The sequence below is a fragment of the Phoenix dactylifera genome, chromosome 3 (genome assembly GCF_051530095.1).
Source record: "Phoenix dactylifera cultivar Ajwa chromosome 3, Ajwa_hap1_PhDact_Kaust_v1.1, whole genome shotgun sequence".
In the NCBI taxonomy this organism is placed as follows: Eukaryota; Viridiplantae; Streptophyta; class Magnoliopsida; order Arecales; family Arecaceae; genus Phoenix; species Phoenix dactylifera.
Window position 1 is genome coordinate 10240807 of NC_143192.1, and position 71380 is coordinate 10312186.

Below are 71380 nucleotides of genomic sequence, written 5' to 3' on the forward strand. Positions count from 1 at the left end.
GCTTTTTATAATTTCCTAGAGACCCTTCTCTTATATGTTGAGGTGTTCACTAAGACTATTGTTGTTCTTATTGCCATTACTATTTTTAAGTTTTATCCTAAAAACATACCAATTTTGGCATGCACAAGCTATACGCCTAAATACTAACTAGTTTCTTAAAATTTATTTAATTTTGAGACATCATTTCCTTATTGGGAGGGGCTTGATAAATACACACTATGTTTCAGACAGTGTACTTCCTCTAAGTCATATGTTAAAGTATGTATGAAGGAGTGTATTTATTAAAAGAAGAGTATATTTATAAGCAAAAAAGTAAGATACATTGCCTAGTGCCCAAATGTCTTTCAATGCTATATGCTTTTATGTTATATATAGCAATGGTCATGACAAGTGAAATATATTTGTCAAATAATTAGTTTATATATCTTGTACTTTGTTTAACCTAAAGCTAACCCAACTTTTCCTTTTTCTTCTCTTCTATTCTCCTTTTCACCGCCGCCATCACCTCGTTGAGGTCGCAAGTTGTTGCTTGCTACCATTGTTTCGATCAATTCTTGAATCTGCTTTTCTCATCTATCTAAAAGCCTCTATTATCGTTGCAGCCTCTGCTACAGCTACTACTTAAGCAGGTATCTCTTTTCCCCTTCTCCAATTGTATGTCATTTGGTCCTTTTCTTCATGTTTCTTCCCCTCCTCCCCTTGTTGTTCTAGGATATCTTTGACATTTTAAGAGCTTATATACATTTGATTCCTTAAATCAATCTTGATTAGGCATGCTCGGGTGATTACTTTAATTTCTAGCCCTACTCTTGATCATGGCGATTCTTCTTGTGGTTTTTCTCATTCTAATATATCTTTCACGAGTCTCTAAATCTTTACTATCTGAAAGATATGATTTCATCCTTTAATTTTGATCCGGGAATAATATAGATGAATATCAATTTGTTTAGTGCAAGATATGTAATATTGTTCTATTTATGTTATATAAAGTAACAATAATCTTGTATATATAAATCAATAGATCAAAATATATTGATTTGGAATAGAATGAATACATAGATTAAGATCTTTTCTAGTCTTTATTTGCTTGGAGCATTTTTGGTTTTGAGGTGGTCAATTAAAGTTTACAAGTCCATTACCATTAAGATAATATTTCAAGGATTGTATATTAAGTGCGTCATTTTTTTTCTTTCCTTTGTGAAATACCACATGGAGATTATTTTTAATGATATAATTTGAAGAAAATTCATGATTTTTTGATTTTGTTTTCACTCCTTTTTTAAAAAATGAAAGGGCCCTATGAGGGTTGCCCTCTCCAAACTTCCCCTAGACCCCCAAACCTAACGTAAGATTTGTTCCCATTTCAGTTGATCCAACAACCAATTTCTTTGCCAACTTAATATGCTAGTACCTTCTTTTGTTTCCACTTCTTTGAAAGTAAGAATTTTGTTAGTAAACGATCTTAAAATTGTCAGGATTTTTTTTTTATAAAAAACATAAAGAACTAGAACAGGGGAATCAAAATCAATGTGAAGATCAGACTCGAAGACTAACAACTGCAGTAGTTGACATATCAAAATTTCTAAAAAAATTTAAAAAATAGTTAAGACAATGAATAGGTGTTGCAGAACATATTATTTACTCTTGTCAAAAAAATTTTCTGATTTGTGTAAACAAAAACAATTTGTAAAAATTTAACAAATTGGCCCTTGCTCTTCCTTTTGTGTCAACAACTTACCAAAGTATATAACTGAGAGATCAAGGGACCATCACCCAGAGTCATAAGTCATCATGAGCTTATCTTGTAGAAGAAAAACAGACTGCAGATTGCCTCCAATAAATAGCAAGGCCACCAATGATGCTCCCTTTTCCTATCATATCTTAGTATTTCCTTGATCAAAAAAATATTCTAAATAATTCCTCCTTTTTGCAGCAGAAGATGGTTCATACCACCACGAAGCCTCTTCCAACCAAACTAGTTGATGACCTAGTGGTGGAAATCCTCTCTCGAGTTCCTGCCAAGTCCTGGATGAGATTCCAATGCGTCTCCAAAGCATGGCTTGCTTTCACCTCCAATGTCTACTACCGGAAGAAACTTCCAGCCACCGTCTCCGGTCTCTTTTACACCGTCGGCACCTGGAACATCGATACAAGCTGGAGCACCGACGTCAAATATCTCAGCTTATTGGCGGACCAGACCGTCGATACGACTCTGAGTTTCTTGCCACGTCTTCAAAACCTAGACATCTTAGATAGCTGCAATGGGCTGCTCCTCTGCAAGTCATGGAATGCCAGGTCTGAGGGCTACTACTACTATGTCTGCAACCCTGCAATGCAAAAATGGATCACCCTCCCAAAGCCAGATGGAAGCTTAGATACTTTTTTCCTGGCTTTCGATCCTCAAGTCTCCCACCATTTCCATGTCCTTCACTTCGACGACGATGTGAAAAGAACCGGCATTAAGCTTGAGATCTTTTCATCTACGACAGGTGAATGGGTTCGTGGTCAAGCGCACTGGGAGGATAGCATCGGATACATGCTTTCCTGGCCTGGTGTCTTCTTTGATGGAATTGTTCATATGTTGAGTATTGAAGACTATGTCCTGGGATTCGATAACAAGGGAAACGTCTGCAGCAAAATCAAGCTGCCTGAATCTGATTCTTCTGGCAACAAATGGCTTGGCCACTCAGGTGGGTATTTAAATTTTGCCTGCAAATGGGAGAACAAAATAGAGTTTTGGATTCTGAAGGACTACTTTAATAATGAATGGGTCCTGAAGCATTCTATGGATGTGGATACCATTCCTCATAAAGCGCGTTCCAAGACAGTTGAGCTTGAGTTTTACCTCCAGGACTCTGACTACTTTGACATTGTGGCATTTCACCCGGACTTGGGTGTTGTTTTTCTGCAAGTAGGAGATGAGCTCCTTGCCTACCACTTGAACAGTGCTAGAACCGAAGAGCTTGTCAGCTTGAGGCGTGAATGGATAGCAAAATTTTATACTTACTCACCTTGCTTCTTAGATGTCTTTGGTGATGATGGCATCTAGCTGAATCAGGGTTGGTGAAGGTAGATTACATGCACTGTTCTTTATGTGTTCAGAACATTTTTAGGATTATCTTGTGTTCTTCCATGGCATAGTCTTATTGTGGACTGCATGGTATGTAGGGATCGAGTTTGCTTCCGAAGTTTTAATCGAAATTTGACAATTCTGTTAATTTATCAGAACTGGTCTAGCCGTAAAGATACTGGTATCCATTCAGGAGATATATGATCTAATGTGGTGTTTCATTTTATTTTTTACTTTATTCTAGAAAATATCTTATCTCAGGCATTAAAAGCTAATATCTTATCTCAGGCATTAAAAGCTACATTGAAGTGACTCTGTTGGCATTTTCATCGAGCACCTTCAACTCTATTTCTTGTTTTTAAAGAGCACTAGTTTACTGGATGTATCTGAACCCAGTAATTTTAAACTCGATTCGAAATTACACTCAGATTAGACTCGATCAAATAATATGAAAATCAAGCTTAATCTTAAAACTTGGCTTGAACATAGTTTCAAACAAAGTATGACTAGACCTAGGCACAATTAAGCTCGACTCAGTTGAATCCGTGTCTATGGCCAGCTGATAGTGAGGCTGGCCATAAGCATCAATTTCCAAAGGATCTGTGACTATTGTTGAAAAATGCAGAAAATGTCAACAAATATTTGCTTTTTATAGATATATAAATCTTGTTGTTTGCTAATATGCAGTTTGTTTTTTACCTACATAGATATATAAATCTTGTTGTCTGCTAATATGCAGTTGCTTTTTATCTATATAGATATATAAATCTTCTTGTCTGCTAATATGCAGTTGTTGTTGTTGTAGACCATATCTTTGTGTCCAAAAGAAATAGAAAAGAAAAAAAAGAAAACCAAAACAATTGTTCCCTTCACAATGTGCTTTAGAACAATTTAGTTTGCAGACCCTTTAATTGTTCTCTGATAAGCCGATAAATCAAAGATCAGGAACCCAACTCAAGAGCGCAAATAGCTTTTAGTCAGTGATGCTTACCACAACAACTGTTTTTAGTAGGATTCTCATTACATTATTCATGTCAAGTGATTTCTCACAAGCATTTCTTAGAATTGGATCCTCGAATGACTTTGAAAATTAGCTTTCTATAATCTAGAGTGCCTCTTCCATTCATCACAAAGTGACATACAAAAGACAAAAATATAGCTTCTTTGTTGCCTCGACTGCCCATCATTTCAAAATAACAGTCAATGAGAGGCCTAGGGTGGTACTATTTCTCTCCATGTAAGTGCTGGAGGTTACTTTTCCTTCCAACAAGATGGTTGTCCATGGTAGGCTACAGTTTGTTGGTGTTCATCCCCGTGAATGATGGATCCCAATCTAGATAGAATTAGCTGCTCTACACCGGAGTAATACATCTCTCCTAAGAACTGGAAGGAACCAAATTGTGGCCAAGTGGCCAAGGGAGACTGGCAAATCCTCAATGGATTTATGCATCCCATTCAACATTTCATTTCCTGTACTCTCATCACGATATTATATTTTCACTGCTGTCCTTAATTTCTTTAGAAATTGGATCCGAAACATTTTTCACAAGCCATGAAAAATCCTCACAATTTCAGTCTAAGGTTAGAGCTTTCACGAGAAAGTAAATCAAAAAAATCAAAAAAAAAAAAAGTTAAGGAGAAAAATTATGCATTAAATCAGGCTAAAATATACTGTTTGGTATATTTGGGTGTCGTATGGTTTCAGTCATCTAAAACTTTTTAACTATCAAAATTTAATTAAAAAGAAAAAATGTTAGATTTAATAGGAAAATAATTTAGGAAAATAAGATGGATAAGATATCATTTTATAATTAAAAATTCCAACTTCGTTAATATCTTGTAGAAAAATGTAGACATGTAAAGGAGCAAAAGTTTATTTCTACTCTTTTTAAGAATTAAGTATTATAAATACTTTAAATTTGATTATTTTGTAAAATTTCATGAAATGCAACTGTTATGTGCTTGATTCAAATAAAGATAAAAATATAAAAGAAATAGAAAAGGGTTGACTTCAAGGAAACCAACCTCCTAATATCCTCTTCAAGCAGGATCAAACTAGTCTCCCAAAGAAGAACAATTTAGATCTGAATTCTCAGCCCATTCATTCAGTCACATTAGCATAAGTAATTTTACTGCAATTACAATCTTTAACAACTCCCCGTGACTATCCATACACCATAACACATCCAATATAACAACATTACACAACTAATACAAAGAATAACTACCCAATACATCAGATTAATTCATAAATATAATCATATCTTTTAAATCTAATGTTGACTAATAAATAAGTCAATAACATTCCATCCTCCCTAAATCAACCTTGTCCTCAAGGTTGACTTTTTGGGTTTCAATGGAGGTGGCCAACCAACTTCTTTTATACTAATCTAGTGAGAGTAATCTTTCCTGCACCATAAGGATGCGCCACATATTGGGCCACCACTATAAATTTCATTGTCTCCATTTACCTCCAGAATTATTGATGAAATAAAATGGAGAAGCCTTAAATTTAGTATGATCAATCTTCCTTTTAGTACCAATTTCAAAGGTGTCCTTAAGCAATTTTTCACTAAGTCTTAGGCCTTCATCAATGTGACATAGTTCCTTCATCAAGTTCTCAAGCATTCCCTAATACCCAAATTTACTTCAATCAGTTTCTTGGCAAGTGTTTCCATATCATTCAAACCATCATGGATCTTCAATAAGGTATCCATGTTGCAGAATTGTGAGCTCTAAGATCAAATGCTATGTGCCTGATTCACATAAAAAGATAACAAAGAGAAGAAATAGAAGACAGTTCACTATGAGGGGAACCATCCTCCTAAGATCCTCTTCAAGGGAGATCAATTTTCCTAGTTCTCCAAAGGATAAACACTTCAGATCTGAATTCTCCTCGCCGTTCATTCATTCACATCAGTATAAATAATTTTACAACAATAACCACCCTTTAGTAAGTACCCACAACCACCCATGCATACTAACACATCCAAGACAAACTACATTGCACCACGAATACAGGGAATAACTACCCCATACACCAGATTACTTACTAAAAATAATCATATTGTTAAATATAATATCAAACATTAAAACCTTGAACGGAACCTTTTCAATCCTTTCATCAATATTTATAAATATAAAATTGAGGCAACAAAGTTTAAGATGGTGGTCCAATATGTGGCAGACATGATCCTTATGTTGCAAGAAAGATTAGTCTCACCAAATTGCTATAAAGACAAGGAAGTTCATTGGCTGCCTCCACTGAAGCCCAAAAGGTCAACCTTGAGGAGAAGGATAATTTAAGCGGGATGTAATGTTATGTACTTATTCATTAGACAATTGTAGATATAGAAATATAATTATTTTTTTTGGTATTACTATGACGTTCTGGGTAGTTATTCTTTGCATCGGTGGTGTAATGTAGTTATCTTGGATGTGTTATTGTGTAGGGGTACTTATGGATGGTTACTAAAAGGTAGTTATTACTGTAAAATTATTTATGCTGACATGAATGAATGAATGGGTACAACAATTCAGATCTAAAGCCTTCATCTTTTGAAGAACTAGGAGGATAAATCCCTCTCAAAGGGGATCTTAGGAAGTTGGTTCCACTTGAATTGAACCCTTTTCTAATTCTTTTTGATTTTATCTTTTTATTTGAATCAAGCACATAACATTTGGTATCAAAGTCGATTCTACAGATTGAAGAACATTATGGAAAATTTTAGATCTAATAGTGTTCTTTGGAGAACTAGGAGGATTGATTCCCTTAGAGAAGGATCTTAGAAGGGTTGGTTCCCCTTGATGTGAACCTTTTCAATCTTTTTATATTTCAACATCCTATTTCAATTAGGCACACATCAAGTATCAAAGCAGACAAATCTGCAGAGTGGGCATTTTATTGGAGATCCATAATGATTTGGATGACCTCAAATAGTTCTTTGGAAAGCGATTAAAAGCAAATCAGTAGATTCATGAATGCTTGAAGAGAATGGGGGGCCAACATCAATTTGATGAAGTCTTAAGATATAGAGAGGAGTTGCTTAAGAAGGCTTGCAAGGTTAAAAGCAAGAGGAAGATTGACTATGTCATAGTCAGGCTTCTCCAATCAATATCATCAAGATCTGTGAATACAATTGTAGGCATCAGAGTTCAAGATGGTGGTTTGCAAGTGTCTCTTTGATAATGCAAAGAAGAGATAAATCTCACCAGATTGCTACAAAGATAAGGAAGCACGTTTGCCACCCCCATTGAAGGCCAAAAATCAACTTTGAGGATAAGGTAGTAATAGGACAGGTGGAATGTAAAGATGTTGGATTAAAATATTGCTAGTTTTAGAAATTAATGCAGTGTATTACGTAGTTGTTTCTGTATTTTTGTTGCAGGGTTGTTCTTTTGGGTGCTTTATTGTGTATGGGTGGTAATAAGTTGTCACCGAAAGGTGGTTATTATTGTAAAATATAAATATTTATGTTCATTATAAAGAGTTATGGAGAATTTCATGTGGTTCTCTTAGGAGAACTAGAAGGACTAATTCCCTTGGTAGAGAATCTGAGTGTTTGTTCCCCTCAAACTGAACGTTTTCAATATCTTTTTCTTTTTCAGCATCTTATTACAATTAGGCACGCATCAGCAACTAAGGTCTAGATGATCTTGCTTGATTTCTAAAGATCCAAAACATTAATATAACAAAGTTAACTAATTAATTTTATGTATTCTTCAAATCTGTTATAATATTAAAAGACAACTCCTGAGCAGTGCATGAAGCTCTGTTTAGGGGTCATCTTTTTAAATTGGAGACCTGGGTGCTTTCAATTCAACTTAAAACTCAAAAATGTGTTTACTTTAAAAAAAATTGATTCCTAAAAGCTCCATTCATGATCTATTAGCAAGATCACAAAGGAAAAAAGAAAACATGTAAACCACAAAATTGGCTCGTAGGCTTATGTAAATCAGTTTCGGCTGAAAGTAGATAAATGCTCGTAATGCTCCGTTGAACTCGCTCAAATCATGGAACTCAAACAGTTTTGAATTTATTTTACCCTATGCTTCAATTGAGACCAAAAATCATTAAAGTTGTAACCTTGGTCCGCTACTATATTTGTCCAAAATTATCTAATTATCAAAATTGAATTACAATAGTTCATCCTACTACCATAAATTTCACCACATTTAACTGTCAACCCTCTTGATAACAATATGTTTCATGCAAACCACAACACAGCAAAATTCATTACTAATAGCAAAAGATAGCTGGTGCATGCTGACTTAGTTTACAGTTGTTCTGTAAGAAATGGGGCACATACATGCAATTCAATCCATGCAGATTTAAAAGCAGAGATCATGTCTATTGCTACGAACACATCAATTGACTAAAATCAGCCAATATGATTGCAAATAAAAGCCTAATGATGGATACAGACAAAAAAAAGAAAGAAGAACATGATAGTTAAATATTATAGAAGAAATTCCACAATGAAACCCAATGTTATCCGTAGAAGAATCTCAAGTAGATTCTCATGCAACGGAAATATATTACAGTATATAGCCTGGCATGGTAAAGGAAGAAAAGTGGACCTCATTCGATTTCAATCTGCTGAGGAGCATCTTCTTGAGCTTCCAGCTTCAGTTCCTCTTGGACGATCTCCCCATCGGCAGCAATTCCAGAGGCATCGACAGTCCTCGTGATCCATTCCTTGAGCGGATCCTCATTCAAATCAAGCCTCAAGAGACCAGCAAACATCCCACCCATGAAGGCCACCGGCTCCTGCAAGTAAATGAGAGACAATTTTGGTTATTGCCCAAACATCGCCATAATTTTACCACGAACACTATCACTATGATCCGATCTTGCTGTTATTGTTCTCCCCAATTCATTAACAAAAAAAAGGAGAATTTTTTTTAAAAAAAAACAGTAAAGGAATTTAGGGGGAAACAATTTAGAGAAATATATAAGAAAAAAGTAATGGATTTTAGGGGGAATTACCTTAAGAGCATCTTTGATGACGGGTTGGTCTTCAAAGGGATTAAAGAAAGCTTGTACTCCCGCATTAACTCTTGCTCTCCTTCCGAGACGCGTGCCTATTTTCCTCTTAGGCTTATAACTGGAAGACGAGATGACGAGCAACGGAGCGGAAAACCTCTTCTCCCACTGGACAGAAAAGATTTTCTTGATTACATGCAAGGGAAGAGAAGAGACTAAAGATGGGGAGGGAGGGAGGAGGGGGCGGAGAGAGTTGGGGAGCTCACCGTTAAGGGGGCGGCTGCGTACAGGAAGAGAGCCATCTCTTCGGCGGCACCGTCCGCTTCGGATGAATGGAGAGCACGGCGAATCGGAGCGGAGATTGGTTAGGACTCCGGGTGTCCACCGGACAAAAATCCTAAAATCCTCCGGCGAGATGAAAAGGTCTGGGTTTTTAAAGCGTCGACCTTTTTTATCCTATCGGCCAAATTAAAAATTATTAGGCTAACGGAACCGGAAGGGTATCCGGTTCCCTTTCAAACTCTGTTATGTGCCACAGGCACGGTGTACATATATCCAAAGAGGATCAGTAATGGAGTTGAGTTCCAATGGATAATTTAGGGGCGGCAAAAAATAATCTGACCCACCAATTCGATCTGTGTTTGAACCGTCTTAAATAGATTTGGATTTAGCCTAAACCGATTCGGATCGTAAAAAGATTTATCCGTTTAACCTATTTATTAATTAGGTTGGATACGGATTTTACATGTTTGACCCATTTAATCTATATAACCCGTTTAATTGTTGGGCTGTTAGAAGATAAAGGCCATAACCCACAAAGGCCTAAGGCCAGCCCAACTCCCCGCCGCATGGCTCGCATCGCGCTAAGAAGTGAAGCCCAACTCCCTTCGGCCCGATTTCAAATTTTCACCCCGAGGTATCCCTAGGGTTTGTCTAAAGCGTCGCCGAGCTCTCTTCCCGTCTTCCCTCAGTGTCCCTCTCGGCCTCTCCCCTCTCCTCTCCTCTGCCTCCACCCTCTCCTTCCCCTTGCCAACTACTTCCTCCTCCCCGTCGACGGTGACCGCGGCTACATCACGCCCCCCTAATCCTGTTTCTTTTTACCCTATGATAACAAAATAAAAAAAAAAAGAAGAAGAGGAAGAGTTAGAAGATCTCATATATTCTCTCTCCCTGGGATTTCTTTGGCTCCTGTCGCCTTTCCTCTCCCTCTTCTGTTCGAAGTCTTCCATGCATGCGAGCTATTTAGGGTTCGGGTTCGATCTCATCTACAGGAGGTTGGATCCTCTGATCTACCACATCTATTTAGGGTTCGGATGGTTGATAAAGCTTTGGCTTTTTGTCATCTTAAGCTCATTTATTTGGGATGCTTCTGCTCCAGCATGAAGTTTAGCTCATTTACTTGGTGATCCAGGGGATTGTTAGGAAGGTGGTGGAGGATTCTCATTTAGTTTATTGGGGAGAATAGATCTCATCTACCGTGAGGGGATCTGCAGTTGTAAGTGCTTTTGTTGCTTCTGCTCTTTTCTTCTTCTTCTTCGTTTTTGTAATTTTTTTTCCCGTTTTTGTCTGGAGATATGGAAGGATCTAATGATGTACCGGTCATCTAGGATTTAATGATATACCTTGTGTTTTCATTTCTCATTGAAGTTGATTCATATTTTCTTTTGTAATATAGAAGACGAACAGATTTGTGTTTGTGATCCATTATAGATTAAAATAAAGGTTGGTTCACCCCCCCAATAAATAATGGATTGGAAAGGAGATCTGCTCTTCATCTTCTTCACAGCCCATCAAAAATCATTTCTTTGATATTGGGAAACGAAGATATCAAGTTTAAGTATCAGCAAAAACTTTCTAACAAAAAGCTTTCTTCTTGAAAATATCAACCATTTTTCTTGAATCTGTACCATGGTATTCTCTCTGGTGAAACAGGATGTGGTTTATGTTTTCCAGTTATTTCTTTGAAATTTTTTGGGATTGTTTTTCTTCTATTTATTCTCTCTTTTGTTTTTTTTTTGAACACAGAATCTTGTACTTTATGTTTGACGAGATTTTCATTGTTGTTCTCTGGAGCTAATTGATTTCTGTTTCTGAGATTTTATTCCGTGGAGTCAGTGTTGATTGCATGAATACATCCAATGTTTTTTCTGGTGGTGTCTTTGATGTTCTTTGTCTTATCTGGTTCTATTGTCACTGTTCTTGGATGGAGCAGATTCACGGTTGCTTGATTTCAGATTCACTACAGCAGCTAAAATCAGTTAGCAGAAACCATATTAGGGTTACATCAATTTTCACGCTGCTGTACTTTTTCAATTTACATAGATATTTTAGGATTTATAGTCTTATCTTTGTTTAAGAAAAACACTAAGATGTTACTGTCTCTTGATTATATATATGTCTAGTTTCTTTGTGTATTATAGTGCTATTTCAAATGATTGAAGCTCTAATTTTGTGAAAATATTACAATTTTTTGGTGTAATTTTTAATTTATTTATGTGGCATCATTATTTGGTGTATTATACTGTATAACATTTCTGAATATGCTTGTGTACCTTGTTTTCTTAAAACATTATAAATTCAACCATGATCAAGAAGCTTGAAATGAATCATGATCATGGACTTGGACTATCTACTTTGTTATCTTTAGTTGTTGTAGAGTCACCGTTATCCATCGTGTTTAGTTTGAACTGATGACATTGAATGATTTGTTTCTTTGCTCCTATGCAGGGACATCGATTGACCAAGGAACTGCATACGTCCTTATGCTAGTGGCCTTAGTCCTCACTTATCTCATCCACCCCTTGGATGCTTCATCACCCTACAAGCTCTTCTAAGCCCATTCATGGACTGAATTGATGGATTTGTTAGGGAAGGGAGCGGGCATGTTTGGATTGGTTGTTCATTTTGTTTGAATCTGTTGTGGTTTGGGATTTGAACCTCTGGTTGTGCAAGTTGGTTGTTGAAGAATATAGGCTCTTCCAGAAGATATGGAGCAATATTTTAAAGGACCAATGCAAGCTTTTGATTCTGCTACCGTTTACAGTGTGCAGTGACCTTAATGTGTTTCTTATGATTGATGCATGGCATATTTAAAAGAAATCTGTATACTTTAGAATAGAAGCTCCTGCTGACTTGGGTTGTAATGATAGTTGTTCAGTTTTCTGCTGTCTATAATATTAAGTTCCCCTGCAGTATTTGCTTTTATAATCTAGTGATTCCAACATTTGCATGCTTTCGCTTGTCAGGATATTGCTTTCGCTGTGGATGATTGAAGTTGTTAGCTTATAGAATTATTCCACTACTGGTTCTTTTCTGCTGGCATAATCTGGCTAGAACCTTCTTTACGGCAGATCCTTGTTGCGCCTCTTTTGCATTTTGTCTTTGATTACTTAATAAATTCCTTTTGTCTAGGTGTTTGGATGTCTTTATGAAGTATGTATAAACCCAAAAACTGTTGCAAAAATTGTTTTAAAATAGTCATATAGGAGTAATTGAATGGGCAGCTTACCTGATTTTTATTCATTTATGTCTATATGAAATGGCAGCATTAATGGATGACTATTCGATTTAGAAAATAGATTAAACGGATTAAACAGGTCGGATCAGGTTGGATCAGATTACCTGTTTATTAGAAGGGTTGGGTTCAGGTTATGATTTCTGACATGTTTAATAAACAGGTCGGATTCAGATTTATAATTTTCTAATCCGATTCGTTTATATCTAACCTGACCCGATTGCCACCTCTTGGAAATGTCCTTCAAGCTTACGTTCTTGTATAGTTAGCTATATATGCTGCCACTTACTTCATAATATTATTGGCCTCTCGATATACGTAACTGTTATGGGGGAATTGAGCCGCCATGCCCCACGTGATCGGCACGCGTATCCAGGAAAGCTACAGCTGCCCTATGATCCAGCACTCCGACCCCGAGTCGGACCTCCTCGGCTCCGCAGCCCGACCCCGGGTCGGCTGCCCTATGATCCAGCACTCCGACCCCGAGTCGGACCTCCTCGGCTCCGCAGCCCGACCCCGGGTCGGCTGCCCTATGATCCAGCATTCCGACCCCGAGTCGGAGATCTTTTGATAACGACAGGCTATTCTCCAGAGGCACGCCGCGGCCTCCTGCTCCACTACTCCCTGCAACGGCTGTACCCGATGCTGCCCACGATCTCCTGTATCAACCGTACAAAGCGGAGCTCCACTACGCCCTGCCATGACCGTACCCAGCGCTGCTCCACGACGCCCCGTAACGGCCATGTCAGTGGCCATTCTATCGTGCCCCACGACGACAAACCCCCCTGAGAGACCTCCCAGCCAGGTATATATGCGGCTGGGGGGAGAAGGGGGGGGGGTAAGCAATACCTCCCAGAGCACTCTCTCCGACTTGTGATTATCATCTCTCCTCCTCCAATCTCCTCTGACTTGACCGTCGGAGGGCCATCACCACCCTGGTGGTGGTGCAAGGCTTGTTTGCAGGTTCCTTGGCGGAAGGTGGAGCGCAACCAGCACCAACCAAGACAACTCAGGCGGAACCCCGTTCACACCGTCGTGTCAATCGTTCTCGGTTTGGACCACCAGCAACAGTTGGCGCTAGAGGAAGGGCCGAATCTCAGAACGATCGTAATGGCACGGCGAGGTGGTCGCGGAGCTTCCAATGCTTCCGGTCGCGGAGCCTCTCGCGCCTCTGGTCGGGAGGCTGCTGCGTCCCCAACACACTCTCAGCAGCATTCCACCGCTTCTCCTCCCATTCAGACGGTCGAACCTGCTCAGTTCGACCAGCTAGCCCAGCAGGTTCGCACCCTCACGGAGGCAGTGCAGAATCTGCAGGGTGTGATCTCTCGGGTGCCGCAGCGGGCTCAGGAGCCGCTGCTCCCCGAGCACTCGCCTCTTCCTCACAACCCGCGCTCCTTCCTCTCCCATGGAGAGGAGCGCCGGCGCGGGGAGGATTCTCGAGTGCGGTCCATTCTGCCAGGACCTTCTCATCGGAGCTGCGCGGGGTACGAGAGGCGGACCCGGGCGCGTTCTCAGACACCCCAGTCCTCGAGGGGCCCGCACTCCAGTCGGTCCCCCTCGCGCCGCTCCTTGTCTCCCACCCACCGGTCGCGCTCCCTGGACCGGCGGGTGGACGATCTCCACAGACAGCTCCAGGTCCTGAAGGGCCACTCCAAAGATCCCTTCGCCGACTTGGAAATCTCCTCCCAGCCGGCGCTTGCCTCAAGGATCCTGCGAACCCTAAACCCGCCGGGGTTCAAAATGCCGGCGATCGAACCCTACGACGGGGCGGCGGACCCACGGGACCACGTGGAGAGTTTCAGGACTCTTATGCTCCTCCATGGAGCATCGGATCCTCTCCTCTGCAAGGCCTTCCCGGCGACCCTCCGCGGCCCGGCAAGGGCGTGGTTCGCCGGCCTGGAGGCTAATTCCATCCAGTCCTTCCACCAGTTCACCCGTCTCTTCATCAGCCATTTCGCCGTCAGTAGCCGGCGAAGACTGGTCTCCGACTCCCTCTTCGATGTCCGGCAGAACGAGGGAGAGAGCCTGCGGGATTATCTCACCCGCTTCAACAAGGCAACACTGGAGGTCCGGAATTTGAGCCAGGAGGTGGCTCTCTCAGCCCTGAAGCGAGGCTTCCGGAAGGGCAGACTTACCTTCTCCCTGGACAAACGCCTGCCGCGGAGCTTCCCGGAGCTGTTGTCTCGGGCAAACCAGTATGCAGACGCCGAGGAGGCAGCCTCCCACCGGAACAAGGAGGCCGCCGAGGCCCCTCTAAAGCCCGGGAAGAAAAGGCGAAAAGAGGCACCCCAGAGGAGGAGCCCGACGCCTCAACGCCGGCGCAGAAGCCCGTCACCAGCAAGGAACCACGGCGCCACACGCCCTCGTTCTCCGCACCGACGCTTCAACCGGTACACCCCACTCCTGGCCCCCCGGGCCCAGATCCTCATGGAGGTCAAGGGGCGGGAGGACCTCCCGGTCCCGAGGCAGATGAAGAAGATCCCTGGGAGGAAGCCTTCTCGGGCGTACTGTGAGTACCACCGAGACCACGGCCACGATACCGAAGACTGCTTCCAGCTTCGGGACGAGATCGAGGCTCTCATTTGCCAAGGGCGTCTCGGTCGATATGTAAACGACCGACGTCCCCCCGCAGACCCGCGTCCAGCCGACCCGGCCCCTCAGGAGCCTCGGGAGCAGAATCGACCCGTTGCGGGAGTGATCCACACCATCACTGGGGGCTGCTCTCGGCCCGTGAGGAACGCAGGGGGCTCGGCGGAAGTATCAGGAGTGGCCGTCGCGAAGAGGCAGCGGGTCGGAAATGTAATCACTTTTTGTGATGAAGATGTAAAGGGGGTTCAGACTCCCCACGATGACGCCATGGTGATCTCTCTCACTATGGCGGACTATGATGTAAGGCGTGTTCTTGTGGATAGTGGAAGCTCAGCTGATATTTTGTATTACGAGGCCTTCCAAAAGATGGGCTTTTCCCGACAATTGTTGCACAAAACATCCACCCCCCTCATAGGATTCACTGGAGACGCTATCTCGGCCGAAGGTGTCATCGAGCTGCCTGTGACTGCGGGCATTGCACCCGCAGAAGCCACGGTGCGGCTCGGGTTCTTGGTCGTCCGTGTCCCCTCGGCCTACAACGCTATCCTCGGACGACCCGGACTGAACGCCCTTCGCGCGGTGGTTTCTACCTACCATTTGCTCATGCGGTTCCCCACAGCGGCCGGGATTGGAGAGGTCCGAGGTGACCAGCCGACCGCACGGCAGTGTTTCCTAGCAACTCTCAAAGGGAAGAAGCCCATGGAGGCCCTAAGCGTCGAGTCACTTGACGCCAGAGACGAAGTGGCCTTGCGGCACGGGGAGCCGGCCGAGGGCGTAATCGAAGTTCCCCTCGAAGAAGGCCGCCCGGACCGCACGGTCCGGGTCGGTGCCAACCTCGACTTGGAAGCTCGGCTCCGGTTAGTGGAATTCCTCCGAGCCAATGCAGATGTGTTTGCCTGGTCGGCGGCCGATGTACCTGGGATCGACCCGGAGGTCGTTTCTCACGCCCTCAACGTCGACCCGACCCACCGACCAGTAAAGCAAAAGAAGAGACACTGTGCCCCGGATCGGATCCGGGTGGTCGACCAGGAGGTAGACAAACTCTTGGAGGCAGGTTTCATAAGAGAGGTGAGCTACCCCGAGTGGCTGGCAAACGTCGTACTTGTCCGGAAGGCGAGCGGGAAGTGGAGGATGTGCGTCGACTACACCGACCTGAACAAGGCGTGCCCCAAGGATAGCTTTCCGCTTCCACGGATAGACCAACTGGTCGACGCGACTTCCGGATATCAGCTACTGTCTTTTATGGACGCCTTCTCCGGCTACAACCAAATAATGATGGCTCCACAGGACGAGGAGAAAACTGCCTTCATAACAGACCGGGGGCTGTACTGTTACAAGGTAATGCCCTTCGGTCTGAAGAACGCTGGCGCCACTTACCAGCGCCTCGTCAATAAAATCTTCAAGGAGCAGATCGGCCGGAATATGGAGGTGTACGTGGACGATATGCTGGTAAAAAGCCGCCATGCAGACCAGCACATTGCAGATCTGGAGGAGACTTTCACCACCTTGCGAAAGTTTCGCATGAAGCTAAACCCAGCGAAGTGCGCTTTTGGTGCTTCGGCCGGGAGGTTCCTCGGTTTCATTGTCAACCAGCGCGGGATCGAGGCCAACCCGGACAAGATCAAAGCCATCCAAGATATGTCCCCTCCGACCAAAGTGAAGGAGGTTCAGGAGCTTGCTGGAAGGGTCGCCGCGCTCGGACGATTTGTGGCAAAGTCGGCCGAACGCTGCCAACCATTCTTCAAGGTGTTGAAGCGCCCAAAAGACTTCCTCTGGACGGCCGAATGTCATGCGGCGTTCGACCAGCTCAAGGAGTACATGGCGTCTCCTCCCCTGCTGTCCAAGCCGCAAGAGGGGGAGATGCTCTACCTTTACCTGGCGGTCTCCCCAACCGCAGTCAGCGCAGTACTGGTTCGAGAAGAGGCAAGACTTCAGAAGCCTGTATACTACATCAGCCGAGTCCTCCGGGATGCCGAGACGCGGTACACGAAGGCTGAGAAGATCGCCTTCGCGCTGCTGACTGCGACCAGGAGGCTTCGCCCCTATTTCCAGGCTCATTCTGTCACCCTTTTGACCGATCAACCACTGCGGCAGATTCTCAGCAATCCAGAGAATGCGGGACGGCTGGTGAAGTGGGCAGTAGAACTTGGTGAGTTCGACATCCGCTACCAGCCCCGACCAGCCATCAAGGCCCAGGTGCTCGCGGACTTTCTCGCTGAGTGCACTGTGCAGGAGGCGGAACCTAAGCCGCCGGAGACACCCAGCCTCGATCTCCCGATCTGGACGCTCCACATTGACGGGTCGTCGAACCCTGAAGGTGGAGGGGCTGGGCTGGTCCTCACCAATCCCGATGGAGTGATAGCTGAGTATGCCTTGAGGTTCGGATTTCCAGTGACCAACAATGAGGCGGAGTACGAGGCCCTAGTCGCGGGACTCAAACTCGCCAAGGAGCTCGGCATCCGGCGTCTGAAAGTCTTCACCGACTCCCAGCTGGTGGTCGGGCAGGTTCGAGGGGAGTTCGAGGCGCGGAGCCCGACCATGCAGAGCTACGTCCGGAAGGTGCAAACACTCATTCCCGACCTCGGCAGTGTTGACATTCAGCAGGTCCCGAGGAGCGAAAATGCCAGGGCCGACAGGTTGTCCCGCCTAGTGGACGCAGACGCGCACAACTTGTCGAGGGCAATCTACCTGGAGACCCTGGATGCCCCGAGCATTGACGGGGCTGGAGCGGTGATGGCAATTGATCCGGAGCCGTCTTGGATGGACCCGCTCGTCGCCTACCTCGCCGAAGGAATCCTCCCTGAAGACGAAGATCAGGCCCGGCGGCTTGTAAAGAAGTCCGCCCACTACGTACTTTATGAAGGGAGGCTGTATCGGACCTCGTTTACCGCCCCCCTCTTAAGGTGCCTCCGCCCCGCGGAAGCGGCCTACGCCCTCGGCGAAGTCCACGAAGGCATCTGCGGATCGCACTTGGGGGCTAGGTCCTTGGCGCATAAGATCATGAGGCAAGGCTACTATTGGCCGACCTTGTTGGAGGACTCGAAGGACCACGTGCGGAAATGCGACGCCTGCCAGCGCCACGCCAACGTCCAGAGAGTCCCCTCTGTCCCCTTGGCGCCAATCACCGCGCCCTGGCCCTTCGCACAGTGGGGAATGGATATCCTCGGACCATTCCCCGTCGCTTCGGCCCAGCGGAAATTTTTGATTGTCGCCATCGACTACTTCACCAAGTAGGTGGAGGCAGAGCCACTGGCCACCATCACGGAGGCACAAGTCCGGAAGTTCGTGAAGAAGAACATCATTGTCCGATTTGGAGTACCTCGGGTCCTCATCTCGGATAACGGTCGACAGTTTGATAACAAGCACTTCCGGAACTTCTGCGAGGAATTCGGGATCGAGCATCGGTTCACATCCGTGTCGCATCCCCAAACCAACGGCGAGGCCGAGGTCACAAATCGGACAATCCTCCAAGGTATCAAAGCGCGGATCGGCCGGACGGGGCAAGCTTGGGTCGAGGAACTCGAGAATGTCCTTTGGGCGTATCGGACCACACAACGGACTCCTACTGGAGAGACGCCTTTCAACCTAACCTATGGCACGGAAGCCGTTGCCCCCGTGGAGCTCGGACTCCCCTCGCCTCGGGTCGCCGCGCACCGACCCGAGGCCAATTCAGAGCAACTCCGAGGGAACTTGGATCTCTTGGAAGAGGCAAGGGAAATGGCTCAGGTACGGATGGCAATGTATCAGCAGAGGGTGGCCCGATATTACAACTCCAAAGTCCGACCGAAGCTTTTCAGAATTGGAGATCTGGTGCTGAGGCGAGCTAAGGCATCTCAACCTACGGAAGGTGGGAAGCTAGCGCCAAATTGGGAAGGCCCGTATAAAGTTCGTTGGGTAAACCGACCTGGCTCCTACCAGTTGGAAGCCCTAGATGGCCAAGGAATTCCAAGGGGCTGGAATTCCGCTAACCTGCGGATGTATTACCAGTAGAACAACAAGGCCAGAAAGACAATTTAAAAAGGTGCAATACTTTTCATTTCAATAATTTCTGGTTACAGTGGCGTGCTCGTGTGATTACAAGGAATTTCCAGAGGGGAATTAGGGAGTAAAGAAAGTAAAGAAGAGGTGGGGACCCAAACCCTCAACCCAGGGCGGCTGCGGTCCCACCAGAAGTGGGTGCTTCTAACCGGAGGCGCCATCCAGCACCTCACCAAAAAGAGGAGGAGCCGCCGCAGAAGAAGCTCCCGCTGCCCCCAGGGGAACGCCGCCTCCAAAGGATATTCCCATCTTCCCCAGTGGTAGGGAAGAGAAGGGATTCAAGGGGGAAGAGTATATGGAGGCGCGGTCCCGGATTGAGCGTCCGGCGCAGAGCTCAACCGGGAGGCTGAACTTCAAGGAGGGGAGATGTGATCCCGGATGAAACGCCTAGAGCGGAGTTCCGCCGGGGAGACCCTCCTTGTTGATCCCAGATGAAACGGCTAGTTGGCTGAAGTTGTAAGGGGAGCGCCTCCCCTTTCCTTCGACAGGAGTCTCTCAGTCATATGCCAAGGAGGAGGTCCGCGATCCATGGCAACCTGCAGCTCCGGCTTGGCAAATTCCATCGTACCTGCACCTGTATTTATAGCCAAGCTGCGGCCCCCTGGTAGTTCCGATACGGGTGGCTCCAATAAATGCAGGCGCACTGAATCCGGAGCCGTTTCGGCTCCCGAGGCGTATCTCCCCGCGATTTCCTAAGCGTCATTCTCCTTAAATCGCATTCTTTGTGCAGGACGATCCGGGTGACGTATACCCCTAGGTCCACGTGTCTCCGCTCGCGCCCAGGCCGCATCCTCCTCGAAGAACCCGCGTATCGCGGCCGCTCAACTAACACTCCTCACCAGCAGCAACTGGCGATCCGATTTCCCAGGTAACGCATTAATTAGCGTTTAATACCCTTCTCGTGTTCCCCCCAGGCAACGCTTGGAGGAGAGGAGAAACACGGTCGCGGCTGGGCACAGAGAAACCCCGATGGGCGGCGAGCGACAAGTGGCCGACCAACGAGTGGAATGTCCCGAGGCTCGGCCCTCGGATGCCTGGCTAACCCGATGATCATCCCGGGAGCAGACTAGCCGGAAGCCCCGACCGGTCGCCTCGGCTTGCGCCAGCCTTGGCCGACCAACGAGCGGAATTTCCCTGAGGCTTGACAACCCTCAGATGCCTGGCTAACCCGATGATCATCCCGGGAGCAGACTAGCCGGAAGCCCCGACCGGTCGCCTCGGCTTGCGCCAGCCTAGGCCGACCAACGAGTGGAATCTCCCGAGGCTCGGCCCTCGGATGCCTGGCTAACCCGATGATCATCCCGGGAGCAGACTAGCCGGAAGCCCCGACCGGTCGCCTCGGCTTGCGCCAGCCTTGGCCGACCAACGAGCGGAATTTCCCTGAGGCTTGACAACCCTCAGATGCCTGGCTAACCCGATGATCATCCCGGGAGCAGACTAGCCGGAAGCCCCGACCGGTCGCCTCGGCTTGCGCCAGCCTTGGCCGACCAACGAGCGGAATTTCCCTGAGGCTTGACAACCCTCAGATGCCTGGCTAACCCGATGATCATCCCGGGAGCAGACTAGCCGGAAGCCCCGACCGGTCGCCTCGGCTTGCGCCAGCCTTGGCCGACCAACGAGCGGAATTTCCCTGAGGCTTGACAACCCTCAGATGCCTGGCTAACCCGATGATCATCCCGGGAGCAGACTAGCCGGAAGCCCCGACCGGTCGCCTCGGCTTGCGCCAGCCTTGGCCGACCAACGAGCGGAATTTCCCTGAGGCTTGACAACCCTCAGATGCCTGGCTAACCCGATGATCATCCCGGGAGCAGACTAGCCGGAAGCCCCGACCGGTCGCTTCGGCTTGCGCCAGCCTTGGCCGACCAGCGAGCGGAAGAATTTCCTGAGGCCTAACCCTCGGATGCCTGGCTTAGCGCCGGAAGAATTTCCTGAGGCCTAACCCTCGGATGCCTGGCTTAGCGCCGGAAGAATTTCCTGAGGCCTAACCCTCGGATGCCTGGCTTAGCGCCGGAAGAATTTCCTGAGGCCTAACCCTCGGATGCCTGGCCTAGCGCCGGAAGAATTTCCTGAGGCCTAACCCTCGGATGCCTGGCTTAGCGCCGGAAGAATTTCCTGAGGACTAACCCTCGGATGCCTGGCTCAGCGCCGGAAGAGTTTCCTGAGGCCTAACCCTCGGATGCCTGGCTTAGCGCCGGAAGAATTTCCTGAGGCCTAACCCTCGGATGCCTGGCTTAGCGCCGGAAGAGTTTCCTGAGGCCTAACCCTCGGATGCCTGGCCTAGCGCCGGAAGAATTTCCTGAGGCCTAACCCTCGGATGCCTGGCTTAGCGCCGGAAGAATTTCCTGAGGACTAACCCTCGGATGCCTGGCTCAGCGCCGGAAGAGTTTCCTGAGGCCTAACCCTCGGATGCCTGGCTTAGCGCCGGAAGAATTTCCTGAGGACTAACCCTCGGATGCCTGGCTCAGCGCCGGAAGAGTTTCCTGAGGCCTAACCCTCGGATGCCTGGCCTAGCGCCGGAAGAATTTCCTGAGGCCTAACCCTCGGATGCCTGGCTTAGCGCCGGAAGAATTTCCTGAGGACTAACCCTCGGATGCCTGGCTCAGCGCCGGAAGAGTTTCCTGAGGCCTAACCCTCGGATGCCTGGCTTAGCGCCGGAAGAATTTCCTGAGGACTAACCCTCGGATGCCTGGCTCAGCGCCGGAAGAGTTTCCTGAGGCCTAACCCTCGGATGCCTGGCTTAGCGCCGGAAGAATTTCCTGAGGCCTAACCCTCGGATGCCTGGCTTAGCGCCGGAAGAGTTTCCTGAGGCCTAACCCTCGGATGCCTGGCCTAGCACCGGAAGAATTTCCTGAGGCCTAACCCTCGGATGCCTGGCTTAGCGCCGGAAGAATTTCCTGAGGACTAACCCTCGGATGCCTGGCTCAGCGCCGGAAGAGTTTCCTGAGGCCTAACCCTCGGATGCCTGGCTTAGCGCCGGAAGAATTTCCTGAGGCCTAACCCTCGGATGCCTGGCTTAGCGCCGGAAGAGTTTCCTGAGGCCTAACCCTCGGATGCCTGGCTTAGCGCCGGAAGAATTTCCTGAGGACTAACCCTCGGATGCCTGGCTCAGCGCCGGAAGAGTTTCCTGAGGCCTAACCCTCGGATGCCTGGCTTAGCGCCGGAAGAATTTCCTGAGGCCTAACCCTCGGATGCCTGGCTTAGCGCCGGAAGAGTTTCCTGAGGCCTAACCCTCGGATGCCTGGCCTAGCACCGGAAGAATTTCCTGAGGCCTAACCCTCGGATGCCTGGCTTAGCGCCGGAAGAATTTCCTGAGGACTAACCCTCGGATGCCTGGCTCAGCGCCGGAAGAGTTTCCTGAGGCCTAACCCTCGGATGCCTGGCTTAGCGCCGGAAGAATTTCCTGAGGCCTAACCCTCGGATGCCTGGCTTAGCGCCGGAAGAGTTTCCTGAGGCCTAACCCTCGGATGCCTGGCCTAGCGCCGGAAGAGTTTCCTGAGGCCTAACCCTCGGATGCCTGGCTCAGCGCCGGAAGAGTTTCCTGAGGCCTAACCCTCGGATGCCTGGCTTAGCGCCGGAAGAGTTTCCTGAGGCCTAACCCTCGGATGCCTGGCTTAGCGCCGGAAGAATTTCCTGAGGCCTAACCCTCGGATGCCTGGCTTAGCGCCGGAAGAATTTCCTGAGGCCTAACCCTCGGATGCCTGGCTTAGCGCCGGAAGAGTTTCCTGAGGTTTAACCCTCGGATGCCTGGCCTAGCGCCGGAAGAACTTCGGGAATCAAAAGTCAGCAAGAAGCAACCAAGAGCTAAAAAAAAAAAAAAAAAAAAAAAAAAAAAGAGGACGAGGGCGAGATGAAGAAATATTCAACGTGCATTAATTTTCAGGGCCGAGGCCCATACAATTGGGCAAAACGCCGACATACAAAAATAAAAAAGACAATGAAAGGTACAAGAGGTCAGCTTGGAGGAACTCCCGGGTCGGGAACGCCGGGCTCGTCCGCGGGAGGTAGGGAAGCAGCAGGAGAACCAGCAGGCGATGGCACCGGAGAGGAGTCCAGGAGGGAGATCTCGCTCAGGTCAACTTCGGGATACTTAGCCGACACCCTTGCCAGGCCCTCCTCGAAGCCCAAGGTGAAGGCTTCGGCCCCCGCGTCCGACGCGTCATGGACAAACTCGTCAGACTGGCGATAGGTCCGCACTGCCTCCGACATATCATGGGCGAACTCGGCGGACTGGCGATAAGCCTCTACCGCCTGACGCCCGATTTCCGCCCTCTTCTCGGCCAGCTCCGCCTCAGCTCGCTCCATAATCTGAGCCTTGGCCTCCAAGACCTTCGCCACAATCCGGCCTTCGGCCTCAGAGGAGACCCTCAGCAGATCAGCCTGAGCCTCTTTATGCTTCGCCTCGGTAGCAACCCGAGCGGCCTCGGCTTCCTTCAGGCGCGAACGGAGCTCTTGGACGTCCGTGCATGACTTCTCCAGGGCCGACTCCAGTTCGCCTAGTTTGGCTTCAAAAGAGCGGATTCGGTCGCAGGCGTTGTCGGCAGACCGCTGGGCCTTCTCCCACCGCTCTCGATAGTCCGCGATCTTCCGGGACTGCTTTTCAGCCCGTTCCTCCGCCTTCTTGACCCTGCTTTCGAGGCCCGAGGCGGCTTTGAGTTGCTCCCGAGCCTCTGACAGTTGCTCCTCCAGGGCGGCGAAGCCGAGTGCCCGCTCTTCGGCCTCCCGGAGCCTCGCCTCGAGGTCCCCGGTCGTCCTGCCTGCCGCAGCCCGGCCTCCCTCTTCCATTGCTTTCAGCCGGTCCTCGGCCTTCGCCAAAAGCCCCGCCTGTTCCTTGTAGCACTCCTCCAGACGGATCATGTACTGGGCGAGCTAAGAAATAGGAAAAATAAGGGAGTCAGGCGGAGAACAACAAAGCCAATAAATGGTGAAAGACGGCCAGAAGAACACTCACCGACATGAGACAGACGCAGCTGGCGGCCCCAACGTCAGAGACATCCAACTCCCGGACCCGCCGACGGTCCTTCTCCAGCAACACTGTTTCGATGAGATTTCGGGCGCCATCGGTAGTGAAGGCAGACCCCGATTTCTCCCCGGAGCCGGATGGTGGTTCTGCAGCCTTACCCTTATCCATCGCCTGGGGAAGAGTCCGGCTGATCGCGCTCGGGGCGGGGGTCGCCCCAGGAATTGATAGGGTCCCGCTCGGCCGGGGCCTCGGCGCGTCCCTCCTCGAGTCATCAGGAGCCGACCGAGTCGAAGGCCGGGTCGGGGACCGATCACGTCCGACCCGTCCGTCTTGAGCAGGCTCAGGTGGCACCTCCGGAGTAGCGGCAACCTTACCACCGGAGGGCTGATACAGCGTCAGCTGCCGGTCGGTGCCCACGACATCTCCCTGACCGGTGGGCCCGGACTCGTCGGTCGGCATCGGAGGTATCTCCTTACGGGACTTCTTCGCCGGTGGGGCCCCGCTCGGAAGAGCTCGTTTCCTCCTCCGGACTGCTTCCAGCAGGGACGCCCTACCAACAGCCTTCGACTTCACCGACCACATGACGTCGTCGACCTCTGCAAGAAGGACGGGATGGTCAGGGACTGAGAAACCGAAAGGAAGAAGGAACGAAAGAGAAGAAAAGAGCTAAAGAAACGATGGCGGACTCACGGTCGGTGGGGACCGAGCTCAAACCGACGTTCACCAAGGTATCCTCAGAAATAAGGCGGCCCACCGGGGGAAGCTGGCCCTCGGCGACCAACCCCTTCAAGGCGGCGACGCTCTCGGATTCCTCCCTCGACAACTTCGACAGGCCAATTGGGGACTTCACCGGCGTCCCCCAGATTGCCCTAATTTCCCAGGAGGGGTCTGCATCAACGAAAAAGAAGCGCTCCTTCCAGTGGTGAATGGAGGTAGGACCCTCCTTGACAAGGCCGCACCCTCGCCGCGCTGCGAAGCACCACCACCCTTTGTCCTGGGGGTGGCCGCTCAGGCCGTAGAGCTCCCAGAAAACGTTCAAGGTGGCGGGAATCGCATGCAAGCGACAGAGAACCTGGAAGACCGTCAGAGCACGCCACGAGTTCGGCACCAGTTGCGTCGGTGCCATTCCTAAACCCCGGAGCACCTGTAAGACTAGGTCTGAAGGGGGAAAGCGGAACCCGGCCTGGAGGATGCCCTCATTGATGGCGATCTTCCCTCGAGGAGGATGAGACATCCTCTCCTCAGGCCCTGGGAGCGTGACATTGCAGGCCTCGGGAAGGTGGTACCGAGCCACAAATCCGTCTAAGTCCTCGGCGACCAGTTTTGACTTGATGCTATCTGCTCCCACTTCGCCCATCCCTAATGGCCAATCTACGGTCAGGACGGGGTCAAGAAGGAGGGAAAGGCCGGAACGACTGGGGTGCACTAGTACAAAAAGAAAAAGTATGAAGAGCTCAAAGTAGAAGAGTGGGAAACTCACTTGAAGAGGAGGAAGAACGGCTCCGAGAGCGTCAAAGGAAAAGCAAGCGAACGTTTCGGCGGCAACAATGGTAGCGCAAAGGAGAAACTCGAAAATGTCCGTAAAGAAGAAGACGGACGGGGGAGGGCCCCCGATTAAATAGGCGAAAGGGCAAGTGACACCTCGATGACGCCAGAAGACGCCTGGCCGCCGAAGGGTCGTTCGCACCCCAAAGGCGAATCGACACCATTAAGGAAGGATGTCCGCCGAAATCCTCAGGTTGCCAGGTCAGCAGCAACCGCCATACGCCATAAAGAAGGCGGGAAGCTTGAAGCGCGCGCGCCTCTCCGAAGGATGGCGGCAATCTCGAAACATCACTCCCTTCACCTGTTCCCCTTCTGGTTCCAGGCTCGGAAGTGGGGGGCTACTGTTATGGGAGAATTGAGCCGCCATGCCCCACGTGATCGGCACGCGTATCCAGGAAAGCTACAGCTGCCCTATGATCCAGCACTCCGACCCCGAGTCGGACCTCCTCGGCTCCGCAGCCCGACCCCGGGTCGGCTGCCCTATGATCCAGCACTCCGACCCCGAGTCGGACCTCCTCGGCTCCGCAGCCCGACCCCGGGTCGGCTGCCCTATGATCCAGCATTCCGACCCCGAGTCGGAGATCTTTTGATAACGACAGGCTATTCTCCAGAGGCACGCCGCGGCCTCCTGCTCCACTACTCCCTGCAACGGCTGTACCCGATGCTGCCCACGATCTCCTGTATCAACCGTACAAAGCGGAGCTCCACTACGCCCTGCCATGACCGTACCCAGCGCTGCTCCACGACGCCCCGTAACGGCCATGTCAGTGGCCATTCTATCGTGCCCCACGACGACAAACCCCCCTGAGAGACCTCCCAGCCAGGTATATATGCGGCTGGGGGGAGAAGGGGGGGGGGGTAAGCAATACCTCCCAGAGCACTCTCTCCGACTTGTGATTATCATCTCTCCTCCTCCAATCTCCTCTGACTTGACCGTCGGAGGGCCATCACCACCCTGGTGGTGGTGCAAGGCTTGTTTGCAGGTTCCTTGGCGGAAGGTGGAGCGCAACCAGCACCAACCAAGACAACTCAGGCGGAACCCCGTTCACACCGTCGTGTCAATCGTTCTCGGTTTGGACCACCAGCAACAGTAACATACATGAAAGAAGATAAAATCCTAGCCAACCTTTAGATATCTAAATAAGAGGGTATACTCTAGTTGGGTGATGTGGCTTCCTGGTCCGTCTAACCAGTATAGTGGAATCACCATGTAGCACACTATTATTTGGTTAATCTTGAGATAAATAGAGAGTAAGGGCTCCCAACTGATGTAGATCATTTGAGATGACATCTTCGGTGGAGTTTGATATGTCTAGGGCTAGAAGTGGGCTGGAGCGGGCTAGGCCAGACTCCTACCCGAACCCGGCCAAATTTTTTTTTGGGCTTCGAGTCCGTCCTAGGCCAAATTTTTTTTGGATAATGCAGGCCCTAGCCCGACTCGAGCCCTAGTTGGAGCCTGGCCTGAGCTCGATTAGGCCATCCCAAATTATCTGTTTGGGCCAAAAATAGATCCGTCTCGAACTCAGTTGAAATTTAATATTTTATAATATTACTTCGCAAGGAAATAAGGTAGTTAAAAATTGAACGTCCTTCTATAACACAAGTAAATGATACAAAATACATTATTTTCATCCAAAGTTATTTTAATTTGTGTTTTACTTCCTCATCATTCTTTCTAAATAAAAATATACAAAAATAATTTAATTTGGGCCTGAATTCGAGCACCATTTCGAACTCTACATTTAAGCTCAAATCCAATTCAAATTCTTTCAGGCCTAGCTCGAAGCCCGACCCAAAATCAACCCAATCTAATGGGCCTCGGGCCAGCGCGAACCCATTTTCAATTCTACATATATCTACAGGTGATAAAATAGGAACCGACCCAGCAATCTAACTCATGTTCAACCCGTCGTAAGCGGTTTGAAATTGGATAAATGAGTTCAGATCGTAAGCAGTTTGATCTATTTAACCCGTTTATTATTCGGGCTGGATTCTTGTTCTTCTCTTCTTTCCTATTTAACCCGTTAATTATGTGGGTCAGATGAGATACCAATTTCTAAACCCATTAAAGCCTAATTTTCTGTTTGGTACCTGTGGCCCACGTGGTCCTGCTCAGGCGCCGTACTGCATTCTCCAGTCCACTGTCCATTCTCCATCATTCCGTCGTTGTCCGTCTCCATTCTCTCGATCTCTTCTCTAGAGACTTCTTCCCTGGACGCTGGTTCTCTTCCCCTGTTCCACTTACCATCCGATCTTTCATCCTTGAGGGTTTTGAGGTTCTTCGGTTCTTCCATCCACCGATCACTATAGGTACTCCATGAGTCTGTCCATCTCTATTCTCTTCTCTAGCAACTTCTTCTCTGGTTCTCCGCCACATTCCATCCAGTCTTTGAGGGTTTTGAGGTTCTTCAGTTCTTCCATCCACCGACCCCCGTTCCTTAGGGTTTCCAGGTTTTCTTCTATTGACTAAACTACTAGCCTACCCATTCACACCTTTGCCGCTTCCATCAACTGATCAACCAACTCCGAGCGGTGGGAGCCTGAAATCTTGCTGCATGGGAAAGATTGACCTCTAAGGCTCTAAATCCCTCTAGATCGACAGACTCCGAGCTTGTTTCCTCAACGATCGAGTCTTCCTCAAACCCTAACTCCCTCAAAAGTTAAAACCTTCATCAGCTTCCTCAAGATACCTCATCTCAAAGACTAAAACCCTTTCTATTCCGATTTCTCTAATCTTTCTCTTGATTTGCCATCCTTTCAGCAAGAACTTGAGGATCTCCAAGGAAGAGAAGAAGAAGATGCACGGTAAGATCAACTTCTTTTTTATTTTTCATCTTTTTATATTTTTTCTCTCTCTCTTTTTTTTTTTTCTCTCAATATGGTTTTGATTTGCTCGATCTACTGCAGTGTGGTGTGGATCCCTCTGCGAAGAAAGACTAGTAGAGTGGTGCTGCAGCAGCCACTGTGGCTCCTTCCATTTCCACTGCCCTGCAGCCCAAAAAACCAAAAGAAAAAGCTAAGCCATTATCTCTTTTTTCTTTTTTCTTTTTAGTTCGTTTTCTCTTAAAAAAATAATCTTACTATTTATGAAAATGTTAATTAATTAATTTGAGTTTTTTACCCGATTTCGGATGGGAAAGGGGAGGGGGGCTGCCCATATCTTTAGCCGTCCCATCATCATTAAGGGCGACATGATATTCGCCACGTGTCATACGACGATCTGCTGTTGCCCTGGGGAGGCGCGATCTAGCGCTCGGGGCAAGTACTGTTGTAGCTTTTTTTTTTTGGTTTACGTGGGCAGTTTATATCACATATCTAATAAAATCGAAAAATAAAATATCTGTCAAGGCAACTCAACCTTAGTCGTCCACAACTAGCTCCCGTGTGCTACTCTTGTAGCTAGGGCTGGAAGTGGGCTCGGGCCGGCCCGAAGCCCATCGGGTCGGGCCGCCCGCGGGCCGGGCTATGGGCTAGGCCCAATGCATTTCGGGTCGGGCTTGGGCTGAATAATTAAGCCCATTTCTATTTCGGGCCGGGCTCGGGTATCTCATTGGCCTGGCCCGGGCCCGACCCAAGCCCGAGCGGGGGAGGAGGAGGTCGGCGGGGAGAAGGGGCAGTCGGAGGCGAGGGAGAGGAGGGAGGAGCGGAGGAGGAGGAGGTCGGCGGGGGAACATGTCGACAGCGAGAGGGTCGGCGGATGGGAGGCAGGGGAGGAGTTGGAGGAAGGGGGAGGGCCAGAGGGTGGGGTACTCGAGGCGGATGAGGGCGGCGATGACCTGAGCGAGCTTATTGCGGAGGAAGGAAGGGGATGAGGGTGGGAAGGGGCAGTCGGAGGCGAGGGAGAGGAGGGAGGAGCGAAGAAGGAGGAGGTCGGCGGGGGAACATGTCGACAGCGAGGGGGTCGGGGGATGGGATGCAGGGGAGGAGTTGGAGGAAGGGGGAGGGCCAGAGGGTGGGGTACTCGAAGCGGATGAGGGCGGTGATGACCTGAGCGAGCTTGTTGCGGAGGAAGGAAGAGGATGAGGGTGGGAAGGGGCAGTCGGAGGTGAGGGAGAGGAGGGAGGAGCGGAGAAGGAGGAGGTCGGTGGGGGAAAGGCAAGAGTACCGGCCTCGCACACGATGGACCTCCGCGAAGACCTGGGTCTCTCCACCGCCGTCAAGGTATTCGCCCCTTGAATACCCACCTCTGGGGAATGCGACGAGGGAGAGATTCGAAGCGAAGGAAAGAGATTTGACGGCCAGGGAGCGGAACGGGAGGCCATTGCTGGCTCCGGTGGAGTGGGCGCGAAGAGCGAAGCGCTTTGGGTTGCAAGGAAGATCGAGGCAGGAAGCAACTGCTGCCATGGCGGCTTCGTCTCCGAGCTCCAAAGTTTATCGCTTTATCCCCAGCATCGGGCGATAGACCGTAGACACGGACAGAGGAGAGTAATTTAAAGAGACCGACTCCGATCGGCCAATCACAGCCATCCGTCTGATGGATCTAATGACGATCTATGTATAAAGATTCAGGTTCCAGTTGCATCCTCTTGATTCGTGTTTAGAGTCCGATGGCTGCATAAGGTTCTAGTGGTATGACTACCGGAGGAAGTGGGCTACTCCTCGGGCTCGTGATCGGGCCTAGCGGACTTTAGTCCAATCGGGCTGGCCCAATTGGGCTCGGGCCGGGCTCGGGCCGGGCTCGGGCCGAGTTTCTGTAAAACTGTTCGGGCCTAGGCCCGGCCCGAAGCCCGAAAAATAATTTCGGGCTGGGCTTGGGTAGAGGTGTGGCCCGGCCCGGCCCGGCCCACTTCCAGCCCTACTTGTAGCACTTCCCCCCATCTCCTTTTGCTGCTTTGCCTTCATTTGCCTTTTTTTTTAAATTAAAAACATTTTTAGCTTGGTTCTTACTAAGGTCCCCGGGTCGACCCGACCCGACCCAAATTTTAGGACCCGCAGGTTCGGGTCGGGTCGTAAAATTGGACCCGAACCATTTTCTGGGTCGGGTTTGGGTTTGCTGAATCTGGAACCGACCCGACCCGACCCGATTCATTATTTTTTTGGGTCTATTTCGGGTTTTACTGAATCCCGACCCGAACCGACCCGAAGAGAATGAGCAAAACAGAAGGAAATTCAAACGTCGAGCTCTCAAGCTTTTGGTTTAACTCGGGACAGGCATAGCAGCAACCAGCAAGAAAGCCAGAGAAGCAGACCCAAGATGGTTTCTTTAATGAATGGGAGCTGTCTCAGTTATGTTCTTGTGCCAGAAGAAGAAGAAGAAGACAGGAGCTCCACACAGCTGTGCTCTGCTTCAGGATCTCTCGGGCCCAGAAGAGAGAGAGAGAGAGAGAGAGAGAGAGACTGCTGGTTTGAGTTGGAAAGAAGGTGGCTTGTCTAAGGACCAGAAATGATGCTAAGTAGGTGGCTTTAACGGCACTGAGTTGGTGGTAATGGAAACAGAAAAAGAGAAACAAAATCAGGATAAAGGCTGCACAAAGCCACCTAAAATCCAGCAAAAGCTCAGAGAAATGAGTTTGCTTTGTGATAACAAGCGAGTCTCTTCTTTTTTTTTGTGTGTGGGTGGTGGTATTATTGGTCGTTTTTAAGAGAATTTATGGCGGGTTTTCAAGGCAGACAGGAAGGAGATATGGGTTTCTTAGGAGCTTGTTAGCTTGCTCCCATGGCCTTATTATTCTCTAAGGGATGGGAAATGCTAGGCAATGAGGAGGAAAAGCCCTAAGGGGAGTAGGGTTCAAGTGTGGAAGGATAGCAACAAGCATAGGTTCACAGAATCCAAAGGAACCTCGGCCCGTCAGGATTCTCTCTTGATCTATTACACTGTTGATACCTCTGGTGTCTCGGTAGCTGGCTTTTTTTTTTTTCCTTCTGTTTTTTGGTTTTTGTTTCTTTTAACTTTTGAAGGGAGAAAGTGAGGGAACACTGAACTAAATATGGGTCATGTGCCAGTTTTCTGCAATGGAATTGGATTTTGGAAGAAGGTCTGGGATTTTTTTGTCCTTCTGAGAGGGGAGCAGGGAGACACCAAGTTCCGTCCAATCAGTCATATAGATAAAAAATAGTGTGATATGAAATTTGGCTTGTAGACTGACTTAGTTAGAAGTTATGGCTCATCTATCCTGACTGGAGGTCAATTGCAAGTCTTTCAAGTCGTGGGTCACCCAGCACCTCATAATTATGATATGACCAAATTAGATTTGCCCAAATTCTGCAGTTATGACATTACTTCTATGTTGTATTTAGAGGCTGGGATGATTCTTGGATGAGTTTTTGGTGATTTATGAAGCAAGAATCAGCTATTTCTGACAGTAAGCAATCTTGGATGGCCTGCTTTTGCAGGCAACCGATTGCAACCATTTTGATTTAGCTGCAAATAAAATGATGACTCTGAGCCTCCTCTTCCTCTTTCCTTCTTTGTTTTTATGTTTGTATGAAGAGGCTAGGATGATTCTTGGATCAGTTTTTGCTAATTTGTGAAGCAAGAATCAGCTATTTTTTATGCCAGGCATGCAATCTTGGATGGCCTACTTATGCAGGCACCGATTGCAAACGTTTTGATTTAACTGAAAATTAAATGACGAGTCTGAGCCTCTTCTTCCTCTTCCCATGTTTGCTTTTCTAAATGTTTGCTGGTTATGTGTGTTAGTTTCTTAAATATTTCTTTCATTTCTTTAAGATTACTAATTTCTTTAATCATGTTTGGACATATTTATAAATTACTCCTCAAAGCCAATCATTTTCTTTCTAGATTGCTCTTCTAATATAATTTTAAATTATATTATATTGATGGACAAAGTGTTCAATGTGAATGAGGAGTTGGAGAGTGACGATGATAAGTCTAATGAATTTACACCTTTAGGTTCTAATACGATTGTAGTGGGTGAATTTGCACAAAGCAAACGTAAAAGAAAACCAACTTCACCTATTTATCAGTTCTTTCATACAAACGAGGCAACTCAAAGATGTAAGTGCAAGAAGTGTGGTATAGAATATCTATATGGCAGTAAGGTTGGGACCAAAAATCTGAAATATCATATAGAGGGTTGTAGAAAGAATCGTGACATAGGACAAATAATCTTATCATAATTTGAAGGTTCCGTGTCAATGCATTCTACTAAATTTGATCTCGAAAAATTTCGTGAATTGCTAACATTTGCAATTATTAAGCATGATCTACCATTTCAATTTGTTGAGCATGAAGGCATTAGATCTTTGTTTGCTTATATCTGCGAGGATGTTAAGTTACTATTGTAAAGACCGATTTGCTAAAATTGTATAAAAAAGAGAAGAAAATATTAGTATTATGGCTACATTCAATTCTTTCTAGGATAAGTTTAACTTCAGATTTGCCCAAATTCTGCAGTTATGACATTACTTCTATGTTGTATTTAGAGGCTGGGATGATTCTTGGATGAGTTTTTGGTGATTTATGAAGCAAGAATCAGCTATTTCTGACAGTAAGCAATCTTGGATGGCCTCCTTTTGCAGGCAACCGATTGCAACCATTTTGATTTAGCTGCAAATAAAATGATGACTCTGAGCCTCCTCTTCCTCTTTCCTTCTTTGTTTTTATGTTTGTATGAAGAGGCTAGGATGATTCTTGGATCAGTTTTTGCTAATTTGTGAAGCAAGAATCAGCTATTTTTTATGCCAGGCATGCAATCTTGGATGGCCTACTTATGCAGGCACCGATTGCAAACGTTTTGATTTAGCTGAAAATTAAATGACGAGTCTGAGCCTCTTCTTCCTCTTCCCATGTTTGCTTTTCTAAATGTTTGCTGGTTATGTGTGTTAGTTTCTTAAATATTTCTTTCATTTCTTTAAGATTACTAATTTCTTTAATCATGTTTGGACATATTTATAAATTACTCCTCAAAGCCAATCATTTTCTTTCTAGATTGCTCTTCTAATATAATTTTAAATTATATTATATTGATGGACAAAGTGTTCAATGTGAATGAGGAGTTGGAGAGTGACGATGATAAGTCTAATGAATTTACACCTTTAGGTTCTAATACGATTGTAGTGGGTGAATTTGCACAAAGCAAACGTAAAAGAAAACCAACTTCACCTATTTATCAGTTCTTTCATACAAACGAGGCAACTCAAAGATGTAAGTGCAAGAAGTGTGGTATAGAATATCTATATGGCAGTAAGGTTGGGACCAAAAATCTGAAATATCATATAGAGGGTTGTAGAAAGAATCGTGACATAGGACAAATAATCTTATCATAATTTGAAGGTTCCGTGTCAATGCATTCTACTAAATTTGATCTCGAAAAATTTCGTGAATTGCTAACATTTGCAATTATTAAGCATGATCTACCATTTCAATTTGTTGAGCATGAAGGCATTAGATCTTTGTTTGCTTATATCTGCGAGGATGTTAAGTTACTATTGTAAAGACCGATTTGCTAAAATTGTATAAAAAAGAGAAGAAAATATTAGTATTATGGCTACATTCAATTCTTTCTAGGATAAGTTTAACTTCAGATTTGTGGACCTCTATTACTACTGACGGGTATTTGTGTTTAACCTCCTATTTTATTGATGAAAAATGCATGCTGCAAAAGAAAGTTCTTAACTTCCGTTTCATGCCTCCTCCACATAATGTCATATCTTTATGTGAAACAATTTATAATTTGTTGATTGGTTGGGGCATTGAAAAAATTTTTGTATTGCATGACTTTGGATAATGCATCGATAAATGATGTTTTTGTTGACATGCTAAAGATCCAACTTAATTTGAATAATGCACTGTACTCAAATGGTGAGTTCTTTCATGTTCAATGTTGTGCTCATATTCAACTTAATTGTGCAAGAGGGATTAAAGGAGATTAATGAACCTATCTTTAAGGTTTGTGAAAACATTAAATATGTGAGAGGTTCACAAGTATTTTCAGGTGTTAAATCTCCTATATCAAAGTTGTGTTTTCCTCAAGTTTTCTTGATTGAGTTTACTTTGAGGCAAGGCAAAGAATGAAACAATAGATGTATGGAAAGTTTGAAATGTATCGGTCAGATCATGGCTTAATCTTGGCTATGGCAGTCAATTTGGATCCTCGGTATAAATTTCATTTTGTGGAGTATTGGTATAAAAAGTTGAATAGATATAGTTGTACAGAGAGCATGCACATCCGTGTATGTTTACTTCTAAAGCTCCAACTACTAGCACATCAACTCTTGGAGACTTGGAGAGTGGTGCTTCATATGAGATTCCAAACCATTTAGAAAAGCAGATGCTTTTAAGGTAACTTAAATCTTTTTTATCAAATTAAATGTATTGTATTTGTATATGGTATTGTTTTTGATTAATAGCTCATTTTATTTTTCCAATAATTTACGATTTTGATCCATTTGAAAGCTTTGACTTTGTGAATGCTGCATAGAAATCACAATTGGAATTATATTTGGATGAGCCTAGAGTTGATAGGAAGTCCAATATGGATATCCTTGAATTTTGGAAAGCAAATCAGTTTCAACATCCTCAACTCTCTTCTGGCGCATGATATTTTGACTATTCCAATATCTATAGTTGCCTTTGAATCTGCTTTTAGTGTTGGTGGGCGAGTACTTGATGAGTATCGCAGTGCACTTAAAGCAGATATTGCCAAGGCCTTGATTTGCACTTGAGATTGGGTGTTTGGAAAGAAAGGAATATGTTTCATTAATTCCATTGCTATAGTTTTTTGAAATAATTTATTCTTAATTATTGCAATATTCCAACATAGATATTTTGGAGCCCGAGTTAGATGAGATTGTAGAAGATGTCATGAACTCTAAGTTCCTACAATGAAGCTGAATAAACTCAATGCTTGGCTATTATTGATGCCAATGTATAGACCTCAGGGAGATTGAATTATGGTTTACTAATTAATACTTGTCATATTTTTAAGTTTCATCTTTTTCAATTATTTTTCTTTACTAATTATTGAATTTTGTCATTTTGTGCTTATAGGTTCTCCTAAATTTGGGAAGTTGAAGTAGGAAACATTGCAAGGGGAAAGTTGATCATGGTCTTGGATGGTTTTTTTGGACTAATGTTACTCATTTTTTCTGGTTGGACTGGGATATATGCTCTATTGCATTTTATTTGCGATTCTTGTTTTGGTTTGACTATGAATGTTAGTTATTAATTATTAAATGGTTGATATTTGTAGTTTCTTTTGATATTTATAGCTATATGATAGTTTCTTTTTGTAGGTTCTTTTTTTGGACAGGTTAGCGTTGTAGTCATGAATAGAATTTATGTTCTTGTTTCATGAGGGATTTAATTTTATGTATGTTCTGATTGTAATTTCTGGTTATCTCTTTGTGTTATATTTATTCTATAATTAGAGCTTCCTACTGCCACTAACCATGTGTTCTATTCTTAGCAGTGCAATTCATGTTCTAGCATATCTAATAATAATTACTATTTTCTTGGAGTTTGTAATTAGTTGTGTGACTTGTGTCCTGTGTGTTGTAGCAACTGTCTTGGGGTAGCTTCCTGGGACTACCATTTACAGAAACATTGAACAATATCCTAAAGCATATATACATGAAGGAATTGTCGTTGTTTGAATTGATGCACCGATCTATTTTGCAAATGTTAGTTACATCAGGGACAGGTGAAGGCTTAGGAATTTTAGAATGCATAAGAACCAAGAAAATTGATAAATCTGCAAACTTGCAAAACATTGAGTTGATTACAATATTTTGCTTGTAGGCTACAAGAATATCAAAACACAGTATGGATTAGAAGCCCAAAAGGTTTATTTCGTGATCATCAAAGTATGGATTGCAGCTGTTCCTTATATTGACTGTAGTGCTGTTCAAGCTCTCAAGGACCTGCATCAGGAGTACAAATCACAAGAAATCCAGGTCAGCCTCTCTAAATCTCAGATTCTATTTCTTATTTTGCATTATAACTAATCCTTTGGGAACTTCTGCAGATTGCAATATCCAATCCAAACTGAAAAAGTTCTGCTCTCAAGATCAGGTCTTGTTGAAATGATTGGCAAGATCTGGTATTGTGTGAGCGTGCATGAGGGGGGAATTGGACTGCCTGTGGAAAACAAAAAGATGGAGATGGCTCCCCTCTTGGTCAAGAGCCTTCGCTGCCCGAAAGTGAAAAGGTGGTCTGAGTGTTCTCTCCACTGGCTCATTGTCTGCTGCTTCGGCCGGTGCTATCCCATGTACATGAACGGTACGAAGAATTATTTTTGGCCTACCCTCTTGGTCTTGGATGACTCCCCTCTTGGTCAAATGAATTATTGAGTGGTTTGTTGTTTGTGTTTGTCCTTCTACCTAGACGAGTGGAAGTCAAGTCTTATGGCAACTATATTTGTTGTTTGTGTACTTGCTTTGTACATTGAGATTTCATGTTATGCCCAACAATATCTAATAAACAGGTCAAACAAGTTAGGGTTGGATTGAATAAATGGGTTACATGTATATTACACAGATTAAATGGATCGGGTTGGGTTATTCGTTTGTTAAACAGCATGTTTAGGTTTCAAAATCTAATCCATTTAATAAAAAGATTGGGTTTATGTTTGTATTTGTCTGACCCGACTCAAATCTGATCTACTTGTTTATGACACTGGTCGGACTTAGTTACAATCCCTATATGTGTTCCTAGCTATCGAGGAGTCTTCAATGTTGGTTGTGTGTATTATCTCGGTAGCCTGCGTCAAGCATCGCTTTGGATGTCTTGCATCATCCTCAGAACGGAAGTCTACGTCATGCATTAATAAAGTGATTATTATGTATATACATACATTCATATGTGCAATGTACATATTGTTGATTTTAATGGGTTGATTTTGATGACTTAAAATAGTTAAGTCAAAAGTTAGATCAATCTATTTGCTTTGAATTTAAATGATAAATATGAGACAGCAAAAAAAAAAAAAAAGAAGAAAGAAAGCTATTCTCAAAGGACCACTCATTTGAAGCATTTATATTAAGAAGCTTAACTCCTATAAACATATTTTTTGGAAGTTCACATAGAAGATTGAAAATTTTATCCTCAACTATCTCAAAAGTTGACTCATGCTTGCAACGAGTTGACTCTGATACACTATAGTTAAGTGATGCACCTTCACGAGTCGGCTCCAATTGATTGCGAGTCAACTATAGAACAATCTAAGAAGACAGACAAAAAATCAAAAAATTCATCACATTGACGAGTTGACTCATGAAGTACTCGAACTGATTCTAGCTTAGCGGAGTCGACTCCGACAAAAGAGAGTCGGCCCCATAATGCTACAGAGAGAAGAAAATTATTATATTGACGAGTCGATCCATAAAATTCATGATCTGACTCCAGTCAAACTAGAATCGATCCTAAAATGACCACAGTAGAAAGACAGAGAGCGATAAAACTTAGTCGGTTGAAGAGTCGACTCCTAAAAGCAATGAGTTGATCTTAGTCATCTGACGAGTCAACTCCTAAATTGAGAGGGCCGACTCTACAAATGCCACAGCTGAAAGACAGAGCCTAGCCACAATGTATAGGTTGTATATCATAAATATCATATTTCTACATTAAATAATTATCATAGCAATAAATTTAGTAACGCATAAGCAATGTATATTAAATGCAAGTCTCGGGTTGTTTAAAACTCTTGCCAATTATTGCATTGTCTTAGTTGTTAGAAATAAAAAAAATGCAAGTCATGATAACTAACTGTAACAAACTTTGTAATGCATAATTTATAGAACAGTGATGTAAGAATGACAAAATTTTTTTGTAGTGTATATAGGTGGCAAATCTTTAACTATTATTAGTAATGCATAAACAATATATAAAAGGCATATGCCATAGTTGTCTTAAACTATTACCAATGGTTGTATTGCCTTAGTTAAGCAATAAAGATATGTTGATCACCACAGCTCATGACAATAAACTCAATAATGCATGATGACAAAGTGATACATGAATGACAAAACTTCTTACACATAATTTCTTATCATATATATTATGTTAATATAACTTTTGGTAACAAACTTTGGTATATTTTCAATGACATGTATGAAACAAATATCTCTAGTGCTGAAAACAATTATTTTAGCTGAGAACTTATCCTTTTTAATTTTGATTATATATCTTTTTGGATTTTTCACTCAATTCCTTGTATGTTTAGGTTTATTAAAAGATCCTTATCTCATCTTCTCTTATCTGTTAACTTATAAGTTTTTCAATTGACTCATTATTTTCATCCCCTTCTTGCTCTTTTTTAATCATATCTCACTAAACATAACACTTCTAGCTAATTGTCATCTTTATATTTCCAAAAACCTTTTGTCCTTATGGTAATCTCGAGCATGCAGGTGGTCTAGGTTCCATCTTTACAAAATATTACAACAATGCAATACCATCCATTTCTATGAGATGATATAATAAATAATCACAAATTATGCCATATCTAACAAGAAAAAATAAACCTTGATATAGTGAACATAAGGTTTTGCCTCTAAAAAAAAGGATCAATATATAGTTGATGATTATTCACATGTCGAAGAACATAAACAATTCTTCTCAAACACCTTCTGTAAAAATATTAGGGGACTGCTAAGATTTTTTTTTTTCCGAAATTTTCTAAAAAATAAAAGTTTAAATGATTTTGCTGAATTTAACGTCATAGATATCCTCCAAGCATCATTAAGAAATTTATTCAAAATGATGATGCAAAACTTAGAAACAAGGTAGGAGGAAGGCACAAAGGCAAGAATATAGCCAAAGCAATGTGCATAATTGGTGCATGAAGTAGGTGAGGGATGTTACATGCAGGTTGCAGTGTCAAATATATAGTCTTCAAAATGAGTGCACCTTATAGGAAGATGTGGAATACGTAAATAAAATATCAGATCATGACCCAATTAAATTGCCTTAACAAAAGGATATTTAGTTTATGAGAGCTTATGGGGCTTCCTACAAACTCAAGAATTAGCGAAAATTACCCCCAAATATATGCTGAAGCATCTCTAACTAAGATAGCAGAGTGAATCTTTCTTTTTTCGGGAGCATTAAAATTAGCTGAACCACCATCCTGGTAGTGAATAGATTTATTGAATTGAAAGTTGTATGATCCATTTAATTGGTTCATTTGATAAAGGTCATTTCCAACTATCGTCATCACCAATCACTAAAGCTTACACTGCATCCAAATCTTGATTTCTATTCGACATTTTTTTGTTATCTGCTGCTTTGGGCATGACAAATAATCTGTCCATATCGTTTTCTGTGAACTATATATTTTATGCAACCTCTTCATCTTAGAGTGGGGATCTATACAGGCTTTATCACCCTAGATCTCTAAACGACATCACACAATCCAACAAAAAACATTTTTATGCCTTTTCAATAAAAATATACAGCATGAAAAAAATAATAAATTTTTATTTGTATTCTTTTTAAATTAATATCATAAATGAATATATGCATGCTAAGAAGACTAACCCAAATAAAAGGTTTCAAAAGGTTAGAAAATCCTTGTTTCCCTTCTATATATATGCATCTGTGCCATCGGCTAAATAAATTACAGAGTATAGCAAAATATAGCCTAGACATTGTACGCCAGTAATATGACAAAAAGTCCCGCCCTAATCTTTTTCTCTTTTCTTTTGGTAAATTTATAGTAATATTTAACTTATGTTTATCCTAATACGTTATTTCATATTTCTTACATCAAAATTCTACAAAAGAGCATTATCTAATAAGTTCTTGAATTATTTTCAAAGTATATTCATAATGTTTTTCGATTGACCAAATTATTGATAATTAAGGTGTTTGCAGATACGAGCCACATATTATAATATTTAGAACTTATTAAAGAGAAGAAGACAAATTTTTAAAAAAGTGGAGATAGTTATTATTTCCTATTTTATTTTCAATGTTTATTGGCACTTCGGACAATTCTTTTGAAAGTTTCTAAGCTTTGCTTTTTAGCTAGGGCAAGCTCATGGAATAAATAGTTAGAGCTAAAGGCATGCTATAGAGTCCAATTTTGACCGTTAGAAGGTTTGAAATGCCTCATCTAATGGTGCCATCACTTATAATATACGAACCAACAACTGTCTCTCTCTCCCTCCCCCATCCCTCCCAATAAAAATATCCAACTCAAGTTCATGCGTGCATTAATTTGAAGATTGATCCGGTCAATAAAGTGAAGAACTACCACACCACATGCGTTCTACTGATCCATCATAAAAGACCTGCCCACTTCCTTCTTTCCATCACTTCTAGTGTTAGTTGTAGTACTTTATTTTTATCTTAATCTTTTAATAGTTTATGCAACAGCTATCATGGAGTACAACTTCTTTGCTACATCCTCCAAACTTTCGCTGGACGAGAATTCAATTGGTCATTTGGAGGGAAAAAAAAAATCAAGAAAATGGGCTAGATTTGAGCCTCACCCTATGTCCTCCTACAAAATCATGTACTTCTTGTGGGAGGACCGAGACTCCAATGTGGAGAAATGGTCCTGATGGACCTAAGGTAATGCTACAAATCTAAACCCATTCTTATTTTCTATGCTTTTAGTTTTATATTTTTGTTTCCTTCTTTTAGTTTAGTAAAATGATAGTTATGGTTTCATATTGTTACAGTTGCAATATTGTTTGGGATATATCAGCTTATTCATCATTTTGGATTACTAGGACTCTAAAAGGAAACTTCTTTTGGGGACCCACTCCGTGTGTAACATAAACACACTAGATTAATCTTCATATATTTAGGTGGATGATCTCAAGCCCTTCTAAAGAAAAGGAATATGAAACCCACCCTTTCTTCCTTAAAAAGTAGATAAAATTTAGGTCGAAGTCTTTGCCAATATACATGATTTTTGGGGGTTTCAAATACTTACATTGTAACCATTGAATTGATGATTTTAGATAGTCATTGGGTTGTACTCGTGTTTTCTGAAAATATTATTAGATGGATTTTACTTTTATTTTCTAATGTGGCATGGTGATCTTTTAGAAAATATGTAGGTCGAATAGTACTTTTTTCTGATGATACTACTATAAATAACATTTTAGTTTCAATCTTGAAATATTTAAAATAAAGATAAAACTAAACATGTATTTGGATAAATAAGCATTTCAAATCTTTAAGTTAACTTGGATAATAAAAAATCAACGAAGCTACGATCAGGGGATAAAAATTTTAACAAAAAGTTACGATCATGCAAGATTTTTATTCTTATTAATAAGTGAAAAGGGTATGTAAAAACCTAACCTACTAATTAAGCTTTTTCTTATTGTTATAAATCTAGTTCGGGATTGACGGGGCTCGAACCCGCAGCTTCAACCTTGACAGGGCGGTGCTCTGACCGATTGAACTACAATCCCAGCAAGGTGTATGGCATACATATTCTTACTAGTTTTATAAGAACATTCTATTCGTTGTGTTGTAACAGAAACACGAATGGTATACTGAATATCCACATGGATATGGAATATAGTGAGAGCGACACGGATTACTAGTAACGAGTGGTTATTTTGTTGCCAAAAAAATGGAGAATCAATTTTTCAATGAGAAAAAGAACTATTTTTTTTTATGATACTTAATTAAGATTAAGTATCATTAATCTGGATCGTTAGAAAAATCTTATCATACATAATTGGAGATTGAGATAAGATTTGGTTGTTACCGATACAGTTAGATGCACACAAGGGTCAAAAATAGTAGAGTTTATTATTATTTATAAATAAAATAAATATAAATAAATCCCAGACGTTGGTTTCCACTAACTTTGTTTATTTTGTGTTTCAAATATGACCATTTACTATTGATAGGATGGATATCAACAAAGCATCATCTTTTCTGCTTCCTGTGATAGTGTCACTCACATAGATTCTCATATAAATTGTGATCATAGATCATCATTTTTTTATTTTAAGAATCTTATGATCATGGATCTTTGTAAAAGTAATCCTGTAATATCATCCTGAATTGATAAAAAAATATCTTTGTAATTGGGAAAATTGTAATATAAACAAACCAACAAGAAATATGCATGAAATCAATTTATTTGCTCCTTGAAGAGCATGTCTAAACTTGGACTTATTATCATCATATTCTAATTCAGCTATATTACATAGTAGTTATCATTTGCATGTTGAGCAAAAGGGCTAGCTCCTACTGTAGATATCATCTATGTATATTTTTTGCTTTGTACTTTTGATACAAGCTCATTGCAATAGTAACATTATCTACAATTTATTTCCATCTTAGAATGTAATACAACAACATGTCTTTGACACTATTGTTAATGGAAAAGTTGGAGTATCTGACCATATTTCTCATTCTTTACTTTTTTAGGAAAATTGCTCATTATTTTATTGCCTTATGCTTGCTTACCTCTCATTAGATTATTAATTATGAAAGATTAAATTACATGTCTATCCTTTTCTTCTTAACTTGTACTTCAAATAGAAATTTTTCTAATCCATTTAAACGTGGTAACTCTTTATTGATTCATTCTATTGTTAATTAATTATTTGATCTTCAATTATATCTAAAGATATGTCTTTCTCCCTTGATATCACCACTAGATAGTTAGCATGTCCATCCTATTTTAGACACAAGCATATTTTCCTATCTTCATAATTTCAGAAAACATATTAATTAAAATAAAACTTTCTAGCTTTAAGCATAGAAGTTCTAACATTCACAACTTTACCAACATATATAGTGTCAATATATTACATATCAGTTGCTAAGAATAATTGCATACTAATCTCAAGTTTTTTGCTTTGACATTATGCAGACATTATGCAATGCTTGTGGCCTTCGCTACAGCAGGGAGAAAATGCGTATGGGTAGCATTTTAACTTTGGCTCCGCCAACCCCAACCAAGCTAACCAATGGTCGTCGTAGTTGAACAATGTAGATTTTAGTTGGTTTAGTATGCGGAAGTCCACATAATAATACTTAGTACATTTAGTTTTCAATTGTACTTGGAAAACTATCTCCAACCATTGCATGGTAATAATATCAATAGTTACTGCAAACTGTTTGTAAGAAGTGGGAAGAATAAATACATCAAGTTTGATGAATTTCAATAAGAGAGACTTTTGTGCAAGAAATGAATTATTATTCACATTATGCTCATACATGACCACAAAGAGAAGGATCTTTTTTGTGAGATATGGGAAGAAAGGCAAAGGACTCCATGATATAACATTGTGCAGAAGTTCCTCTGAGGAGGGTAGGGTGGAATGAGATTGGTTCAAATTAAGTTTTCCTGTTGGTAAAATGTTTCAATTATTAGTATGTTTATTTGTCTTCTACACTAATTAGTGGAATAGAAAATGTTTGCTTAACCTTCTTTATCTTATATTTCTTTTTCTTTTGTTTGGCTTCTCCTGTCCCTCCCCTCCCAACCGAGTTAAAGCACCTAAAGCAAGATCTTGTTTAGATGCATAGAGATGCACTAGATTTTCTATATGCACTGCCACCATGCATTTGTCTTTGTCGTGCTTGGAAATGCATACGCATAATAGGTGTCATGAGATTCTCAAGACAAACGTTAGACTTGTCGTTTGAGGGAAATGTTCCATGTATTGATGACTAGAGCAATTGTATTGATGCTTGATGATAAATAATTATATATGGTATATTAAATTGTGATCAAAATAAATGAGTGTACTAGATAATTTTATTAATGTAAATTATTTAATAATTTCATATGATCAATTATATAATTGTAAAGGCTAATAGTTGTCTTTAATATAACAAAATTTTGTTCATACACAATTTTTGTTTGATAACTTCCCTTTGTTTCTACATTCCATATTATGTAGCATATTTGCTACCATAGAATTTCTACTTTGTGAAGAAGTTTTGAACGTAGTTGTTTTGCTTTAGAGCCTTTTTTAATTATTTAATATGAAATGGATCTAATATTACCAAACCAACTTAGTTTGATATGTTATAAGTTGACTAGCACTTTTCTTTTTCTGAAATCTTCTTGGTGTGAATGAAAATAAACAAAATATTATGTGAAATTTCAATATATTTGATGGGTGAGAAGTTTTTTTGAATTTGGTGTCATTTCTTTGCTAATGCTAGTTTACCAAATTAGACCCCAATTATATGCGCCTGTCTTGTTTTATACGTAGTCGAATTTCGATAATATGAGGTTGGATATGGTTTTGAAGTCAAAAATCCTAACTCCTATTACAAATATAGCTCTTGCAAAAAACTTTACTAATTAAACATGACAAAAAAACTTCATGCCTACTGCACTAAATTGGAACATGCCGACATTATTTAGAAGAGGAAAACATCATCTACATCTGTTTGGTTCATCAAAAGATAAACATGCTAATTCTATCTGTTTTATGGAGGGATGTACCTCAGACCAAATAAATCATCTAATATCGGTTTCAATCAAGGAACTTATTATCTGTGAGGACCCGTGTGGGTGTGTGTTTAGGCCCATATCGATTATTGGTTGGGTAGATCTTAGGTACTTATATAGGATTCAGAAACTGAAATAAAACCTTCCGGCTAGCCACTTTGGGTGAGGTCTTGGGTGGTAACAAACGGTTTCAAAACAGTCTCAGCCCTTAGCTAATGTGGACTAGGGGATACTACAGCACAGGCTCATTGAGGCTAACCGTGGGCCGATAGTGGTGCTTGTGATTAGATTTGAATGGATTTCGATTGCTAGCCTGACGAGGACGTCAAGGCTTAAATGGAGGAAGTATATGAGGACCCGTGTGGACTTGTGTTTAGTCTCATATCGGTTATTTAATGGGTAGATCTTAGATGCCTATACAGGATCTCGGAACACAAATATTCAAGTGGCTATCAAGTATTTCTACTTTTCATTTGGAACCACTTCAGCATTGTTGTTCTTCTTTTCAAGGCTTTCCTATAGTCTTTGTTAAGGTAAGCAAATTAGGTCGTCGACCTCAAATAGTTCAACCTCCTAATACCAATTGCCTTAAAGGAACTTTTTATTGATATGCCTTCTATCATGTTGAACTCCCTTAAACAATTATTAAGTATTTCTACTTTTCATCTATACCCATATTCATTATTGTTTTTTTCAAGTCAAAACATTTTGTGATCTCTATAAAATGAAGAACATTTATTCGTGGCCCTCAACTAGATCAGCTCCTAAAAATAGTTCTTTGAGAAACTCATTATTAATTCCCTCTATCATATTTGAGCTTTTTCAAACAATTTCTGCATATTATCAAGATTTTTTACAATTTATCCTTAAGGTGCTATTTCAGCTCTAGGAACATTTGTCTATAGTTGTTAATTAAATTTTCTATTTTTTTCACTTTGTTGAGAAATACAATACATTATCACCACAAGGGTTTGATATGTCCGAAAAGTTGGGTCCTAAGAGGGAGGTGCCAACAACTGGACTAAAATAGTATTGGCAACATAAATTCAAGATTATTGCTTTTACTGGCAACAACCATAGAATATGCTAAAGGATGCACAAGGAAGTTGAGAAGAATAGCTTGTAACATAAAAAATCATGCAAGAATGATAAAATTTTTTTACAATGTATAGGTTGTACGTCATAAATAGCATATTTCTACATGAAATAATTATCATAGCAATAAATTTAGTAACGCCTAAGCAATGTATATTAAATGCAAGTCTGGGGTTGTTTAAAACTCTTGCCAATTGTTGCATTGTCTTAGTTGTTAGAAATAAAAAAAATGCAAGTCATGATAACTAACTGTAACAAACTTTGTAATGCATAATTTATAGAACAGTGATGTGAGAATGACAAAATTTTTTTGTAGTGTATATAGGTGGCAAATCTTTAACTATTATTAGTAATGCATAAACAATATATAAAAGGCATATGCTATTGTTGTCTTAAACTATGACCAATGGTTGTATTGCCTTAGTTAAGCAATAAATATATGTTGATCACCACAGCTCATGATAATAAACTCAATAATGCATGATGACAAAGTGATACATGAATGACAAAACTTCTTACATATAATTTCTTGTCATATATATTATGTTAGGATAACTTTTGGTAACAAACTTGGTATATTTTCAATGACATGTATGAAACAAATATCTCTAGTGCTGATATTATTATTTTAGCTGAGAACTTATCCTTTTTAATTTTGATTATATATCTTTTCGGATTTATCACTCAATTTCTTGTATGTTTAGGTTTATTAAAAGATCCTCATCTCATCTTCTCTTATCTATTAACTTATAAGTTTTTCATTTGACTCATTATTTTCATCCCCTTCTTGCTCTATTTTAATCATATCTCACTAAACATAACACTTCTAGCTAATTGTCATCTTTACATTTCCAAAAACCTTTTGTCCTTATGGTAATCTCGAGCATGCAGGTGGTCTAGGTTCCATCTTTACAAAATATTACAAAAATGCAATACCATCCATTTCTAATGGATGATATAATAAATAATCACAAATCGTGCCATATCTAACAAGAAAAAATAAACCTTGATATAGTGAACATAAGGTTTTGCCTCTAAAAAAAAGTATCAATATATTGTTGATGACTATTCACATGTCGAAGAACACAAACAATTCTTCTCAAACACCTTCTGTAAAAATATTAATGGATTGCTAAGATTTTTTTTCCGAAATTTTCTAAAAAATAAAAGTTTAAATGATTTTGCCGAACTTAACGTCATAGATATCCTCCAAGCATCATAAGAAATTTATTCAAAATGATGATGCAAAACTTAGAAACAAGGTAGGAGGAAGGCACAAAGGCAAGAATATAGCCAAAGCAATGTGCATAATTGGTGCATGAAGTAGGTGAGGGATGTTACAAGCAGGTTGCAGTGTCAAATATATAGTCTTCAAAATGAGTGCACCTTATAGGGAGATGTGGAATACGTAAATAAAATATCAGATCATGACCCAATTAAATTGCCTTAACAAAAGGATATTTAGTTTATGAGAGCTTATGGGGCTTCCTACAAACTCAAGAATTAGCGAAAATTACCCCCAAATATATGCTGAAGCATCTCTAACTAAGATAGCAGAGTGAATCTTTCTTTTTTCGGGAGCATTAAAATTAGCTGAACCACCATCCTGGTAGTGAATAGATTTATTGAATTGAAAGTTTTATGATCCATTTAATTGGTTCATTTGATAAAGGTCATTTCCAACTATCATCATCACCAAGCACTAAAGCTTACACTGCATCCAAATCTTGATTTCTAATCGACATTTTTTTGTTGTCTGCTGCTTTGGGCATGACAAATGATCTGTCTATGTCGTTTTCTGTGAACTATATATTTTATGCAACCTCTTCATCTTGGAGTGGGGATCTGTACAGGCTTTATCACCCTAGACCTCTAAACGACATCACACAATCCAACAAAAAACATTTTTATGCCTTTTCAATAAAAATATACAGCATGAAAAAAAATAATAAATTTTTATTTGTATTCTTTTTAAATTAATATCATAAATGAATACATGCATGCTAAGAAGACTAAGCCAAATAAAAGGTTTCAAAAGGTTAGAAAACCCTTGTTTCCCTTCTATATATGCATCTGTGCCATAGGCTAAATAAATTAGAGAGTATAGCAAAATATAGCCTAGACATTGTACGCCAGTAATATGACAAAAAGTCCCGCCCTAATCTTTTTCTCATTTCTTTTGGTAAATTTATAGTAATATTTAACTTATGTTTATCCTAATACGTTATTTTCATATTTCTTACATCAAAATTCTACAAAAGAGCATTATCTAATAAGTTCTTGAATTATTTTCAAAGTATATTCATAATGTTTTTCGATTGGCCAAATTATTGATAATTAAGGTTTTTGCAGATACGAGCCACATATTATAATATTTAGAACTTATTAAAGAGAAGATGACAAATTTTTAAAAAAGTGGAGGTAGTTATTATTTCCTATTTTATCTTCAATGTTTATTGGCACTTCGTTTCTAAGCTTTGCTTTTTAGCTAGGGCAAGCTCATGGAATAAATAGTTAGAGCCAAAGGCATGCTATAGAGTTCAATTTTGACCGTTAGAAGGTTTGAAATGACTCATCTAATGGTGCCATCACTTATAATATACGAACCAACAACTGTCTCTCTCTCTCTTTCTCTCTCTCCCTCCCCCCTCCCTTCCAATAAAAATATCCAACTCAAGTTCATGCGTGCATTAATTTCAAGATTGATCCAGTCAATAAAGTGAAGAACTACCACACCACATGCGTTCTATTGATCCATTATAAAAGACCTGCCCACTTCCTTCTTTCCATCACTTCTAGTGTTAGTGTTAGTACTTTATTTTTATATTAATCTTTTAATAGTTTATGCAACAGCTATCATGGAGTACAACTTCTTTGCTGCATCCTCCAAACCTTCGTTGGACGAGAATTCAATAGGTCATATGGAGGGGAAAAAAAATCAAGAAAATGGGCTAGATTTGAACCTCACCCTATGTCCTCCTACAAAATCATGTACTTCTTGTGGGAGGACCGAGACTCCAATGTGGAGAAATGGTCCTGATGGACCTAAGGTAATGCTACAAAACTAAACCCATTCTTATTTTCTATGCTTTTAGTTTTATATTTTTGTTTCCTTCTTTTAGTTTAGTAAAATGATAGGTATGGTTTCATATTGTTACAGTTGCAATATTGTTTGGGATATATCATCTTATTCATCATTTTGGATTACTAGGACTCTAAAAGGAAACTTCTTTTGGGGACCCACTTCGTGTGTAACATAAACACACTAGATTAATCTTCATATATTTAGGTGGATGATCTCAAGCCCTTCTAAAGAAAAGGAATATGAAACCCACCCTTTCTTCCTTAAAAAGTAGATAAAATTTAGGTCGAAGTCTTTGCCAATATACATGATTCTTGGGGGTTTCAAATACTTACATTGTAACCATTGAATTGATGATTTTAGATAGTCATTGGGTTGTACTCGTGTTTTCTGAAAATATTATTAGATGGATTTTACTTTTATTTTCTAATGTGGCATGGTGATCTTTTAGAAAATATGTAGGTAGAATAGTACTTTTTTCTGATGATACTACTATAAATAACATTTTAGTTTCAATCTTGAAATATTTAAAATAAAGATCAAACTAAACATGTATTTGGATAAATAAGCATTTCGAATCTTTAAGTTAACTTGGATAATAAAAAATCAACGAGGATACGATCAGGGGATAAAAATTTTAACAAAAAGTTACGATTGATGATCATGCAAGATTTTTATTCTTATTAATAAGTGAAATGGGTATGTAAAAACCTAACCTACTAATTAAGCTTGTTCTTATTGTTATAAATCTTATCATACATAATTGGAGATTGAGATAAGATTTGGTTGTTATCGATACAGTTAGATGCACACAAGGGTCAAAAATAGTAGAGTTTATTATTATTTATAAATAAAATAAATATAAATAAATCCCAGACGTTGGTTTCCACTAACTACGTTTATTTTTTGTTTCAAATATGACCATTTACTACTGATAGGATGGATATCAACAAAGCATCATCTTTTCTGCTTCCTGTGATAGTGTCACTCACATAGATTCTCATATAAATTGTGATCATTGATCATCATTATTTTATTTTAAGAATCCTATGATCATGGATCTTGCTAAAAGTAATCTTATATTACAATTGGGAAAATTGTAATATAAAGAAACCAACAAGAAATATGCATGAAATCAATTTATTTGCTCCTTGAAGAGCATGTCTAAACTTGGACTTATTATCATCATATTCTAATTCAGCTATATTACATAGTAGTTATCATTTGCATGTTGAGCAAAAGGGCTGGCTCCTACTGTAGATATCTTCTGTGTATATTTTTTGCTTTGTACTTTTGATACAAGCTCATTGCAATAGTAACATTATCTACAATTTATTTCCATCTTAGAATGTAATACAACAACATGTCTTTGACACTATTGTTAATGGAAAAGTTGGAGTATCTGACCATATTTCTCATTCTTTATTTTTTTAGGAAAATTGCTCATTATTTTGCTGCCTTATGCTTGCTTACCTCTCATTAGGTTATTAATTATGAAAGATTACATTACATGTCTATCCTTTTCTTCTTAACTTGTACTTCAAATAGAAATTTTTCTAATCCATTTAAATGTGGCAACTCTTTATTGATTCATTCTATTGTTAATTAATTATTTGATCTTCAATTATATCAAAAGATATTTCTTTCTCCCTTGATATCACCACTAGATAGTTAGCATGTCCATCCTATTTTAGACACAAGCATATTTTCCTATCTTCATAATTTCAGAAAACATACTAATTAAAATAAAACTTTCTAGCTTTAAGCATAGAAGTTCTAACATTCACAACTTTACCAACATATATAGTGTCAATATATTACATATCAGTTGCTAAGTATAATTGCATACTAATCTCAAGTTTTTTGCTTTGACATTATGCAGACATTGTGCAATGCTTGTGGCCTTCGCTATAGCAGGGAGAAAATGCGTATGGGCAGCATTTTAACTTTGACTCCGCCAACCCCAACCAAGCAAACCAATGGTCGTCGTAGTTGAACAATGTAGATTTTAGTTGGTTTAGTATGCTGAAGTCCACATAGTAATACTTAGTACATTTAGTTTTCAATTGTACTTGGAAAACTATCTCCAACCATTGCATGGTAATAATATCAGTAGTTACTGCAAACTGTCTGTACGAAGTGGGAAGAATAAAGACATCAAGTTTGATGAATTTCAACAAGAGAGACTTTTGTGCAAGAAAGGAATTATTATTCACATTATGCTCATACATGACCACAAAGAGAAGGATCTTTTTTGTGAGATATGGGAAGAAAGGCAAAGGACTCCATGATATAACATTGTGCAGAAGTTCCTCTGAGGAGGGTAGTGTGGAATGAGATTGGTTCAAATTAAGTTTTCCTGCTGGTAAAAAGTTTCAATTATTAGCATGTTTATTTGTCTTCTACACTAATTAGTGGAATAGAAAATGTTTGCTTAACCTTCTTTATCTTATATTTCTTTTTCTTTTTCCTTTTGTTTGGCTTCTCCTGTCCCTCCCCTCCCAACCGAGTTAAAGCACCTAAAGCAAGATCTTGTTTAGATGCATAGAGATGCACTAGATTTTCTATATTCACTGCCACCATGCATTTGTCTTTGTCGTGCTTGGAAATGCATACGCATAATAGGTGTCATGAGATTCTCAAGACAAACGACAGACTTGTCGTTTGAGGGAAATGTTCCATGTATTGATGACTAGAGCAATTGTATCGATGCTTGATGATAAATAATTATATATGGTAGATTAAATTGTGATCAAAATAAATGAGTGTACTAGATAATTTTATTAATGTAAATTATTTAATAATTTCATATGATCAAATATATAATTGTAAAGGCTAATGGTTGTCTTTAATATTACAAAATTTTGTTGATATGCAATTTTTGTTTGATAACTTCCCTTTGTTTCTACATTCCATATTATGTAGCATATTTGCTACCATAGAATTTCTACTTTGTGAAGAAGTTTTGAACATAGTTGTTTTGCTTTAGAGCCTTTTTTACTTATTTAATATGAAATGGATCTAATATTACAAAACCAACTTAGTTTGATATGTTATAAGTTGACTAGTTCTTTTATTTTTCTGAAATCTTCTTGGTGTGAATGAAAATAGACAAAATATTATGTGAAATTTCAATATATTTGATGGGTGAGAAGTTTCTTTGAATTCGGTGTCATTTCTTTGCTAATGCTAGTTTACCAAATTAGACCCCAATTATATGCGCCTGTCTTGTTTTTTTATACTTAGTCAAATTTCGATAATATGAGGTTGGAAATGGTTTTGAAGTCAAAAATCCTAACTCCTATTACAAATATAGCTCTTGCAAAAAACTTTACTGATTGAACATGACAAAAAAACATCATGCCTACTGCACTAAATTAGAACATGTCGACATATTTAGAAGAGGGAAACATCATCTACATCTGTTTGGTTCATCAAAAGAAAAACATGCTAATTGTATCTGTTTTATGGAGGGATGTACCTCAGGCCAAATAAATCATCTAATATCCGTTTCATTCAAGGGACTTATTATCCGTGAGGACCCGTATGGGTGTGTGTTTACGCCTATATCGATTATTGGTTGGGTAGATCTTAGGTACTTATATAGGATTGAGAAACTAAAATAAAACCTTCCGGCTAGCCACTTTGGGTGAGGTCTTGTGTGGTAACAAAAGGTTTCAAAACAGTCTCAGCCCTTAGCTAATGTGGACTAGGGGATACTACAGCACAAGCCCATTGAGGCTAACCGTAGGCTGATAGTGGTGCTTGTGATTAGATTTGAATGGATTTCGATTGTTAGCCTGACGAGGACGTCAAGGCTTAAATAGAGGGAGCATATGAGGACCCGTGTGGACATGTGTTTAGTCTCATATTGCTTATTCAATGGGTAGATCTTAGATGCCTATACAGGATCTAGGAACACAAATATTCAAGTGGCTATAAAGTATTTCTACTTTTCATTTGGACCCACTTCAGCATTGTTGTTCTTCTTTTCAAGGCTTTCTTATAGTCTTTGTTAAGGTAAGCAAATTAGGTCATCAACCTCAAATAGTTCAACCTCCTAATACCAATTGCCTTAAAGGAACTCTTTATTGATATGCCTTCTATCATGTTGAACTCCTTTAAACAATTATTAAGTATTTCTACTTTTCATCTATACCCATATTCATTATTGTTTTTTTCTAGTCAAAACATTTTGTGGTCTCTATAAAGTGAAGAACATTTATTTGTGGCCCTCAACTAGATCAGCACCTAAAAATAGTTCTTTGAGAAACTCATTATTAATTCCCTCTATCATATTTGAGCTTTTTCAAACAATTTCTGCATATTATCAAGATTTCTTACAATTTATCCTTAAGGTGCTATTTCAGCTCTAGGAACATTTGTCTATAGCTGTTAATTAAATTTTCTATTTTTTTTACTTTGTTGAGAAATACAATACATTATCACCACAAGGGTTTGATCTCTCCGAAAAGTTGGTTCCTAAGAGGGAGGTGCCAACAATTGGACTAAAATAGTATTGGCAACGTAAATTCAAGATCATTGCTTTTACCGTCAACAACCATAGAATATGCTAAAGGATGCACAAGGACGTTGAGAAGAATAGCTTGTAACATAAAAAATCATGCAAGAATGATAATTTTTTTTTACAATGTATAGGTTGTATGTCATAAATATCATATTTCTACATGGAATAATTATCATAGCAATAAATTTAGTAACGCCTAAGCAATGTATATTAAAAGCAAATCTTGGGTTGTTTAAAACTCTTGCCAATTGTTGCATGTCTTAGTTGTTAGAAATAAAAAAAATGCAAATCATAATAACTAACTGTAACAAACTTTGTAACGCATAATTTATAGAAAAGTGATGTGAGAATGACAAAAAACTTTCGTAGTATATATAGGTGGCAAATCTTTAACTATTATTAGTAATGCATAAACAATATATAAAAGACATGCCATAGTTGTCTTAAACTGTTACCAATGGTTGCATTGCCTTGGTTAAGCAATAAAGATATGTTGATCACCACAGCTCATGATAATAAACTAAATAATGCATGATGACAAAGTGATACATGAATGACAAAACTTCTTACACATAATTTTCTTGTCATATATATTATGTTAGGATAATTTTTGGTAACAAACTTGGTATATTTTCAATGACATGCATGAAACAAATATCTCTAGTGCTGAAATAATTATTTTAGTTGAAAACTTATCCTTTTTAATTTTGGTTATATACCTTTTTGGATTTTTCACTCAATTCCTTGTATGTTTAGGTTTATTAAAAGATCCTCATCTCATCTTCTCTTATCTGTTAACCTATAAATAAGTTTTTCAATTGACTCATTATTTTCATCCCCTTCTTGGTTGTTTTTAATCATATCTCACTAAACATAACACTTCTAGCTAATTGTCATCTTTATATTTCCAAAAACCTTTTGTCCTTATGGTAATCTCGAGCATGCAGGTGGTCTAGGCTCTATCTTTACAAAATAGTACAAAAATGCAATACCGTCTATTTCTATGAGATGATATAATAAATAATCACAAGTCCATGCCATATCTAATAAGAAAAAATAAACCTTGATATAGTGAACATAAGGTTTTGCCTCTAAAAAAAAGTATCAATATATAGTTGATGACTATTCACATGTCGAAGAACATAAACAATTATTCTCTAACACCTTTTGTAAAAATATTAATGGACTATAGCTAAGATTTTTTTTTTCTGAAATTTTCTAAAAAATGAAAGTTTAAATGATTTTGCTGAACTTAACGTCATAGATATTCTCCAATTATCATAAGAAATTTACTCAAAATGATGATGCAAAACTTAAAAACAAGGTAGGAGGAAGGCACAAAGGCAAGAATATAGCCAAACCAATGTGCATAATTGGGGCATGAAGTAGGTGAGGAATGTTACATGTAGGTTGTAGTGTCAAATATATGGTCTTCAAAATGAGTGCACCTTATAGGGAGATGTGGAATACGTAAATAAAATATCAGATCATGACCCAATTAATTTGCCTTACCCAAAAGGATATTTAGTTTATGAGAGCTTATGGGGCTTCCAACAAACTCAAGAATTAAAATTACCCCCAAATATATGCTGAAGCATCTCTAACTAAGAGAGCAGAATGAATCTTTCTTTTTTGGCTAGCATTAAAATTAGTTGATCCACCATCCTAGTAGTGGCTAGATTTATTGAATTGAAAGTTGTATGATCCATTTAATTGGTTCATTTGATAAAGGTCATTTCCAACTATCGTCATCACCAAGCACTAAAGCTTACACTGCATCCAAATCTTGATTTCCAATCGACATTTTTTTGTTGTCTGCTGCTTTGGGCATGACAAATGATCTGTCCATGTCGTTTTCTGTGAACTATATATTTTATGCAACCTCTTCATCTTGGAGTGGGGATCTGTATAGGCTTTATCATCCTAGATCTCTAAACGACATCACTCAATCCAACAAAAAATATTTTATGCCTTTTCAATAAAAATATACAGCATGAAAAAAAATAATAAATTTTTATTTGTATTCTTTTTAAATTAATATCATAAATGAATACATGCATGCTAAGAAGACTAAGCCAAATAAAAGGTTTCAAACGGTTAGAAAACCCTTGTTTCCCTTCTATATATGCATCTGTGCCATCGGCTAAATAAATTAGAGAGTATAGCAAAATATAGCCTAGACATTGTACGCCAGTAATATGACAAAAAGTCTTGCCCTAATCTTTTTCTCTTTTCTTTTGGTAAATTTATAGTAATATTTAACTTATGTTTATCCTAATACGTTATTTCATATTTCTTACATCAAAATTCTACAAAAGAGCATTATCTAATAAGTTCTTGAATTATTTTCAAAGTATATTCATAATGTTTTTCGATTGACCAAATTATTGATAATTAAGGTGTTTAAAGATAGGAGCCACATATTATAATATTTAGAACTTATTAAAGAGAAGATGACAAATTTTTAAAAAAGTGGAGGTAGTTATTATTTCCTATTTTATCTTCAATGTTTATTGGCACTTCGGACAATTCTTTTGAAAGTTTCTAAGCTTTGCTTTTTAGCTAGGGCAAGCTCATGGAATAAATAGTTAAAGCCAAAGGCATGCTATAGAGTCCAATTTTGACCGTTAGAAGGTTTGAAATGACTTATCTAATGGTGCCATCACTTATAATATACGAACCAACAACTGTCTCTCTCTCTTTCTCTCTCTCCCTCCCCCCTCCCTCCCAATAAAAATATCCAACTTAAGTTCATGCGTGCATTATTTTGAAGATTGATCCAGTCAATAAAGTGAAGAACTACCGCACCACATGCGTTCTACTGATCCATTATAAAAGACCTGCCCACTTCCTTCTTTCCATCACTTCTAGTGTTAGTGTTAGTACTTTATTTTTATCTTAATCTTTTAATAGTTTATGCAACAGCTATCATGGAGTACAACTTCTTTGCTACATCCTCCAAACCTTCGCTGGACGAGAATTCAATAGGTCATTTGGAGGGGGAAAAAAATCAAGAAAATGGGCTAGATTTGAGCCTCACCCTATGTCCTACAAAATCATGTACTTCTTGTGGGAGGACCGAGACTCCAATGTGGAGAAATGGTCCTGATGGACCTAAGGTAATGCTAATTGTTACGGGGGAACTTAGCCACCATGCCCCACGTGACCGGCACGCGCGCCCAGGGAGACTACGGCAGCCCCTTGATCCAGCAATCCGACCCCGAGTCGGACATCTTCAGCTCCGCAGCCTGACCCCGAGTCGGCTGCCCCTTGATCCAGCAATCCGACCCCGAGTCGGACATCTTCGTCTCCGCAGCCCGACCCCGAGTCGGACATCTCTCGACAACGACAGGCTATTTCCCAGAGGCACGCCGCGGCCCTCTGCTCCACTACTCCCTGCAACGGTCGTATCCGGCGCTGCTCCACGATCCCCTGTAACAGCCGTACAAAGCGGAGCTCCACTACGCCCTGTCATGGCCGTACCCAGCGCTGCCCCACGATGCCCTGTAACGGCCATGTCAGTGGCAGCTCCATCGTGCTACACGATGACCAACCCCCCAAAAGGGCCCCCCAGCCTGGTATATATGCGGCTGGGGGGAGAAGGGGGAGGGTAAGCAAGAACTTCCAGAGCATTCTCCTACTTGCTACTATTATCTTTCCTTCTTCTCCAATCTCCTCTGACTTGATCGTCGGAGGGCCCCCACTACCCCAGTGGTGGTGCGAGGCTTGCTTGCAGGTTTCCCGGTGGAAAGTGGAGTGCAATCAACACCAACCAAGGCAACCCAAACGGAACCCCGTTCACACCGCTGTGCCAATCGTTCTCGGTTTGGACCACCAGCAACAGTTGGCGCTAGAAGGAGGGCCCCGAATCTCAGAGCGATCGTAATGGCACGGCGAGGTGGTCGTGGAGCTTCCAATGCCTCCGGTCGCGGGGCCTCTCGCGCCTCCGGCCGGGAGGCCGCTGCGTCTCCAACACATTCTCAGCAACACTCCACCGTTCCACCCCCCATTCAGATGGTCGAAGCCGCTCAGTTCGACCAGTTAGCCCAGCAGGTTCGCACCCTCGCGGAGGCAGTGCAGAACCTGCAGGGTGTGATGTCTCGGGCGCCGCAGCGGGCCCAGGAGCCGCTGCTCCCTGAGCGCTCGCCTGTCCTCCTCAACCCGTGCTCCTTCCTCTCCCATGGGGAGGAGCGCCGGCGCGAGGAAGATTCTCGAGCACGGTCCATTCTGCCGGGACCTTCCCATCGGAGCTGCGCGGGGTACGAGAGGCGGGCCCAGGCGCGTTCCCAGACCCCCCAGTCCTCAAGGAACCCGCGCTCCAGTCGGTCCCCCTCTCGGTGCTCCTTGTCTCCCACCCATCGGTCGCGCTCCCTGGACCGGCGGGTGGACGATCTCCACCGACAACTCCAGGTCCTGAAGGGCCACTCCAAAGATCCCTTCGCCGACTTGGAGATCTCCTCCCAGCCGGCGCTTGCCTCGAGGATCCTGCGGACCCCGAATCCGCCGGGGTTTAAAATGCCGGCGATCGAGCCCCATGACGGGGCGGCGGACCCGCGGGATCACGTCGAGAGTTTCAGGACCCTTATGCTCCTTCACGGAGCATCAGATCCTCTCCTCTGCAAGGCCTTCCCGGCGACCCTCCGTGGCCCGGCAAGGGCGTGGTTCGCCGGCTTGGAGGCTAACTCGATCCAGTCCTTTGACCAGTTTACTCGCCTCTTCATCACCCATTTCGCCGTCAGTAGCCGGCGGCGACTGGTCTCCGACTCCCTCTTTGATGTCCGGCAAAACGAGGGAGAAAGCTTGCGGGATTATCTTACCCGCTTCAACAAGGCTACGCTGGAAGTCCGGAACCTGAGCCAGGAAGTGGCTCTTTCAGCCCTGAAGCGTGGCTTCCGAAAGGGCAGACTCACCTTCTCCCTGGACAAATGCCTACCGCGGAGCTTCCCGGAGCTGTTGTCCCGGGCGAACCAGTATGCGGACGCCGAGGAGGCGGCCGCCCACCGGAGCAAGGAGGCCGCCGAGATCCCTCCAAAGCTCGGGAAGAAAAGGCGAAAAGAGGCACGCCAGAGGAGGAGCCCGACGCCTCAACGTCGGCGCAGAAGCCTGTCGCCGGCGAGGAACAACGGCGCCCTACGCCCTCGTTCTCCGCCCCGACGTTTCAACCGGTACACTCCTCTCCTGACTCCCCAGGCCCAGACCCTCATGGAAATCAAGGGGCGGGAGGACCTCCCGGTCCCGAGACAGATGAAGAAGATTCCTGGGAGGAGGCCCTCTCGGGCGTACTGTGAGTACCACCGGGACCACGGCCACGACACCGAAGACTGCTTCCAGCTTCGGGACGAGATCGAGGCTCTCATCCGCCGAGGGCGTCTCGGTCGATATGTGAACGACCGACGTCCCCCCGCAGACCCGCGTCCGGCCGACCCGGCCCCTCAGGAGCCTCGGGAGCAGAATCGACCCGTCGCGGGCGTGATCCACACTATCACTGGGGGCTGCCCCCGGCCCGAGAGGAACGCAGGGGGCTCGACTGAAGCGTCAGGGGCAGCCGTCGCAAAGAGGCAGAGCCGCTGGCCACTATCACGGAGGCGCAAGTCCGGAAGTTCGTGAAGAAGAACATCATTGTCCGATTTGGGGTACCTCGAGTCCTCATCTCGGATAATGGTCGACAGTTCGACAACAAGCATTTCCGTGATTTCTGCGAGGAGTTCGGGATCGAGCATCGGTTCACATCTGTGTCGCATCCCCAAACCAACGGCGAGGCCGAGGTCACAAATCGGACAATCCTCCAAGGAATCAAAGCGCGAATCGGTCGGACGGGGCAAGCTTGGGTCGAAGAACTCGAGAATGTCCTTTGGGCGTATCGGACCACGCATCGGACCCCTACCGGGGAGACGCCTTTCAGCCTAACCTATGGCACGGAAGCCGTTGTCCCCGTGGAGCTCGGACTCCCCTCACCTCGGGTGGCCGCGCACCGACCCGAGGCCAATTCGGAGCAACTCCGAGGGAACCTGGATCTCTTGGAAGAAGCGAGGGAAATGGCGCAGGTTCGGATGGCGATGTATCAGCGGAGGGTGGCCCGGTATTACAACTCCAAGGTCCGACCGAAGCTTTTCAGAATCGGAGACCTGGTGCTAAGGCGAGCTAAAGCATCTCAACCTGCGGAAGGTGGGAAGCTAGCGCCAAATTGGGAAGGCCCGTATAGGGTTCGCTGGGTAAACCGACCTGGCTCCTACCAGTTGGAGGCCCTAGATGGTCGAGAAATTTCAAGGAGCTGGAATTCCGCTAACCTGCGGATGTATTACCAGTAGAACGACAATGCCAGAAAGACAGTTCAAAAATGTATAACACTTTTCATTTCAATAATTTCTGGTTACAATGGCGTGCTCGTGTGATTACAAGGAATTTCCAGAGGGGAATTAGGGTGTAAAGAAAGTAAAGAAGAGGTGGAGACTCCGAGGAGCTGAAGATCCGGGATCCCGAAACCTCCATCCGAAGCGGCTGCAATCCCGCCGGAAGTGGGTGCTTCCAACCGGAGGCGCCATCGGCGTCTCACGAAGAAGACGAAGAGCCGGCGCGGATGAAGAAGAACTGGACGAAGGAGAAGTCCACACTGCTCCTACCCAGAGGCGCCATCCACGCCTCACGAAAAAGACGAGGAGCCGCCGCAGACGAAGCTCTCGCTGCCTCCAGGGGAACGCCACCTCCAAGGGATATTCCGGTCCTCCCCAGTGTTAGGGGAGAGAAGGAATACATGGGAGAAGAGCATATGGAGGCGCGGTCCCGGATCAAGCGCCTGGTGTGGAGCTCAATCGGGAGGCCGAACTTCAAGGAGGGGAGACGTGATCCCGGATGAAACGCCTAGAGCGGAGTTCCGCCGGGGAGAACCTCCTTGTTGATCCCAGATGAAACGGCTAGTTGGCGGAAGTCGCGAAGGGCGCGTCTCCCGTTCCTTCGGTAGGGGTCTCTCAACCATGCGCCGGAGAGGAGGCCCACGATCCATGGCAACCTGAACAGCTCCGGCTTGGCAGGCTTCATCGCACCTGCACCTATATTTATAGCCAAACTGCGGCCCCCCGGTCGTTCCGCTGCGGGTGGCTCCAATAAATGCGGGCGCATTGAATCCGGAGCCGATCCGGCTCTCGAGGCGTATCTTCCCGTGATTTCCTAAGCGTTATTCTCCTTAATCGCATTCTTTGTGCAGGACACTCCGGGTGGCCTGTACCCCTAGGTCCACGTATCTCCGCTCGCGCCCCAGGCCGCATCCGCCTCAAAGAACGCGCGTATCGCGGCCGCTTAACTGACACTCCTCGCAAGCAGCAACTGGCGATCCGATTTCCCAGGTAACCCCTTAATTAGCATTTAATGCCCATCTGGTGTTCCCCAGGCGACGCTTGGAGAGGAGGAGAAACACGATCGCAGCTGGCCATGGAGAAATTCCGTCGGGCGGCAAGCGACAGGCGCACGACCAGCGAGCGGAATTTCCCGAGGCTCGGCCCTCGGATGCCAGGCTAACCCGATGATCATCCCGGGAGCAGACTAGCCTGAAGCCCCGACCGGTCGCCTCGGCTTGCGCCAGCCTTGGCCGACCAACGAGCGGAATTTCCTGAGGCTCGGCCCTCGGATGCCAGGCTAACCCGATGATCATCCCGGGAGCAGACTAGCCTGAAGCCCCGACCGGTCGCCTCGGCTTGCGCCAGCCTTGGCCGACCAACGAGCAGAATTTCCTGAGGCTCGGCCCTCGGATGCCAGGCTAACCCGATGATCATCCCGGGAGCAGACTAGCCTGAAGCCCCGACCGGTCGCCTCGGCTTGCGCCAGCCTTGGCCGACCAACGAGCGGAATTTCCTGAGGCCTGACAACCCTCGGATGCCAGGCTAACCCGATGATCATCCCGGGAGCAGATTAGCCTGAAGCCCCGACCGGTCGCCTCGGCTTGCGCCAGCCTTGGCCGACCAACGAGCGGAATCTCCCGAGGCTCGGCCCTCGGATGCCAGGCTAACCCGATGATCATCCCGGGAGCAGACTAGCCTGAAGCCCCGACCGGTCGCCTCGGCTTGCGCCAGCCTTGGCTGACCAACGAGCGGAATTTCCCGAGGCTCGGCCCTCGGATGCCAGGCTAACCCGATGATCATCCCGGGAGCAGACTAGCCTGAAGCCCCGACCGGTCGCCTCGGCTTGCGCCAGCCTTGGCCGACCAACGAGCGGAATTTCCCGAGGCTCGGCCCTCGGATGCCAGGCTAACCCGATGATCATCCCGGGAGCAGATTAGCCTGAAGCCCCGACCGGTCGCCTCGGCTTGCGCCAGCCTTGGCCGACCAACGAGCGGAATTTTCCGAGGCTCGGCCCTCGGATGCCAGGCTAACCCGATGATCATCCCGGGAGCAGACTAGCCTGAAGCCCCGACCGGTCGCCTCGGCTTGCGCCAGCCTTGGCCGACCAACGAGCGGAATTTCCCGAGGCTCGGCCCTCGGATGCCAGGCTAACCCGATGATCATCCCGGGAGCAGACTAGCCTGAAGCCCCGACCGGTCGCCTCGGCTTGCGCCAGCCTTGGCCGACCAACGAGCGGAATCTCCCGAGGCACGACCCTCGGATGCCAGGCTAACCTGATGATCGTCCCGGGAGCAGACTAGCCTGAAGCCCCGACCGGTCGCCTCGGCTTGCGCCAGCCTTGGCCGACCAACGAGCGGAAGTTCCTGAGGCCTAACCCTCGGATGCCTGGCTTAGCGCCGGAAGAAGTTCCTGAGGCCTAACCCTCGGATGCCTGGCTTAGCGCCGGAAGAAGTTCCTGAGGCCTAACCCTCGGATGCCTGGCTTAGCGCCGGAAGAAGTTCCTGAGGCCTAACCCTTGGATGCCTGGCTTAGCGCCGGAAGAAGTTCCTGAGGCCTAACCCTCGGATGCCTGGCTTAGCGCCGGAAGAAGTTCCTGAGGCCTAACCCTCGGATGCCTGGCTTAGCGCCGGAAGAAGTTCCTGAGGCCTAACCCTCGGATGCCTGGCTTAGCGCCGGAAGAAGTTTCTGAGGCCTAACCCTCGGATGCCTGGCTTAGCGCCGGAAGAAGTTCCTGAGGCCTAACCCTCGGATGCCTGGCTTAGCGCCGGAAGAAGTTCCTGAGGCCTAACCCTCGGATGCCTGGCTTAGCGCCGGAAGAAGTTCCTGAGGCCTAACCCTCGGATGCCTGGCTTAGCGCCGGAAGAAGTTCCTGAGGCCTAACCCTCGGATGCCTGGCTTAGCGCCGGAAGAAGTTCCTGAGGCCAAACCCTTGGATGCCTGGCTTAGCGCCGGAAGAAGTTCCTGAGGCCTAACCCTCGGATGCCTGGCTTAGCGCCAGAAGAATTTCAAGAGTCGGGAGTCAGCGAGACGCTACCAAGAGTTAAAAAGAAGAAGGACGAAAGTGAAATGAAGAAACTCTATTTGCATTAACTTTCATTGTTTCAGGGCCGAGACCCATACAACTTGGCAAAACGCCAACACACAAAGAAAAGAACGAAAATACAGAAGGTCAGCTTGGAGGAACCCCCGGGTCGGGAACGCCGGCCACGTCCGCAGGGGGTAGGGAGACGGTTGGAGAAGCAGCAGGCAATGGCGCCGGAGGGGAGTCGAGAAGGGAGATCCCACTCAGGTCAATTTCGGGGTACTTAGCCGACACCCTTGCCAGGCCTTCCTCGAAGCCTAAGACAAAGGAGTCGGACCCCGCATCCGACATGTCACGGACGAACTCGTCAGACTGACGATAGGCCTGTACCGCCTCCGACATATCACGGGTGAACTCGGCGGACTGACGATAAGCCTGTACCGCCTGACGCCCGATCTCCGCACTCTTCTCGGCCAGCGCCGCCTCTGCCCGCTCCATAATCTGAGCCTTCGCCTCCAAGACCTTCGCCACAATCCGGTCGTCCGCCTCGGAGGAGATCCTCAGCAGATCAGCCTGAGCCTCCTTGTGCTTCGCCTCGGCAGCAATGCGAGCAGCCTCAGCCTCCTCCAGGCGCGACTGAAGCTCCTGGTCGCTCGCGCGGGACTTCTCCAAGGCCGACTCCAATTCGCCCAGCTTGGCTTCAAGAGACCGGATTCGGTTGCGGGCGTTGTCGGCTGACCGCTGGGCCTTCTCCCACCTCTCCCGGTAGTCGGCAGCCTTCCGGGACTGCTTCTCGGCCCGCTCCTCCGCCTTCTTGATCTCGCCCTCGAGACCCGAGGCAACCTTGAGTTGCTCCTGAGCCTCCAACAGTTGCTTCTCGAGGGTGACGAAGCCGAGTGCCCGCTCTTCGGCCACCTGGAGCCTCATCTCGAGGTCCCTGGTCGTCCTCCCCGCCGCAGCCTGACCTCCCTCCTCTACTGCCTTCAGTTGGCTCTCGGCCCTCGCCAGAAGCCTCGCCTGTTCCTCGTAGCACTCCTCCAGGCGGATCATGTACTGGGCGAGCTAAGAGATAGGAAAAACGAGGGCGTCAGGCGGGGATCAACAGAGCCTATAAATGATGAAAGCGACCAAAAGAACACTCACCGACATGAGACAGACGCAGCTGGCAGCCCCAACGTCAGGGACCCTCATCTCCCGGACCTGCCTACGGTCCTTCTCCAGCAGTACCGTCTCGATGAGGCTTCGGGCGCCGGCGAAAGTGAAGGCCGACCCCGACTTCTCCCCGGAGTCGGACGGTGGTTCCGCAGCCTTACCCTTACCCATCGCTTGGGGAAGAGTCATGCTGACCATGCTCGGGGCGGGGACCGCCCCTGGAATTGACAGGGTCCCGCTCGGCCGGGGCCTCGGTGCGTCCCTCCTCGTATCATCCGGAGCCGACCGAGTCAAAGGCTGGGCTGGGGACCGATCACGTCCGACCCGTCCATCTCGGCCGCGCCCGGGTGATGCCTCCGGAGAAACGGTAGTCTCGGCATCGAAGGGCTGATACAGCGTCAACTCCCGGTCCGCGCCCGCGGCGTCCCCCTGATCGGTGGGTCCGGACTCGTCTGTCGGCGTCGGAGTCGCCTGCCGGCGGGACTTCTTCGCCGGTGGGGCCCCGCTCGGAGGAGCTCGTTTCTTCCTCCGGACTGCTTCCAGTAGGGACGTCCTACCAACAGCCGTTGTCTTGTCCGACCGCATGACGTCGTCGATCTCTGCAAAAAGGACGAGGTGGTCGGAGGTTGAGAAACTGAAGGAAAGAACGAGACGAAAGAGGAGAAAAGAGCTAAAAAAGAAATGGTGGCGGGCTCACGGTCAGTGGGGACCGAGCTCAGACCAACGTTCACCAAGGTATCCTCGGAAATAAGGCAAGCCACCGAGGGGAGCCGGCCCTCGGCAACCAACCCCTTCAAGACGGCGACGCCATCGGATTCCTCCCTCGACAACCTCGATAGGCCAATCGGGGACTTCATCGGCGTCTCCCAGGTTGCCCTGATTCCCCAAGAGGGATCTACGTCAATGAAAAAGAAACGCTCCTTCCAGCCGTGAATGGAGGAAGGAGCCTCCTTGACGAGGCCGCACCCTCGCCGCGCCGCAAAGCACCACCACCCTTTGTCCTGGGGGTGGCCGCTCAGGCCGTAGCATTTCCAAAAGACATTCAGGGTGGCGGGAACCTCGTGCATGCGGCAGAGAACCTGGAAGGCCGTCAGGGCGCGCCATGAGTTCGGCACCAGTTGCGTCGGCGCCACTCTTAAACCCCGAAGCACCTGCACAACTAAGTCCGAGGGGGAAAAGCGAAACCCAGCCTGAAGAATGCCCTCATTGATGGCGACCTTCCCTGGAGGAGGATGGGACATCCTCTCCTCAGGCCTCGGGAGCGTAACATTGCAGGCCTCGGGAAGGTGGTATCGAGCCACGAACCTATCTAGGTCTTCAGCGACCAGCTCCGTCTTAATGCGGTCTGCTCTCACTTCGCCCATCCCTAATGGCCAGTGAATCTACGGTCAGGACGGGGTCAAGAAGGGGGAAAGGACCGGAACGACTGGAGTACCCTAATACAAAAGGAGAAAGTATGGAGAGCCTTAAATTGAAGAATGGGGCAACTCACCGGAAGAAAAGGAAGAACGGCTCCGAGAGCGTCAAAGGAGGAGCAAGCGAACAGTCCGACGGCAATGGCGGCAGCGCAAAGGAGAAACTCGAAGATGTCTGTAAAGAGAAAGGCGGACGGAGGAGGGCCCCCGGTTAAATAGGCGGAAAGGTGGGAGACGCCTCGGTGACGCCAGAGGACGCCTGGCTGCCGAAGGGTCGCTCGCGCCCCAAAGGCGAATCGACGCCATTAAGGAGGGATATCCGCCGAAATCCTCAGACTGCCAGGTCAGCAACAACCGCCGTACGCAATAAAGAAGGCGGGGAGCTCGAAGCGCGCGCGCCTCTCCGAGGGATGGCGGCAATCTCGAAGCATCACTCCCTTCACCCGTTCCCCTTCTGGTTTCAGGCTCGGAAGTGGGGGGCTACTGTTACGGAAGAACTTAGCCACCATGCCCCACGTGACCGGCACGCGCGCCCAGGGAGACTACGGCAGCCCCTTGATCCAGCAATCCGACCCCGAGTCGGACATCTTCAGCTCCGCAGCCCGACCCCGAGTCGGCTGCCCCTTGATCCAGCAATCCGACCCCGAGTCGGACATCTTCGTCTCCGCAGCCCGACCCCGAGTCGGACATCTCTCGACAACGACAGGCTATTTCCCAGAGGCACGCCGCGGCCCTCTGCTCCACTACTCCCTGCAACGGTCGTATCCGGCGCTGCTCCACGATCCCCTGTAACAGCCGTACAAAGCGGAGCTCCACTACGCCCTGTCATGGCCGTACCCAGCGCTGCCCCACGACGCCCTGTAACGGCCATGTCAGTGGCAGCTCCATCGTGCTACACGATGACCAACCCCCCAAAAGGGCCCCCCAGCCTGGTATATATGCGGTTGGGGGGAGAAGGGGGAGGGTAAGCAAGAACTTCCAGAGCATTCTCCTACTTGCTACTATTATCTTTCCTTCTTCTCCAATCTCCTCTGACTTGATCGTCGGAGGGCCCCCACTACCCCAGTGGTGGTGCGAGGCTTGCTTGCAGGTTTCCCGGTGGAAAGTGGAGTGCAATCAACACCAACCAAGGCAACCCAAACGGAACCCCGTTCACACCGCTGTGCCAATCGTTCTCGGTTTGGACCACCAGCAACACTAATAAATTAAACCCATTCTTATTTTCTATGCTTTTAGTTTTATATTTTTGTTTCCTTCTTTTAGTTTAGTAAAATGATAGGTATGGTTTCATATTGTTACAGTTGCAATATTGTTTGGGATATATCAGCTTATTCACCATTTTGGATTACTAGGACTCTAAAAGGAAACTTCTTTTGGGGACCCACTTCGTGTGTAACATAAACACACTAGATTAATCTTCATAAATTTAGGTGGATGATCTCAAGCCCTTTTAAAGAAAAGGAATATGAAACCCACCCTTTCTTCCTTAAAATGTAGATAAAATTTAGGTCGAAGTATTTGCCAATATACATGATTTTTGGGGGTTTCAAATACTTACATTGTAACCATTGAATTGATGATTTTAGATAGTCATTGGGTTGTACTCGTGTTTTCTGAAAATATTATTAGATGGATTTTACTTTTATTTTCTAATGTGGCATGGTGATCTTTTAGAAAATATGTAGGTCGAATAGCACTTTTTTCTGATGATACTACTATAAATAACATTTTAGTTTGAATCTTGGAATATTTAAAATAAAGATCAAACTAAACATGTATTTGGATAAATAAGCATTTCGAATCTTTAAGTTAACTTGGATAGTAAAAAGTCAACGAGGATACGATCAGGGAATAAAAATTTTAACAAAAAGTTACGATTGATCATCATGCAAGATTTTTATTCTTATTAATAAGTGAAAAGGGTATGTAAAAACCTAACCTACTAATTAAGCTTTTTCTTACTGTTATAAATCTTATCATACATAATTGGAGATTGAGATAAGATTTGGTTGTTATCGATACAGTTAGATGCACACAAGGGTCAAAAATAGTAGAGTTTATTATTATTTATAAATAAAATAAATATAAATAAATCCCAGACATTGTTTTCCACTAACTTCGTTTATTTTGTGTTTCAAATATGACCATTTACTACTGATTGGATGGATATCAACAAAGCATCATCTTTTCTGCTTCCTGTGATAGTGTCACTCACATAGATTCTCATATAAATTGTGATCATAGATCATCATTATTTTATTTTAAGAATCTTATGATCATGGATCTTGCTAAAAGTAATCCTGTAATATCATCCTGAATTGATAAAAAAATATCTTTGTAATTGGGAAAATTGTAATATAAACAAACCAACATTTAATATGCATGAAATCAATTTATTTGCTCCTTGAAGAGCATGTCTAAACTTGGACTTATTATCATCATATTCTAATTCAGCTATATTACATAGTAGTTATCATTTGCATGTTGAGCAAAAGGGTTGGCTCCTACTGTAGATATCATCTATGTACATTTTTTGCTTTGTACTTTTCATACAAGCTCATTAAAATAGTAACATTATCTACAATTTATTTCCATCTTAGAATGTAATACAACAACATGTCTTTGACACTATTGTTGATGGAAAAGTTGGAGTATCTGACCGTATTTCTCATTCTTTACTTTTTTAGGAAAATTGCTCATTATTTTATTGCCTTATGCTTGCTTACCTCTCATTAGGTTATTAATTATGAAAGATTAAATTACATGTCTATCCTTTTCTTCTTAACTTGTACTTCAAAGAGAAATTTTTCTAATCCATTTAAACGTGGTAACTCTTTATTGATTCATTCTATTGTTAATTAATTATTTGATCTTCAATTATATCTAAAGATATTTCTTTCTCCCTTGATATCACCACTAGATAGTTAGCATGTCCATCCTATTTTTGACACAAGCATATTTTCCTATCTTCATAATTTCAGAAAACATATTAATTAAAATAAAACTTTCTAGCTTTAAGCATAGAAGTTCTAACATTCACAAATTTACCAACATATATAGTGTCAATATATTACATATCAATTGCTAACTATAGTTGCATACTAATCTCAAGTTTTTTGCTTTGACATTATGCAGACATTGTGCAATGCTTGTGGCCTTCGCTACAGCAGGGAGAAAATGCGTATGGGTAGCATTTTAACTTTGACTCCGCCAACCCCAACCAAGCAAACCAATGGTTGTCGTAGTTGAACAATGTTGATTTTAGTTGGTTTAGTATGCTGAAGTCCACATAATAATACTTAGTACATTTAGTTTTCAATTGTACTTGGAAACCTATCTCCAACCATTGCATGGTAATAATATCAATAGTTACTGCAAACTGTCCGTAAGAAGTGGGAAGAATAAAGACATCAAGTTTGATGAATTTCAATAAGAGAGACTTTTGTGCAAGAAAGGAATAATTATTCGCATTATGCTCATACATGACCACAAAGAGAAGGATCTTTTTTGTGAGATATGGGAAGAAAGGCAAAGGACTCCATGATATAACATTGTGCAGAAGTTCCTCTGAGGAGGGTAGTGTGGAATGAGATTGGTTCAAATTAAGTTTTCCTGTTGGTAAAAAGTTTCAATTATTAGTATGTTTATTTGTCTTCTACACTAATTAGTGGAATAGAAAATGTTTGCTTAACCTTCTTTATCTTATATTTCTTTTCTCTTTCCTTTTGTTTGGCTTCTCCTGTCCCTCCCCTCCCAACCGAGTTAAAGCACCTAAAGCAAGATCTTGTTTAGATGCATAGAGATGCACTAGATTTTCTATATGCACTGCCACCATGCATTTGTCTTTGTCGTGCTTGGAAATGCATACGCATAATAGGTGTCATGAGATTCCCAAGACAAACGTTAGACTTGTCGTTTGAGGGAAATGTTCCATGTATTGATGACTAGAGCAATTATATCAATGCTTGATGATAAATAATTATATATGGTATATTAAATTGTGATCAAAATGAATGAGTGTACTGGATAAATTTATTAATGTAAATTATTTAATAATTTCATATGATCAAATATATAATTGTAAAGGCTAATAGTTGTCTTCAATATTACAAAATTTTGTTCATACGCAATTTTTGTTTGATAACTTCCCTTTGTTTCTACATTCCATATTATGTGGCATATTTGCTACCATAGAATTTCGACTTTGTGAAGAAGTTTTGAACATAGTTGTTTTGCTTTAGAGCCTTGTTTACTTATTTAATATGAAATGGATCTAATATTACAAAACCAACTTAGTTTGATATGTTATAAGTTGACTAGCACTTTTCTTTTTCTGAAATCTTCTTGGTGTGAATGAAAATAAACAAAATATTATGTGAAATTTCAATATATTTGATGGGTGAGAAGTTTCTTTGAATTTGGTGTCATTTCTTTGCTAATGCTAGTTTACCAAATTAGACCCCAATTATATGCGCCTGTCTTGTTTTATACTTAGTCGAATTTCGATAATATGAGGTTGGATATGGTTTTGAAGTCAAAAATCCTAACTCCTATTACAAATATAGCTCTTGCAAAAAACTTTACTGATTAAACATGACAAAAAAACTTCATGCCTACTGCACTAAATTGGAACATGCCGACATTATTTAGAAGAGGAAAACATCATCTACATCTGTTTGGTTCATCAAAAGATAAACATGCTAATTCTATCTGTTTTATGGAGGGATGTACCTCAGACCAAATAAATCATCTAATATCTGTTTCATTCAAGGAACTTATTATCTGTGAGGACCCGTGTGGGTATGTGTTTTTAGGCCTATATCGATTATTGGTTGGATAGATCTTAGGTACTTATATAGGATTGAGAAACTGAAATAAAACCTTCCGGCTAGCCACTTTGGGTGAGGTCTTGTGTGGTAACAAAAGGTTTCAAAACAGTCTCAGCCCTTAGCTAATGTGGACTAGGGGATACTATAGCACAAGCCCATTGAGGCTAACCGTAGGCCGATAGTGGTGCTTGTGATTAGATTTGAATGGATTTCGATTGTTAGCCTGACGAGGACGTCAAGGCTTAAATAGAGGGAGTATATGAGGACCCGTGTGGACCTGTGTTTAGTCTCATATCGGTTATTCAATGGGTAGATCTTAGATGCCTATACAGGATCTAGGAACATAAATATTCAAGATGGCTATCAGGTATTTCTACTTTTCATTTGGACCTACTTCAACATTGTTATTCTTCTTTTCAAGGCTTTCCTATAGTCTTTGTTAAGGTAAGCAAATTAGGTCATCGACCTTAAATAGTTCAACCTCCTAATACCAATTGCTTTAAAGGAACTTTTTATTGATATGCCTTCTACCATGTTGAACTCCTTTAAACAATTATTAAGTATTTCTACTTTTCATCTATACCCTATTCATTATTGTTTTTTTCTAGTCAAAACATTTTGTGGTCTCTATAAAGTGAAGAACATTTATTCGTGGCCCTCAACTAGATCAGCTCCTAAAAATAGTTCTTTGAGAAACTCATTATTAATTCCCTCTATCATATTTGAGCTTTTTCAAATAATTTCTGCATATTATCAAGATTTCTTACAATTTATCCTTAAGGTGCTATTTCAGCTCTAGGAACATTTGTCTATAGCTGTTAATTAAATTTTCTATTTTTTTTACTTTGTTGAGAAATACAATACATTATCACCA

General features: G+C 43.5%; 4 protein-coding genes across 9 annotated transcripts; 2 read left to right on the top strand and 2 right to left on the bottom strand.

Annotated features, from left to right (window-relative positions):
• Positions 1–524: 524 nt before the first annotated feature.
• On the top strand, positions 525–3049 carry LOC103724004 (F-box protein At5g49610-like). The gene is made up of 2 exons (XM_008815120.6): positions 525–629; positions 1934–3049. The coding sequence occupies exon 2, from the start codon at positions 1940–1942 to the stop codon at positions 3047–3049; it is 1110 nt and encodes a 369-aa protein (XP_008813342.4). The 5' UTR covers positions 525–629; positions 1934–1939.
• A 5455-nt stretch (positions 3050–8504) lies between these two features.
• LOC103724003 (UPF0426 protein At1g28150, chloroplastic) lies at positions 8505–9493 on the bottom strand. Its single transcript, XM_008815119.5, has 3 exons — positions 9323–9493; positions 9060–9224; positions 8505–8840 (listed from the first exon to the last, which is right to left on the bottom strand). The coding sequence occupies exons 1-3, from the start codon at positions 9356–9358 to the stop codon at positions 8652–8654; spliced, it is 390 nt and encodes a 129-aa protein (XP_008813341.1). The 5' UTR covers positions 9359–9493; the 3' UTR covers positions 8505–8651.
• Positions 9494–9950: 457 nt separating this feature from the next.
• On the top strand, positions 9951–43944 carry LOC103724001 (putative sulfate transporter 4.2). 6 transcript variants are annotated; one of them, XR_016399751.1, is made up of 7 exons: positions 9951–10330; positions 10468–10551; positions 36165–36306; positions 36405–36559; positions 36631–36884; positions 40983–41180; positions 43456–43944. XR_016399751.1 is itself a non-coding variant. In XM_089929444.1 (5 exons), exons 3-5 carry the CDS (start codon positions 36237–36239, stop codon positions 36652–36654), a joined length of 249 nt encoding a protein of 82 aa, XP_089785570.1. In that variant the 5' UTR covers positions 9951–10330; positions 10468–10551; positions 35655–36236; the 3' UTR covers positions 36655–37238. The 6 variants fall into 6 exon arrangements, 2 of the variants coding, with proteins under 2 accessions (XP_089785570.1, XP_089785571.1); XR_016399753.1 differs by lacking the exons at positions 36165–36306; positions 40983–41180; positions 43456–43944 and adding an exon at positions 35655–35755 and having other exon boundaries at positions 36631–37178; XM_089929444.1 differs by lacking the exons at positions 40983–41180; positions 43456–43944 and having other exon boundaries at positions 35655–36306; positions 36631–37238.
• A 17807-nt stretch (positions 43945–61751) lies between these two features.
• LOC149767887 (uncharacterized) lies at positions 61752–64278 on the bottom strand. The gene is made up of 2 exons (XM_089929446.1): positions 63062–64278; positions 61752–62327 (listed from the first exon to the last, which is right to left on the bottom strand). The coding sequence occupies exon 1, from the start codon at positions 64158–64160 to the stop codon at positions 63258–63260; it is 903 nt and encodes a 300-aa protein (XP_089785572.1). The 5' UTR covers positions 64161–64278; the 3' UTR covers positions 61752–62327; positions 63062–63257.
• Between the last annotated feature and the right edge of the window lie 7102 nt (positions 64279–71380).

Coding starts and splice junctions, on each gene's coding strand:
- LOC103724004 (XM_008815120.6), top strand. CDS start 1,940: ATGGTTCATACCACCACGAAGCCTCTTCCAACCAAACTAGTTGATGAC.
- LOC103724003 (XM_008815119.5), bottom strand. CDS start 9,358: ATGGCTCTCTTCCTGTACGCAGCCGCCCCCTTAACG. Junction 9,225..9,322: donor ACGCAGCCGCCCCCTTAACG/GTGAGCTCCCCA, acceptor TTTTCTGTCCAG/TGGGAGAAGAGGTTTTCCGC. Junction 8,841..9,059: donor TCATCAAAGATGCTCTTAAG/GTAATTCCCCCT, acceptor ATTTACTTGCAG/GAGCCGGTGGCCTTCATGGG.
- LOC103724001 (XM_089929444.1), top strand. CDS start 36,237: ATGAAGGAATTGTCGTTGTTTGAATTGATGCACCGATCTATTTTGCAA. Junction 36,307..36,404: donor GTTAGTTACATCAGGGACAG/GTGAAGGCTTAG, acceptor TTTTGCTTGTAG/GCTACAAGAATATCAAAACA. Junction 36,560..36,630: donor ACAAATCACAAGAAATCCAG/GTCAGCCTCTCT, acceptor GAACTTCTGCAG/ATTGCAATATCCAATCCAAA.
- LOC149767887 (XM_089929446.1), bottom strand. CDS start 64,160: ATGATCCGCCTGGAGGAGTGCTACGAGGAACAGGCGAGGCTTCTGGCG.